This window comes from Phascolarctos cinereus, unplaced genomic scaffold, assembly GCF_003287225.1.
Source record: "Phascolarctos cinereus isolate Bilbo 61053 unplaced genomic scaffold, phaCin_HiC Scaffold_5;HRSCAF=322, whole genome shotgun sequence".
Taxonomy (NCBI): domain Eukaryota; kingdom Metazoa; phylum Chordata; class Mammalia; order Diprotodontia; family Phascolarctidae; genus Phascolarctos; species Phascolarctos cinereus.
In genome coordinates, this window is record NW_027555958.1 from 274,578,864 (window position 1) to 274,640,230 (window position 61,367).

At 38.1% G+C, this 61,367-nt stretch overlaps 1 protein-coding gene across 2 annotated transcripts; it reads right to left on the reverse strand.

Moving 5' to 3' along the window:
- Positions 1–22,139: 22,139 nt before the first annotated feature.
- On the reverse strand, positions 22,140–52,230 carry NOL11 (nucleolar protein 11). Of its 2 annotated transcripts, XM_021000894.2 has the most exons (18): positions 52,069–52,230; positions 47,424–47,537; positions 47,097–47,153; positions 45,429–45,577; positions 43,281–43,338; positions 42,896–43,037; positions 41,339–41,527; positions 39,187–39,263; positions 37,977–38,100; positions 37,427–37,536; positions 31,336–31,410; positions 29,351–29,535; positions 29,106–29,231; positions 28,638–28,862; positions 27,727–27,805; positions 27,330–27,422; positions 23,353–23,460; positions 22,140–23,173 (listed from the first exon to the last, which is right to left on the reverse strand). In XM_021000894.2, the coding sequence occupies exons 1-18, from the start codon at positions 52,207–52,209 to the stop codon at positions 23,060–23,062; spliced, it is 2,166 nt and encodes a 721-aa protein (XP_020856553.1). In that variant the 5' UTR covers positions 52,210–52,230; the 3' UTR covers positions 22,140–23,059. The 2 variants fall into 2 exon arrangements, with proteins under 2 accessions (XP_020856553.1, XP_020856554.1); XM_021000895.2 differs by lacking the exon at positions 31,336–31,410.
- Positions 52,231–61,367: the final 9,137 nt, after the last annotated feature.

Here is a 61,367-nt window from a genome sequence, read left to right on the forward strand (position 1 = left end):
GAGTGACTTATTTATTCTGGGTTTATATTTTCTAAAATGGAAATTATAATGTAGCCTATGCCTGTAGGGAACTCAACAGTGTTATCACGAGGCTTAATTAAGCGGTGTTCTCTGAAGTTATGGTGGTGTTGAAGGGCCATAAGATGTGGGATACAACAGTGTTCAGAAAGTTTAAAAATGCTAACAATACACTCCAACTACTTCCTTATTACTTGTGAAATCAGGAGAAATTGAGGAAGGCCTGCCTGTAGCCTACTGGGTGGATCCCTTGTGGTTAACTTATGGGAAGACAGGGATAGGGGTGCTCTGATGAGATCGGATTCATTTGAATATTTGAGTTCTCTGAACTGTGTCCATTTCCTTAATGGAGTGGGTTGAAATTGGATGACCAAAGAAATAGTTTGATCGAAATCATCTTCATGGAACAAGACAATAATATTGGAGAGGTCAGTGACTATTTTTAGGGTTGATCTGTCTCCAGGCTGAAAATAAAATCGGTCTAAACTGCAGATGTCCCTGAGAAGGGAACAGCTGGTTTAGTGACCACAAGAACTCTTTATTTTTCTTTGTCCTCTGCCTCAACCTCAGCTGATAACTGCACTCCAACTTGGAGATTATTCAGTATGGTGACATCTATGAAAAACATTGTTCTTAAATGTTTATGAATTGCATTCTGGCAATTGTGAGCAACAGTGTTCTTTTTAAAAAATATTTATAATGAGATTCCAGTTATAGTATAGTTTATTTGTTGAATTCTTAAAAATATTTTGAGGGGTTTTTTTGTAGTATTAGGATTTGATCTGTTATTTTACGAAAGATAGCAAGTTCCTGATTTGTAATTTTAGGCACCAGACCACTTTGCTCGGTATTCAGTAGGTGCTAAATGTTTGCAAGCTAGATGTTTTGCAGTTTCTACTATGTCCTTGAATAATCTGCATCGATCAATAAGTCCAGGATCCGAATGAAAAACTCTTTGGTAATTTCTAATGGTGACGACCTCATCCTGAATCCCCTTTCCATAAATGAATCCTCATGATAGCCATTGGTTCTCTCCTTCTTTGTTGACTTCTTATTGGTTGAGTTCATGTGGATGTTGTCCATGGAAGAGCTTCTGATTCTAATGTAGCATTTTAGCCATTTCACAAGCTCCCTCTACAGGTGAACCACTTTCTATTTCATTGAAGAGTTACAGAGGTGTGCTACCCTATTGCCCACCTTTATAATTATCTTTACAATGGGAAGTGAAGCCTTTTTTTTCTAAAATATTTATGCAAATTTTAGCTTGTCTATCATATGCTTTGGGAATTTCTATTAATCTTCTTTTTCCTTCTTTACAATTTTTTTTTGCACTTTATTATGGTGAACTTGAAAAACATCAACAAACATGAACATGAAGGACAGAAAAAGAGGGTTATACAGGAAACCCTGAATCTCCATTACAGAGAGCTTGGGGGGGTTTTTTGGGGGGTGAAGGGGATTGTATATTTCAAATTTAACATGGTCCATCCAAAATTTTCTGTGTCAGGGGCAGCTGGGTGGTGCAGTGGATAGAGCACTGGACCTGGAGTCAGGAGGACCTGAGTTCAAATCTGGTCTCAGACCAGACACTTGACACTTACTAGCTGTGTGACCCTGGGCAAGTCACTTAACCCTAATTGCCTTGCAAAAAGATTTTTTTCTGCCTTTTTGCTTTTTTAAAAAAATAATAATTCATTGATACTTTTTTCCCTTTTTCTTTTAATATCACTGTCACTGAAGAAGCAAAAGGGCATAGTAAATAGAGAGCCAAACTCAGAAACAGGAATGCCTGCCTCTGACATTTACAATCTATGTGACACTGGGCAGTGTTCTAAGTAACTCTCAAAGACTTTATGTTGCAGAGAAGGTACTGACCTGAATTGATTTCCTCATTTGGAAGTTCCCTATACAAATGAAATCATAGGTCCAATCCCTATTTCTATCATGACACCCAAACTACCATCCCAGCTCCCCCCCAAGTCCCCCATTGTAACAAATAAGTGTATTCAAATAACAAAACAAATCCACACGTTGTCCATGTCTCAAAATATGTCTCATTCTGAACCTTTAGCCCTTCCCCTCTGCCAGAAAGTGGAAGCATGATTCATCATTAGCCTTCTTAAGTCATGATTAATCATTGTATTGATCAAAATTCATGAGATTTTCTCAACTGTTTTCTTTTATATGTACCATTGTCCTGGTTCTGCTCACTTCATTTTGTATCAGTTTCTGCAAGTCATCATAGGTTTCACGGAATCCATAATTTTCATCATTTTTTTTAATGTTTTTTTTTAGGCAATTGGGGTTAAGTGACTTGCCCAGGGTCACACAGCTAGTAAGTGTCACATGTTTGGTCTGAGGCCAGATTTGAACTCAAGTCCTCCTGACTTCAGGGCTGGTGCTCTATCCACTGCGCCACCTAGCTGCCCCATTTTTCATCATTTCTTACAACACAATGATATTGCACATCATTCATCCACTTTTTGATTGAGAAGACATCTCCAAAAGAACTGCTATAATTTTTTTTAGTAGATTGGTCCTATTCTTCTTTCTAGGAGGCACAGTGGATAGAGTGCTGAACCTGGAGCCAAGAAGACAAGTTCAACTCTTGCCTCAGACCCTTATTAAAGGCAACTAGGTGGAATGATGCATAGAGTACCTGGCCTGGAGTCAGGAAGACCTGAGTTCAAATCTCGTCTCAGACACTTAGCTGTATGTTTGCCTCAGTTCCTCATCTGTAAAATGAGCTGGAGAAGGAAATGCCAAACCATTCCAGTATCTTTGCCAAGAAAATCCCAAAATGTGATCATGAAGAGTTGTACATGAGTGAACAACAACAGAGCTTGTGACAGTCATTTATCTCTCAGTCTCATTTTCTTCATTTGTAAAATGAGGATGATAACAGCACCTACCTTCAAGATTATTGTTACAATCAAATGCTATAACATTGCAAACCTTAGAATGCTATGTAAATACTAGCTACTATTATCATTATTTTCTAACTCTGGAATATATACCTAGTAGTGGTATTGCTGGGCCAAAGAATGTACACAGTTCTATGCCTTTTTGGGTGTTGCTCCAAATAGTTTTCCAGAATGTTTGGTTCACTTCACAGCTCCACCAACAACGTATTAGTGTGTCTATTTGCCTACTGCCCCTCTAATAATTATCATTTTCTTTTTTGTCATCTTTGTTAATCTGATTAGAATAAAGTAGAACCTCAGAGTTTTAAAAATTTGCAGTCTAGTTGTGAAAACATATCTCCTTTTCTCCCCTCTGATTTATTTATGATGTGAACTAAACCTAGTTTCTTTTGGTTTACTTTTCTGCTTCCCTAGCAATTTTTGTTGAATACTGAGTCCTTACCCTAGCAATTTGTGTTCTTTGACTTATAGAACACTATGCTACTAAATTCGACTGCTTCCAGGTCTTGTGATTTTAATCATTTCCACTGATCAGCTTTTCTATTTTTTTAACCAGTGCCAAATAGTTTTTTTTTAAAATAATTACTGCTTTGTAGTATGGTTTGAGATCTGGTACTTCTAGTTCCCCTCCCTTCCCACTTTTTTTTTTCATTATTTCCCTTGAGATCATTTACCTTTTGATCTTTCAGATGAATTTTATTTTTTTCAAGGTCTATAAAATAATTCTTTGATAATTTAATATGGCACTGAATTTGTAAATTAACTTAGCTAATAGCAATTAATATGATTGATTATTTAAGTTTGTATGTTTCCTTAATGAGTACTTTGTGGTTGTATTCATATAATTCCTCTGTGTTTTGATAACTGGACTCCCAAATATTTTATAAATCTGCATTCATTTTGAATGGAATTTCTTTTCTGCCTTTTCCTTCTGGGCTTTGTTGGTAATATTCAGACGGCCTACTCAATTCTGAGTATTTGTCTGATATACTGCTACTTTGCTAAAGTTATTTTTTCATTTACTTTTTTAGGTGAAGCTCTGGGTTTCTCTAATAAATTGTCATAAGAATAAGGCTAGAGGCTAGACCCGTGATTTCATTGGCATGAGGAACTCCCTTTACCAATGCAATTGGCACTTTCTCTGCATTTTACAATCCTGGACAGTTGCCTAGAACATTGAGAGGTAGTGACTTGTCCAAAAACAGAAAAACAGTCTATGTCACAGGCAGGACTTGAACTTGTGTCTTCATGGCTCTCACACTAGCTCTCTACCCATTACCCTATATTCCTTTTTCATTTGTCATTGTTATCATCAGCAAAAATCAATCATTTTATTTCCCCTTTGTGAATAATCATTCCCATATTTCTTTTTTTTTTCTTGTCTTCTTGGTGTAGTTAGGATTCATAGAACTTTATCAAATAATGTTGCTGACAATAAACATCCTTACTTTAACTTTTACTGGAAAATCCTCTAGATAATCAACTCCAAAAGATTTAGTAACTGTGAGCAATACAGTGATCTGCTATAATTCTAAAGGACTCGTGATTTAAAGTACTATCCACCTCTAGATAGAGAACTGATGGATTTTAGCTATCATAACAGGTGCTGCTATAAATATTTTGGAGCTATGGGGACGTTTTCCTCATCAGTGGCTTCCTTGGGGTATAAACCAAATAATGTCCCTTATTCAAAGGTTGTAGACATCTTAGTCATTTTATTTGCATAATTCCAAATTGCTTTCCAAAATGGTTATACCATTTCACAACTCCACCAACAATGTATTAGTGTGGCTCTCTTTCCACAACTCTTCCAACATTAAGTGATGCCATTTTTTGGGGGGTCATCTTTGCCAATTTGCAGGGTGTTTAGATGAAGACCCTGGGTTGTTTTGATTTACATTTATTATTAGTGATGAAAACTGTCTTTCTTTTTTGTAGTTGTATGCCTGGAACCTAGCACAATATGTCATATGTAGTAGGTGCTGAATGTTTATTGACTGTCCCAAAACTGAACCTGGAGGATGCTGGCATTAGCTGAGCTTCCAAGAAATAGGGATGAAGTCCTAAACTTGCTTTCCAAAAATCAACTGCACAAGCATAGGATGGGAGAGGCATAATTAGGTAGCAGTTTGTCTAAAAAAAAGGGGGGGGGTGAGAGTGTTAATGAATTATAATTTCAACATGCATCAACTAAATCTATATCATTACACCTTCTCCCCTTTGCTTCTAGATCTGCCCTCTGAAGCCAAATAGGAGATGTTTAATCCCTCTTTCACTTACTAACCCTTCAAACAGTTGAAGACAGCTAGGGGTGTGCTGGAGCCAGCTCTACCAATTCCAACAGATTGTTAAACTTTCTGTCTTAGTATTTACACCTCAGAAATTGGCAAACTACAAATCAGGGTTTGATGTATTGTCTTGCTGGTTGTCTAGACTTAAGAAAATGAAAGAGAAAATGTTAATAGTGCAGAATAAAATTAAAATATGTTGTACTTTTTGGAGAGCCTGATAGTTAAATATTTACTAGCACATCCCTGATTAGATAGCTGTCTTGTCCCTCCCTAACTCTATTACTGTGAGCTAAATGTTTCCAGGTACGTATTATATGGATTTAATCTTGAGGCCCTTTATCATTCTCATTATCTTCCTCTGGACGCTCTCCAGTTTATCAAATGCAGCACCCAGAACTAAATACAATACGGTAGGTATAGTGTGACTGGGCAGGGTACCACAGGACTATCACTTTCCTAGTCTTGGATGTTATGCTTCTTAATGTAACCACACATCACATTCAATTATTTGGCTAGTATAATATATCATTGACTCACATGGATCTTGTGATCCATATTTTTAAAATCCTTCCATTTAACAGATGAAAAAACTGAAGCCCAAAGAGATTATGTGACAACGACAGCTAATATTTATATAGCATTTACTATGTGCCCAGACACTGTGCTAAGTACTTTACATTTATTATCTCATTTGATTGTCACAATAACTCTGGGAGATAGGTGCTATTATTATCCCTGTTTTACAGATGAGGAAAAAATGAGATAAACAGAAGTTAAGTGACTTGCCCAGGGTTCTACAGCTAATAAGCATTTGATGTTGGATTTGAACTCAGGTCTTCCTGACTCTAGGCCTGGTGCTTTATCCACTGTGCCACCCTGCTAACTTGTACTAAGCTAGTTCAGGGAGTGAGTATTAATAGATTCAGGATTTGAATCCAGTTCTTCTAATTTCATAATTGTAGCATTCTTTCTGGAATCCTCACTTTAGGAGATATTAAGGACTCTTTGACTAGGACTCAAGCATTAGCTGAATGAACACTTACCAGGAATGCTGTGGACAGGGTTCACCTTTCAGATAAGTTATACTAGGTTATCTCTAAGATTCTTTCCAACTTCCAACCATTGATATTATATGCCTCTGGGAACTTGCAAAAAAGTAAGAGAACTGTACATTAAACCTATGAGTCTGTGCCTGATATTTACAGTGATATGGTACAGGTATGTGCTGGTAAATGTTTAACAATCAGCTCTCTGAGAAAAAAAGTATAAAGGATACACAAATTTAATCTGCATTATTACACTTGTTCTATCATTTCTTCAAGTCAATACAATCAACAAAATAATAAATCAAGCCCTGATTTGTAACATTTGCTGATCTCCATGGCATAAATGCTCACACTGAAAATTTAACAACCAGCTTTAAGAAGCTGGTTCAAGCTAGCTGCAGCTCACCACTGCATGTGGACAACAGCCTAACTCTTCTATCTGGGCTTTTCTGTCAATAACTTAACCTAAGTGGAGTCCTCTCTACTGTGATCTCCTTTATTCACAAGCAAACTTTCTATGTGGGGCATCTGCCAAAATTCAAATTCTGATTTCCATGTTTTCTTCTACCTGCACCCTTACACTAAAGCTAGGTTGTTCCCTTTTGTTAATTTTCTCTCAGTAGCTCAAACTTTTCATTGCATCCTAATTAAAATCAGAATACGACTAGCAATTACACCTGGAGTGAGCAGCACAAAATGCTTACTAGAGGCAGCTAGGGTACATTGGAGAGTCCTGGACTTCCAGTCAGGAAAACCAGAATTCAAGTCCTGCTTTCAACATTAGCTGTGTGACCTTGGACAAATCACTTAATCTTTGCTACATTTGCCTTATTTATAAAATGGGAATAATAACAGCACCTACCTCTCAGGGAGGGTAGTGAGGGTAAAATGAGATACATTTGTAAAGCATTTTGCAAATCTTTAAAGTGCCCCTAAATCTCAGCTGTACTCTCTCCAAAGCCTCAACAGCAGCTTTGCCACCTAGAACAGAAACCATGACTTGGAGGTTTTATCCCTGGCACTTCTCCCTAGGTCCCTACTGTCCTAATTGGTGACTTGCTCACCTGGCTCACTATTTCAGGTACATCCCAGTCATACTTCCCTTCACTCCGGGGCCATCCTCTGGACCATCTCCCCAGGAATCTTGCCACAGGGAATTTATAGCCTGTCCCAAGCCCCTCCAGTTCTGGAACCAAGATCAAATTAGCTCTGCCATTGTTTCTGGAAGAAGGGTGTCATTCTAATCTGCCAAGAACCCTCTCTTTCCCTTTACCCCCTATGAAAAAGTGCCTCTTTACTGGCCACTCCTCCCCCACCCCCAAACAGGTGTGTAGTCTCTTCCTAATAGAATGCAAACTCCTTGAAGGCAAAGACTGTTTTTCCTTTTGCATTTTTTCTCCTCAGCTTTGCACATGGTAAGCACCTCAATGTTTTTTTCATTCATTCATTCATTCTTAGCGGCTTGATAGGAAGGAACCTCCTCACTATTACTTTTGATTTTTTAAAAAAAATTTGATACTTCCAAAGACTATTTCATCATTGTGGGCACTCTCTCCACTGAGGCAGATATCAACCCCCCTATGCCTTACTATGCTGTGGGATTATCATTTGTTCTTTTCTGTATAACCTCCTTAGAGGAACCATCAGGGGTGAGGAACCTGCAGCCTTGAGGCCACATGTGGTCCTCTAGGTCCTCAAGTGCCATCCTTTGACTGAATCCAAACTTCACAGGACAAATCCCCCTTAATAAAAGGATTCATTCTGTAAAACTTGGACTCATTCAAAAGGTCACACCCGAGGACCTAAAAGGCTGCAGGTTCCCCAACCCTGCTAGGACCACCTTTCCTGTTCTCATAGTATTTTGAAAGTAGCATTTGTCAACTCTAGGTATTGTCTCTCATTCTTACTATCAATTAACCACTCTTCTTTTCTGGTCATATACATTTTCTTACATGGAATGAATGAATAAAAAAGCATTTGTTAAGCACTTACTAAGGGACAACAGCTGGTGCTAAATGCTAGGGTTACAAATACAAAGGCAAGACATTCTTTGCCCTCAAGGTATTTTTTTACACACAAGTAATAATAATAAATTCTACAATAAATATGCTATTATAACTATAATATAAATTATAGTATAACAAATGAATTCATTACATATAGTAATTAAAAGGTCAGCTAAGTGGCAAAGTGGATATAGTGCCAAGCCTGAAGTCAGGAAAACTCAGCTTCATGATTTCAAATCTGACCTCAGACACTTACTAGCTGTGTGACCCTGGGCAAGTCCCTTAACCCTGTTTGCCTCAGTTTTCTCAACTGTAAAATTAACTGGAGAAGGAAATGGCACACTACTCTAGTATCTTTGCCAAGAAAACCCCAGATAGGGTCACAAACAGTTGGACATAACTGAAACGACTGAACAATAACAAAGTAATTAACAATGGCTATTAATGACAGCTAGCATTTACAAAGCGTTTTAAGGTCTGCAAAGCACTTTTCACATTATCCCATTTGCTCCCCACAACAATCCTGGGAGGTTGGGTGCTAGCTACTATTATCCCCATTGCCCAGAAAGGGAAACTGAGGCTGAGAGTGATTAAGTGACTTGCCCAGAGTCACAGAGCAAGTAAATGTCTCAGTTAGGATTCAAACTTCAGTCTTTATTAGTCCAAGTCCAACATCCTCTCCCCTGTGCCATCTGACATGCTGTAGTCTGCTCACAGTTGCCATATCGTCTTCCTATCACCCTTCAGGTTGTTTGCATTTATAGTTCTGAGAGCATAACATTCCATGATTTGAGTCACCAGGCTAATACTGGTGTTAAAGGGATGTTCTCTTGCAAGGTAGTTAGGGACTGCCAAACATCGTGCACAGTCTTCCAAATTTAGTGCAGCCCTGTCTTGTCCTTCTGATCAATTCTGGGCCCAGCCCATTCATCCAAAATGAACTAATCAGGCTGTCCATCCAGCTGCATGTCACATCTAGTTGCATGTGTTTCCCACTTTGTTTTTTCCATCAGTCTCACACTGGATTTCACTAAGAAGGTTTTGTAATGTTCCAAGGTTCCATGCCATTAATATCTCATCTACAAATAGGAGTATTTGGAGAACACAGGAAAGTCTTCATTTTATGTGCAATAGAAACTTGTTCATCTATGAATTAAATATAACAGTAGTTGCTTTAAAAATACTAAGTTCAATGTACAGATTGGGGAGGGGGGGGAGAGAAAGCGAGAGACAGAGAGAGAATAGAGAATTCAGTTCAACAAAAACATCTATCAAGGACCTGATACCAGCAATTACACAGGGGATTCAAGGAGAAAAACAAAAAGTCCTTGATGTTGAAGTAAAGAAAGCTCTGCATTGTATTTAGGTCTGTTAGAATTCAAGTGTGTGTGTGTGTGTGTGTGTGTGTGTGTGTGTGTGTGTGTGTGTGTGTGTTTTAAACAGGTAATTAGGTAGCATTTATAGAGCACTTTTTTTTAGGGCTTGCAAAGTACTTTACAAATGTTATCTCCTATTGTCCTTACCACAACCCTGGGAGTTAGATGCATTTATCATCCCCATTTTACAGACAAGAAAGCAGAGGCAAAGAGGGGCTAGGTGACTTGTCCGGGAGTACACAGCTAGTAAGTGTCTGAAGCAGGAGCTGAACTTGTTTCTTCCTGACTCTAAGTCCAGCACTCTGCCCACTGTACCACCTGGCTGCCTTTTTTTTTTTAACCTAAATCATGAATTTCACAGAGTAGTTTCCCAGGCCCACCTAGTGATGATATGACATAAGAGAGAGAGCTCTTGGTAACAAATGTGTCCTGAAAGCTTTTATACATTTTTATGAATAACCTCAGCAGTAAAATGTTGCAGATTGGGATCAAATTGTTTATCATCTCAGAGAAGAAAGCTCACAAACCTTATCATACTGTAAACAAGTCAGGTTATAACGTTCAGTTTCAGGGATACAAGAAGAGTCAGTCAAGTCGATAGGCACTGTGTTCAGTGTTAGGAATACAAAAAAAGCAAAAACCACAGTCTCTGCCCTCTAGGAGATCCCATTCTATTGCAAAAATAAATAAGTAAATAAGTGAATGAATGAATGAATGAATCAATCAATAGTACATACTAACTATATTTGGTATAAATGTAAGGTAATCTCAGAGAGAAAGTGGGGGGTGAGGGGAGGGACCAGAAACAGGCAGAAAAATATTTAAACAAAAACCCTTAGAATGTTGTTAACATTCTCAGAACCAATAACATTTAGTTTTTGTTTATCGTTTTCTCTGTCTTCCTTTTTACCTTAATCTATAATCTGGGACCCTGGTTTTTTAGCTTCTAGCTTGACTTCAGTTTTACGGATTTGATTTCTAGTTTACAATTTGAGGCCCAATTGTATTTGCTTCTACATTGCCCTCAAGAACCTTAAGATTCTTTTTTTAAAATAAAATTTTATTTGCTATGTTTTTTTCACATTGACTAAATTTCTACCAGTAGCCTTCTCCTTTTGCCGTTCCAGAAAGCCATCTTATATAACAAAGAATATTTTTTTTTAAAGAAAAAGATGAAAAGTTATCAAACTCGATTAATATATGGGGGGAAATGTGAAAACGTATGCAGTGCTCCACATCATTGGGCCTCCCACCTCTGCAAAGGAGTAGAGAAAGGTACCTTCTCTGATCTCTTCTCAGGGGCTGAGCTTGTTCTTTATGATTCTTCTACTTTCACTTTTAATTGTTTTGCTCTTTCCATTTTCACTGTAGTCATTGTATATATTGTTTTCTTGACTCTGCTTAATTCACTCAATATCAGTTCACATAAATCTTCCCTTTTTTTCTGTATTTATCATATGCATGATTTCTTATGCCGCTGTAATATTCCATTACATTTATGTATTACAATTTGTTTAGCCAGCCATTCTCCAATTGATGAGCATCTACTTTGTTTCCACTTCTTTGCTACTACAAAGGTGCTACAATAAACATTTTGGTATATATGGAGTCTTTCTTCTTATCAATGATCTATTTGGGGTATATGCTTATTTCTGGAATCTCAGGATCAAAAACTATGGGACATGTTAGTCACTTTATTTGCATAATTCCAAATTGCTTTCCAAAATGGTTGTACTGATTTACAGCTCTACCAAAAATGCACAAGTGCAAAAATATCTGCCTACAACCCTTCTGACTTTGAATATTCCCATCTTTGATCATCTTTGCCAATTTGCTGAGTGGGCAGTGAAGTTTTGGGTTGTTCTGATTTGCATTACTCTTATTAATAGTGATTTAGAGCATTCTTTCATATGAAGAACCTTACATTCTAAATCACTGGGTCAAATAGTTCAATGGATTCCTGAGAATGTCAAAAGTAACGCCTATCACGTCATGCTTGTGGACATATGCAGTAATTGCTGTGTGCTCCTGTTTTATTTTTCTCTTGAGCATTTGTTTTGTATTAGCATCATCCACGTGTTGTATAGTTTAACTATATTTAATTTAATAGCAGATTATATAATGTGAATTTGTAATGGACTCAGCATAGTTCAGTGACTGAAAAGCCACACAGGAATGGTAGCAGAGAACATAGATGGTGGTAGTGATCCAAGACTGAAGATGAACATGGTGTGAATGGAAGAACAAAGAGGCAAAAGATTCAAAAGTGGAGGATAGCACAGAATCAAACAGTCTAGCTACAAAGTCAAGACTGTGGAGAGAAGGCCAGACCAAAGTTATTGGACTGGGAGAACAGGAAAGGGTGGAGGAGATGGAGATCATAATGAATGTGAATAGTTTTGAGAGTAAATTGGGTGCCTATCAATTGGGAAATGGCTGAAAAAATATGGCATGTGACTGTAATGAATAGTATTACATAGTATCTGTACAAAATGTCAAAATTTGTAGTGGACCTAATCAGTACAGTTGCATGACCTCCTCCAGCACTGTTGTGGTATTAGTATTATCCAGGTATTATCTAGGGCTAGAGTTTAGCTAAGTTTGAGCAGTGATAGAAGAGGACATCCCAGAGCAGGAATGATGGCCTGTTGGAGGTTTTGGAGTTCACAGTGTGGATGAAGAATAGGGAAAAATGGAATGATAGGTTATGGGTGCATAAAGGAATTTCACTATTCTTGATCATTGAAGTGAATTGCAAAGGAATGAAGGTGTAGGTCATGAGAGTTGAGGTCATGGGAGTAAGGTAAAAGTGTTTGAAAGAACATCAACATGGTTACTGAAGTTCCCAAGGATAAAGGCTGACACTCTACAGGACCATGGTGTCATGCAGCATGACAACAGGTGCAACCAGTTATAGAAAGGATGGCCAGGGACAGTGTTTTCTGGGGAGCCAAGTCTCCATGAGTGGTAGAAGAAAAAAAAGAAGCATGAGAGGAAGAGGTCTAAGATGAAGGAAATCCTGTTGACAATAGAATGGGGATTTCAGGAGGTACAACAGAAAAGACAGGCTTAACGGTATTGGAACATGGGTGTAGGACCGAGATGGATGATGAAGAAAAAATAATTCAACAATCTCAGGGAAAATGGGTAGTTTTCACCTAGGCAGCCTGGATGCCTTGGCTTTCATGACACTGCTCTCTTTTGATTCTCCTGTTTCTCCTCTATCTCACCTGCTTGAGCTTCTTCAAGTACCTTTTATCCCCCAAAACTGCCACTGCCCTAGTTCAGGTCTACTATGTGGCCTCCCCTGTCTAATGTACCCTTCATATAGCAGCCAAACTTATCTTCCTCAAGCACAAATCTAAAACATCACTCCCCATTAACAATAAGTGCCTTTCAGAGAGACCCAAGGTGTTTTTTTTCTTTTTTTTTCTTCTTTTTTTATGCCAGAAGAGAGGAAGAGATTTAGAATAAAAGTGAAGGATTCCAGAGGACATAGTTGGTGGGGGGAGGACAGAGAATAGGGACTAGGGAGGGGTAAGGTTGAGCTCAATAAGGATAAAAGTGAGGGAAGTCTTAACTGGGGAAATGGGTTGTTTACTTGGCAGACATCCACTCTGATCACAGCGGTTAGGAGCAGGAGGTGGGAGCTTGCTGAGCATAGATCAGCAAAGTACCAGTTACTATGGGCCCCCATCCTCCCAATTCCCATGTGGAAGGACAGTGTCAATGGGAAGGAGTTCTGGGGTTGAACATCTGAAGCATGGTTTTTCTCAAAGCAACAGAGAACTAGGAGTAGAGCAATAGGGAGTTCAGGCCTGCATCTGGTTAAGTTCCTGGTGTCTGGGTACTCAGTGGTTAGAATTCACAGATGTTTAAGCTTTATCTTCTTTATGGTCCCATGCACTTCCTTGACAACTTCCTACTGATCACCATGTATTTTTCTGTTGTGTTTCTTCTTCTTCTTCTTCTTCTTCTTCTTCTTCTTCTTCTTCTTCTTCTTCTTCTTCTTCTTCTTCTTCTTCTTCTTCTTCTTCTTCTTCTTCTTTTTTTACTTCATTACAACTCCCAAATACAGGCTGAACCAAACTAAAATGTAATTAGGAAATGTTTAACAGAAGATACACTAAAACATAGATAATGTTAATTTGTGGTTTCCTAAGCCAATATGCAGCTCTACCCTTTTTTATTTGAGAATGACACTCCTGCTGTAGACAGCACTGGACATTAATCAAACACAGATGTAGAGCTAGTTCTGGGGATGGTCTTGCAGGTCTAAGAAATAAGTTCTTAGATCATGTAGAATAGAAGTTCCCAAACTTATTTGACCTACCGCCCCTTAAAAAAAATTACTAGTGCCCTCCTGGAAATCTTTCTTTAATGGTTTTTTGACATTTGCGTCATTTCAAAATATATGTGTGTTTGTGTGTGTATACATACATACATACATATATATATATATATATATATATATATATATATATACATATTTTTAAATGACACTTTAAATTTAATAGTTTATTGTAAATTTGTGGGGTTTTTCCCTGCATTGAAATTTTGATGATGCAATACTGCATCATGTAACCATATAGTATCTCATTGTAAACAAGTCATTACATTCCTACTAATGCATGCTGGACTTCCTGACAATATGCAACATGCTCACTTGCCAACACTTGCTTGTTAAGACTTGTCAGTGGACTTGACCACTGATCAGTTATAACTTTCATTTTGTGTGTTTATTTGGAAAATAATGCAATCACTATGACTTTGTCATATAACAGATGAAACATGCATGAATGGTTTTTCAAAATTTTCTTATCTTCTTTCCTTATGTTTCCACTGCCCCCTTATTTTTATTCAATGTCCCCCCCCCATTGCACCCGAGGCTACTACCCTCCCAAATCAGTCCAGCAGCCCCTAGGGGGCAGTATTGGGAACCTATGAATTGTAGAAGGAACTAAGTCCTAAGGAAATTTCTTTAGAATAATCAAATTTACAAGTCACTTAATTTAAAACAAGAATATAACTTTAAATACAAAAAAAGAAAATACAGGTTAGCAAATGACAATCTTTATCCCTTAACTTAGAACGTCCCCTGCTTAACAGGCCAGAGCTGGCCAGGTAGATCTAGTGGCTTAGATCCGAGACTGGAGCGAAAGGATTTACTTTAGGTAATTCAACAGTTAGTAAAAGGTTTATTTAGCCCTAGCCGGAGAATAACAGAGCAGTTAAAAGGATATTCATAAACCATAGCCTTGATTAAGCTGAAGCAGCTCTCCTGTGCCTGTACTGGTAATTTTGCTGGCCTACAGTCAAGACTAAGGGAGAAGCTCCAACACATAATGATGATAATAATAACAATAACAATAATAATAGCTATCATTTGTATAGTGCTTACTGTGTGCCAGGCACTATACTAAGCACTTTATAATTATTCTTACTTTATCTTCACAACAGCCCCTAAGAGATAGGTGCTATTTTTATCCCCATTTTTCAGATGAAGTAAGCTAAGGCAAAAAGAGATTAACTTTCTCAGGGTCACACAGCTGGTAAGCATTTGAAGTCACATTCAAACTCGGGTCTTCCTGACTACAGGCCCAGTGCTCCATCCACTGTACCACTTAGCTGCCCACTTCAGCAAACGGTTCACCCTACCCCTTGGTCCTAAAGGTCCTCTAGAAAAGATGTTTAAGTGCAGGGGAACCAGATTAAAACGTAATTGGGAAATATTTAATGTGCAATAGAACACGTTAATATTTGGTTTTCTATGTCAGCAAGTGGCTCCCAGAGATTTCTATGCATGGTTGAGCCTGTTTTGATTTGATGCTGACACTACTGCTTGCTTCTCGTGCAGCTGTCCAACAACCACGGGGTACAAACTTGTAGAACCCCAGAGGGTCCCACCAGTTTCAGATTCTAGTATAAGCAAAGGGCCTGCCTTTCCCACTGTCTATGCTGATACCCACTCTGCTGCCACTAAAGCCTCTGCTTTGCTTCCTGTGCAGGGGGTGAGGGATAGCAATGGGTCCCTAATGTCATGGCCATGGCCTTGGGTGACATCACTGACCTTGTGCTAGGCACCATTGCTGCTTAGGCCTCAGTAATACCACAATGCCACCATACTCCTATTTCAGATGAACAAGAGAGATGCCATGGACACTGCCAATGTTGGGAGCCTGAGCTCTGCCTCCCCCACATCACTACCCCTTAGTGGTTCGCCATTTTGAAGTCAGCAATAGCCCCATGAGATGGCTCAAGAAACTCCAAATGGTTCTGGCTAGCCAGGTCAGAGCATGGGGTCCTCCTCATGTCAATGGTCATTCTCTGACAGAGGAACTTCCTCCAGAAGTCTTGAAACATAATGTGGCTGCCAAAGATAGAACTGTTTTAACTTGGGATCATCCCTCACCCAGGCTCAAGAAAAGATAGCCAAAGCAAATTAGTCATGTTAGTACATGTACTACATTTGCCAGGAATAAGAAGTTATCACTTCTGTCAGGGTAAGGAAGGTCACCTGCAACCTGAACTCCATAAAGGCTCCCCAACAGAGCAGACTGAGAGAGGCAGGAAGAGGCAGGCCTGGAGATCACTATGACCCCTAAACATGAAAACTGGGTAAATTTAACAACCATTTATCACAGTTCTCTTGAGACAACATATTCACATTTGTCTTTAGTTGCTGAATGGCTAGTTTAGTCTCTAATCTCCCCGGGGAATGGGGATGGTGGTGGGAGAGGGGAAGGCCCTTCACCCATGGGTATGCTGGAGCTGGCTGTCACATTATCAACGTGAGCATTTACACCTTTCAATTTGGTAAATGGTATAAACCAGATCTCGATTTATTGTTTTGTTGATTGTCTAGATTTTAAAAAGTGATGGAGAAAATGTTAATAATGTAGTTAAAACTTAAAAGCTGTCCCATCATCCACTTTATTTTTTGATTTGAACTTAAACACCAATAATGGGTATTTACATACAAACAGAAAGGGAAGACTTTATATAAAACTGAATACCCATTTCATACCACTTGCCTTTAAAAGAACCCAAAGTTTAAATTCTACACCTTACTTTCAAAACTGTCTTGCCTGACTGTGCTTCCCTTTTGCAAAGCCTTCTATTCTCTTTTATGCATACAAAAAACCATTTCAATGGTCCTCCTTTTGTGGGGAGAAAGTGAGAAATCACTTGCTAACTTCCCTCCCCTGGCTCTGCCCCATGAATTAAAAAGTTAAATAAATTGTTCTGGTTCTGCCCTTTACCCGGTATCAATTCATACTAACCAGGATCCTTAGAAATCACTTTTTCCTATTTATGGTGCAGTAATATTCCATTACATTCACATACCATTATTTGTTAAACCATCCCTTTACTACTAAATTATCTCTTAGATAATGGTTCTTTTCTTTCCCCTTCGAATCCTTATTTCAGGATCAGGACATTTTGCTTGTAGCTCTTCCCTCCCCTCCCCACCCCAGTACTGTTCGTCACTTTTCCCCCTTTTCCCTTAATAGAATGTTATAGCACATCATCATACAGCCTCTCTCAATTGCTCAAGAAATGTACCCCTCTAAGTTCTCTTGACTTTTATTTTTGTATTTCAAAGTTCCTGCTCAGCTCTGGTTTTTTCATCAGAAATGTCTGAAAATCTTGTATTTATTCAAGATCCATTTCCCTCCCCTGTAGCTTTGCAGGCTGTTACTCTTGTCTTACAACTCTATCCTTTGCCTTTTGGAATACTGCATTGCAGAGCTTCCTTTTGTTTACAGTAGAACTTGCCAGCTCTTGTGTGATCTTGATGGTGCTTCCTCGGCACCTGAACTGCCTCTTTCAGGAGATTTGTAGTACTTTTTCTTTGATATGGGAGTTCTGGATTTTGGCTATCACACATTCCTGGGACTTTTCCTTTTGGCATTCCTTTCAGGTGGTGGTTGGGTTCTATCTTCAGTTTATCCTCTGGTTCTTCTAATAAATCTGGACAGTTTTCATTAAATATAGTGTCTAGGCTTTAAAAAAAATTATGGTTTGCAGGGATTCCAATGATTCCTAATCTCATTTTGAGATGTTTTCCAGGGCAGTTGGTTTTTGAGAGCAGATACAAATCTTTTTCTATTTTTTTTTTAAAAATCTTTTGATTCTGGTCTAATAATGGAGTCAATGCTTTATAATGATTTCAATAATTACACAACTAATGGACAATGTTTATCACTCTCTTTTCTAGGCTAAATATTCTCCCCATTCTTTTCTCCAGAGATATCACTTTTTCAAAAATCTCATTTAATTTCTTTTAGGTATGTAGTTTTTTGTGGAAAAATCAAACCCCTTCCCCCAACTTTCTACTTGCGGTTTCAGAATTCTCTCCTTCTAGGACATATTTTTGGGTACCTCTAGATCTACAATAATTTTTTTTTTAGTGTTATGGTGTTTTGGTTTACTCATCTCCAGCTTCAGTTCCTGAATTAGGGCTTTGTGACAGAGCCAAACTTTGTATCCTGCTGCTTTTTTGAGTGGGGAAATTGTACCTGCTTGGTCTTATCTTAGACAATCTGGATTCTTTTGCCCATCCCCATCTCTGAGGTCGGCCATATCCCTTGAATTTTTGTTAGATGTTGAATTTTCAAGGCCCTAAATGGACTGCATACAGATCAAAGTACTAGGGACTTGGGCTGTGTTGGTCTGAATACTGCCATAAAACACCGTTTGCTACTTCTCATGGGTTTCCAAGATGCCCAATGTTCTGGCTAAACTCATTAAGCTAGCGATGGCTTTGTAAGTGTCTCCCTTCCTAATGACCATAAGCTTCTGAATAACTCCTTCTGCAGTTCTGGGAGTAGAAGAAGTCACTGTGGCTTCTTATTGGATTTCTTGATTATTATTTGATCTCACATGAATTTCAGTTTTTTGCTGTATTGTATGTAGAGGAACTGGGCTGTCTACCTTTATTCAAGAAATCATTTTTGATGAAAGTCCTCTTGCATTCATTTTCTTGGGCTGCTACAACACATTGCTGATTCAGATTGAGTTTGTAGTCAGTAAAAGTCCTAAGACGTTTTCAGAAAAACTGCTCTCTAATCATGCTTCTCCCATTCTGTTTGTGAAAATGATTTTTTGAAACCAAACTCATTAAAAGCAGGATCTGTTTCATTTTGTCTTTGTCTCCTCAGTGCTTGGCAATGCTGGTACCTGGAGCATAGGAAGTGCTCAATAAATGTTGACTGACTTGAACTGAACCTCCCAGTGTGTCTCCAATTTCTTTTTTCTTCACTCAGGGGTCATTAGGACTTTGGCCTAATGTGCTTTTTGAAGATACTGTCTGCTCCCCACAGAGGGAAAAGCTCTATTTAAACATCAAAATGTGAGCCAGAACAGAGCTGAACATAGATATGGCTGGCAAAAATTGACACAGAAAGAACAAGGGGGAAGAGAAAAAAGGCGCTTAAGATTAAGCTCCAATAGTATCTTGCTGGGTCAGGTTTCCTTCAGAGGAGATAAGGTTCACTGCAGGAAACCCACTTCCTACATAGAGAACTGCAGTTTAAAGAACTGCCCTTCTGGCACATGGCATCAAAAATAAATTCATGATAATTTAGCTCTGTGGAAAAAGTCTAGCCTTAGTCTTATTTAGTGGTTAAAATCCAAGTGATATACTCTTGAGGAAAACAAACACTGCAGAATCTTAGAAATATGATACCACAGGTGGGCTGACAGCAATCACTGAAGTCCTTTCACAAAGATTTAAAAGTTAATAACATGGGTTGGAGATATAAGAAACAATTTATAACTGTTATTTAAGAAACAAACTGAATTTTCCTCTCTTAGCCAGTATTAATTTTGCTAGCTATAAGACAGTTAAACAAAGCTTTAGCTACGGTGGGAAAACTGGCCTTTTACCCTAAGTCACTAAAATTGAGGAAGCTAACAGCATTTATTCCTTCAGCATTATAAAAACAGGAAAACTTAGCACTAGTCTTGTAATTTGATAGGATTATAACAACAGACATAGGGAATGGATTTTCATTGACTTAATCATCAAACTTCCAAATGAGTAAACTTCCTCAACCAATATGGGTAGAAATCTATTCTCTAGAATATGAGGAAGGCAGGTGGCTTGCTGAGGGTCACAGAGCCAGGATGCGTCAGAAATGGGTCTTGAACCTCTGTTTCTCTGCCTTCAAGGCCAGCTCTTTATCCACAATGCACACTATCTGGTTACCGAGAACAATGAGTTTAAAATACGAGTTACTAGGTTGCCTGCTCCCCAAGCTAAATGTCATGTAAACACCTTCAATCTGCCTGATTCCTGCACACCCCAAGAGTGGGCTGGCAGTGCACCACGGTCTCTGCACACAGGTGCTGGTATCCCAGACTCTCCTCTCCAGACTCCATCATTCATTGCTTATTCACCTTTTTAAAAGGAGGATGTACTTTGTGAAGAGATTCCTGTGACCCATTTTTTCTATGCTTGTCCACTCTAGGATGGCATTGCCATAACAAAAAGTTTTTTGTCATTTTAAAAAAATCTGATTTTGAAAGGGCAAGGTTTTCCCAAGCATTTTTTTTTTTTAAAGAAGCTATCATCTCAGGTATTTCTTGCATGTCGAAACAAAACTTTCAGACTAGATGAGAGCCTATTTGCTGGCTGCCTACAACAGGTTCAAATTAGTACTAAAGAAAATTTGAATTGCTTAAGAAATCTCTTACTATAAAGTAGTTGTAATGACATGAAATTTACACACAAAAAAGTGACTTTCTGATTCACACTAAAAACATTTATATTAAAATAGGACCAAAATTTTTTTTATTGTATTCCTTGGGCCACTTCACGTCTCTAGCCCCATTCTTCTGAAGCACAGTGCTGCACTCCTGGTTGAGAGCTCTCCAAACCAGACTTGCCCAGACTTCCCACACTGCTGCTCTCCGGCCAGTTTCATGCCATGCCCTCTCCTTTCTGATGAGGTTCTGCTGCAACCTCTCTGGGACCCTATTCTCATGATTGGAGGGTGTTCTCCATAACTAACCTAACCAAACTTCCCATGAAGTTGCTCTCTGGCCAGGCTGTGCTGTAGTGATCTTTCTACCATCTCTCACCCCTTCTACTTCTAGCTCTGTGAAAAGCAATCCATTCAGTAATACGATTCTGAGAAAGGACATGACTTTCCTTATGGCACCACTCAACATCCTGTGACCTTCCCAATCCAAAATATACCTCCCTAACTTTTACTTCCCTACATGTACTGTTTTCCTCTATAAAAACTATAAGATCATTGAGGGAGTGATTGTCTTTTTCACTGTCTTTTTATTTCCAACACTTATCATAGTACCTGGTATACAGTAAATATTTAATAAACCCTCTCCACTGGGGAATCAGTTCATGTACTGTTTCAAGTTATTTATTTTACATACTCTTATCTTATAATTTGGCTTCCCACACCCCCACAAATGAAAATGAATTCATCATCTAGAACAGCAATCTCAAAATTTATGGGCTGAGGCCTGACTACAAAGGGACCATGAGATCAACCCATCAAAGTAGAAACATGGGCACAATCTAATTGAGGGAGATCTGCCCCTTATACAACTATATCTACCCTTTTCTCCCAACACTATATCAACTGTGTCTCCTCCAACACACAAGTTCCGAGCCTTTCCCTTTGTGTAAGTTGACCCTACAGCTATTTATAACCTGCTGTACTAGGTGTTATAGGGAAAATTCTGCCTTTTCTACTTCAGTTGGCCTGTTGTTTTTTCCTACCCCTCCCCAATAACCTTGAGGCTGAGGCAGGAATCCTCAACAAGTTCTGCATTCTGTGGAAGTGACCCATGAATAAACCTCCTCCACTATTTATTTAGATGGGATAGAGTGGGTTGTGCAAAATGAGCAAACGAGAATAAGTTGGGTCAGATGACAGATCTCATTATGTTGTCTTTTTCCCCAGAACCTACCCCTTTTCCAAAATTCCCTATTACCACAGAAGGCAATATCAACTTTCCAGTCAACCAGGTGTGTCACCACCTCAGTGTTGCCTTCAGCACCTCACTCTCCCTTACCCTCACCCCACACATCCAATCAGTTAACAAATCTTGTAATTTCTATTTCCAAATCTCTCCCCTTCTCTCTAACCACAGAGCCACCATCCTAGTTCTGGCCCTCACTACCTCTCATTTGGATTAATGTTATAGCCTTCAAATTAGTCTCCTTGACTCAAGTGTCTCTTCAATCCTGCACAAAGAGCTGCTAAAGTAATGTTCCTAAAGTACAGGTCTGATCATATCACTCCTTTATTCAAAAACACTCCACTGCTCCCTACTGACTCTCAGGTCGAATATTATTTTGTCTCTCTTTCATTTAAGTTTTCTAATGTATGAGTATAAGTTCAAAAAGCTTGGAGACCATTGATCTAAAGAAACATAGGTTCTCATTATTCTAAAGTTAATAAATAATTCAAGGTGTATTCTCAAGAAACAAAAATATCCATAATTTCCACACAAAACTTTTCGTTTATCCAGACAGTATAACAGTCCAATCAACCATGAAGACAATATTTTACAAGTGCTACACTTGGTATTTACATTATACCCTTTATGCTATAATAACAAAATACACAACAAATACAAATTGGTCATTATTTTAACTAGAAATAAAAAAATATTTCTTGTTACTGAATACAAGATGTAAAGTTACCTTAGGCTATGGAGCAATAGGAATATTTAAAAACTTATAGACATTAAGCACTGGAGGAAAGAATAGGTTTAAATTAAAGGTGTTGTGTATTTATTGGAATATGGTTGCCATCTCTGTACCACGTAGGGAGGAGCAGAGGTAAAATATTTTTCATGTCTTGTTGGAATTTGCTACTATTGACTTTTGCTGTCTACATAGCTCTAGGTTATATCAAACAATTAACAAGTAGTTAAAAAGATAAGAGTTAGAAGATACTAGCAAATAGTTAAATCCTTTCATTCAATTTTGATTCCAAATGTTTGGTCATGAGAACTGATGAGGTGGGGGAGCTTTCTTACTCAAATAAAATAAATTCTTCTATTACTTCAATGGTAATTGTTTTTTAAGAAGTACCACTCAAAAAAATCATGTAAGAAATCAGATTTTTATCCACACACAAATAAGTTTACTTAAAATCAACCAAGTTTTACTTTAAGTTAGTTCCAGACATGACTCTCCACTCGCCAACAATCGTCTATAAAATTAGAATAGTTCAGTATGAAACCCAGATCTCTCATTAAGTGAGAAGCAAGTTCTGATCCCGTTGGTTCTGAAACTTGTCTTGACATTAAAACAAAGTACAAACCAAATTCCTCTGCTTAACTGGATAAGTAGGAATAGAGTGTCCACTCAAGAAAAAGTCTTCATAAAAAGTCTCTGCATAATGGACGCTAATCTCAGATGAGTTCAAGCACTTCAATGGAATACAATCCCATATTTCTTTGCTGGTGCAATTTCTGTAGCTGTTGTAAACTTCCTTCAATTTTGTTGAGTTCTGAATAAACCCATACCTAAAGAGAAGAATTTTAAAAGCAATATTTTAATAATGCTTATGTGTAAACAAATCCCATCTGGTTAATAACTATTCAGCACCATAATTTTAATTATCAGTTGAATTTTAGGTGACAATTGGCACTTTACTGAAAGGAAAATGAAAATGAATCTTGTTATGTATCCAATATTCACATACCTGGGCTTTCACAAACTTATAAAGACTTGCCAATATTCCTTTTGCTTCTGGAATCATCACAACAACCGTAAAATGAGCATCTAGCAGGAGACAGATCCAATCCATAATCTGTAGAGAAACAGAAAAATAAAGGTTGTTGGATTGTGCAAAACCTGCCATGTCTGACAATTTCCAGAATAATAAGTTGTTTTTAATGTATAGCTGGACTACTTTAGTTTACAGATGGACAGTCCTAAGAAATAGAGGGCTCCTTTTTCTAAAACTTGGTGTACTATTACAAGAACCACTTTAAGATTACTTGATTATTTGATATGATTAATACCAATAGAGCCAAAGAAAGTATTCCAGATTTTGAGCTATGACCCTACTATGACCCTCTTCTTTGAAATGATCTAACTGTTCTGCTTTGTGACCCAATTCTGCCCTACTCTGAAAGGTGTATAAGGATCATAACCATGGAATCACGTGGGACTAAAGTTGCCATAATCCCCATAACAGTGGTGATTCCTAGGTACTTATAAAACAGTAACATGTAATTTTATATCCTCCTAACTCTGTATAGTTCACTTAATAATTTTCATCAAAAAATACTGTTCCCAAAGGCCCAATGGGAAGGCAACAGTATGGGGCTTAAACACATGCCAGAATATGAAGAAACTTACTAGACTATTACTTAAAACCCTAATATCTAATCTATTAAAAACACTAGATCACAACACATGATTTTATATAATATGCTTTGATCTCCTCAAAACATTATTTGCCCATTTAAAATAACTGCAGACAACATAAAATAACTGAATGCCTACCTGCCAAGACAAACCCAGGCACTATTAAACACAATTACAAAACACTTTCCACACAAATAAAGATAGATCTAAACAACTGGAGAAACATTAATCACTCATGGGTAAGCTGAGATTAAAGAAGAAAATTCTATCTAAGTTAAATTGCTTATTCACTGCCATACCAATCAAACTACAAAATAATTATTTTATAGAAATAGAAAAAATTGTAACAAAATACATCTGGAAGAACAAAAAATCAAGAATATCAAGGGAATAGATGAAAAAAATGTGAAGGTGGCCTAGCAATATCAGATTTCAAACTATATTACAAAGTAGTAATCATGAAAACAATCTGGTACTGGCTAAGAAATAGAGTGGTTAATCAGTAGAATAGATTGCTGGGAAAACTGGAAAGGAGTTTGGAAGAAACTAGGCCCAACATCTCATACCATAAACCAAGATAAGGTAAAAATAGATAAATGATTAAAATATAAAGGGTGATATCATAAGTAAATTATATGAGCAAGGAAAAATGTATCTGTCAGATCTATGGATAAAAGAAGAGTATATGACCAAATAAGATATAGGAAGGATCACAATAGGTAAAATGGGTAATTTTGATTACATAAAATTAAAAAGTTTTTATGCAAACAAAATTAATATACCCCAAAATTAGAAAGAAAACAGAAAACTGGAAAAAAATTTTACTGTAAGATTCTCTTATAAAGGCCTCATTTCTCAAATTACATATTTAGAATTCATTATATTTATTGAATTTATAAATTTTATAAAATTTATAAATTTATTATATTTATAATTTATATATATGAATTGTATATAGATAATTGAGCCAAATTTATAAAAATAAGAACGAATCACCAATTGATAAATGATCAAAGGATATGAACGGGCAGTTTCAGAAGAAATCAAAACTATCAAAATAGTCATGTTAAAAAAAAAAACCAGATCACTACTGATAATATAAATGCAAATTAAAACAACTCTGAGATATCACCTCATTCAAGACAGAAAAGAAAAATGATAAATGCTGGTAAGGACGGGGAAAAACTGGGATACTAATGCATACTGGTTTCCAACCATCCTGGAGGACAATTTGGAAGTATGCTCAAAAGGCTATAAAATCCAAGTCACCTGGATCATATAAGATCCAAGATAATTCTGAAGGCCTTAATTGCCTGCTCTCTCAAGGAGGAGAAAGAGGAAGAGAATCTGGAACTCAAAATTTAAAAAAAAAAGTTAAAAATTGTTTTTATGTGTAATTTGAAAAAAAAAGGTAAAAAACCCCCCAAAGAAATGATGAGGGGGATGATTAAAAAACACAGCAAGACTTACATGAACTGATATAAAGCAAAGACAGCAGAACCAGAAGAAAACCATACACAGTAACAGCAATACTGCAACAATGATCAACTGTGAAAGACTTAGTTACTTTGATCAAGGCAATGATCCAACACAATTCCAAAGGACCCATGATAAAAAATACCATTCCATCCACCTCCATAGAACTGATGTACTCTGAATGCAGACTGAGTCACACTTTCCCCCCCCCACTTTCTTTATTTTCTTTGTTAGTTTTATCTGTGTTTTCTTTTGCAACACGGCTTATGTGGAAATGTTTTATGTGACTCCACATGTATAACTGATATAAAACTGCTTGCCTTCTCAAATGGAAAGGCTAGAGAAGGGAGATAATTTGGAACTTAAAATTTAAAAAAAAGAACATGTAATTAGGAAATATTTAACAAAATAAAAGAAAATACTAAAAAAATTTGCCAATGACATTGCCATTCCAATAAATTTGGCACTTATTACGGGTATTCACAAAGTTTTCTAATAGATCTCTACTATATTATCCCTCTAAAATTTCTGAGTAGTTGGGGGGGCGGAATATATAAGTCCTCAAAAATTAATGATCACAATATTTATAACAACAATAATAGGAAGTATCCAAACCATAACACTTACAATATCAAGGAAAACTATTACCCCCAACGCAGCTATAGAAAGATCAATAATGTCTTGTCAACAGAGAAAAATCAACAGATACTTCTGGAGCACATACAAAACAAGTTAAAATTTTACAGAAATATTTCTGAGGCCCACAGGTATCACTTCACAGAGCAATAGTAAAGGTTGATAATAGGTACATGTCACTGCATGTGCTGAATATAGCCTTTGATGGCTAAAATTCAAGCATGGAATCAATGGGTCATATCCACACCAACTTCACCAACAATATGTGGACAAGGAACTCTAAAACAAATGGCTGAATCATATGGATTTATTTACAGAAATGGAAAGGTTTATATAAGCTCCTTGAAGGCAGGGACTATCTTTTTTTTGTATTTGTATCCCCAGCACATGGGGTGTTTAATAACTCTTTGTGTATTGATTACTGCTTTTTACTTTTAATGAGTTTATATTTCAATACATTTTGTTCAATTAAAAAATCATTTTGCTCCTCTTAACCATTGTCTATATAGCATTAAATATCAAGCAGAAGAATTAGGTACCTATATTTGTCCCCATACAGTTTATCTCTAAACTCTACTGAGCAAGAAATAATAATAACAACTGACATTTATAAAGCACTTTAATATTTACAAAGTGCTATCAAACCCAATTTCATCTGAGTTTTACTGTCACCTTCTGAGATTAAGTACAATTATTATTCCCATTTTGAAAATGATAAAACTATATAGAGCACCAGCCCTGGAGTCAGGAGGATCTGAGTTCAAATCTGGCCTCAGACACATAACACTCACCAGCTGTGTAACTCTGGGTAAGTTACTTAACCCCAATTGCCTAAAAAAAAATATGATAAAACAGAGGCTTAGAGAGGTTAAGCAATTTGTGACATAAAATTAACAGCAGCTTCGGGAACTGAATCCATGTCTCTTTTGACACAAAGTCCAGCACTCTTTCCATGAGTTCAATGAATTGGTCAGGAGTACAAGAGGCAACAGAGGAAGTTTACAAAAAAATCCAGTTTTAAATACAACTGCCAAAAGGACATTACTTTTTTGGGGTAACAAGGAAAGAAAGATGTGTCGTAATGGCTATGTCCTATGAAATTCCTCAATGGAACCCAATTTTTGTCCCCCAAACCCTGTCTATAACCAAAGTTAACTGTTTAGCTACTCAGAACAAAGTAAATATACTTCTCACCTGGTTCAGGGTTGGAGGACAGGGTCCAGGAAGAGTCATACTAGCATTTTCACTACATTTCTCATAAAGGAAATGCAAATACTGGAGAAAGAGCTAGGATAAAGCAAAGTGACAACATATTTGTTATACAAGTTACTCCAATGCAAATACTTAGTTCATCAAGACAAATCTTTTAACCCTTTCCTCTGCTTTATTTATTCGTCCTGTATCTCTTTCTAGTGTCTGTTTACTTTCACACGTCCATTCGTTCTCTTCAAGTTCCCCAATTTCTCACACCCAATTTTAACTCAACATTATGGCTGTGCTGTGCTGTTATTTTCACAAGCAGACTAGGTGATAGCAAAATCTAAAAGAGAAATCTAATTTCAACAAAAGTTCTTTACGAAAGAGTACTTACAATGACATGTTGCACAGTGAGGTCTTTCAAATTGGACAAAAGAAATGTTTCACTATACGCTGAATGGAGAATTGCATTTCTATTTATGACTAAAGGAAAATAAACATCACCTTAAGGATGTATAAAAAAGATTATACTATAAAAATACTTCCTTAAATTTGTATGAAACTATTAAGGAAAAAGACTTACTCTATTATCAAGTATTTTTGTGCTAAACCCTTAGCTACTGAAAATGTTTAACTACTGCATGCATGAGTCTTTTATTCAAAACAGTAACAAAATATTTTTATAAATGCTAATTAGCAAACTGACACTAAGAAAGCAGTTACTTTTGGCTGTCTGGTAGCAGTTCTATGAACTGCCACTTAAAATATTAAAATTTAAGACTTCTTATTAGGAACACTGATTATGACATTTAGAAATTAGAACTCTTACTTCAGAAGAACTCAATTTAACTGGCTAAAAGAACTGAGCTTAGTTAAATAGCCTTGAATATGCCCATTATTACAATTCACTTAAAAAGAAAAACCAACCAATTCAGTTGGTACAGAGCTGTGATTTCATCGCTGTGGGGAGTTCCTAGTTGTGTAAACTCCTTCCACTATGCAGAACATCAACTCATCTGTAACTTAGAACCTTTGCAAGTCATCTGGGACACTGAGAAGTTACGTGGCTTGTTCATAATGCCACTGTGAGAATGTGGTGTCAGAGGCAGAACTTGAACCCACACTATTTCTGACTGAGTCTTGCTTCTCTATCCATTATACAACGATGCCTCTCAGCCACTTTAACACTAAGTTAACATTCTAAAACATGAAATAATATCCCTGGCTTAGATTCTGAGATTTGTTTTGGAAAGTAAGACTACCACTTGGTAAAAGACACAAAAAGTTTTATGTTGCAAAGGATACAGTAAAGCTGCTTTCTGGGGAGTTACAGGACACGTCAGAGTAGTATTCATCGTGTCGTCCAGTTTATTTAACTTGTCATCAAAGTTATTCTCTTCTAAAAGTACTGGACTGAAACCGTTTTGAACAACTTCTGTTTTTCCCATTTTCTCATCTTGGGCAAAATTAAGGTAACCAATAACTGAGTCCATGTTCACATTTGTCTCTTGAAGGCTGTCATCGCCAATGCTACAAGAAAAAAAGATATGGCATCAAGAAGCATGAAATTTCTGATGATTCCACACTGCTTCCTCTCTCTCCCTAATAAGAGGTTACTATAACCAAAAATAACAGTCTCTTTTCAAGTCAGAGAAATACCAAGGTCTTATTTGTCTAAGCATTCTTAAAATTTCTGTAGTTAAATAGTAACAATGAACACATATACTAAGAACTGAAGCAAAGGGGGAAAAGAACAATTTGTTTCCCACATACCTTAGGAAAACTTTCAAGCACGCACAGGTAACTGATTCAGGAATGTCAGGGAACTGCTGTAGACAGAGCTGTAACAAACGTACATCTCTCTTTTCCAAGGCAACTGCCATCAAGTCAGGACACAAACTGAGAGAATACAAGATCCAATATTTTAAAATCCTACCCAAATTCCACTTGCGAAAACATTCTGTAATTCCCCCCTCCCCCAATTTTATATGGAAGTTGGAATTAAGAAAAGTTTTTACCTGTAAGAAAGTCCTTGAGTTTGGACGAGTTGTGCCAGGCTACTCTGAGGATAAAATGCTGGCTCCGCCTTACACCTCTCCACCAGCTCTGTCACTATGTGCCCGACAGTAATTTGAAATTCAGGCGTCCGTTTATCAGCCAAAAACTTACTCAACTGTTGTTCGAGGTGTTTTTCAGAAGCATCCTGAAAGACAAGTGCCATCCCAGTCTGTCATAGTAACATAATTCTAAAAGTATTATGAATAGAGTATTTTCTCATTTTCCCTCAGTCACTAGCAGTGGCATCATTAATGCATGCGTATAAAATGAAAACTGGTAAGTAAAGATTGCACTCTAACAAAGCTGCAGTTCAAAAATGGATTCTAGGTTAAACTCCTTGGAGGACAACTAAACTGTTGCTTTAGTCAACGTATGATTTAATAGTTCATCTGTAAGTAACTTGTAATCATAAACTAACAACCTGGAGAAGACCTTGGTAGATCACTTAGTCCAACCATCTCTTTTTATAGAAAAGGAAAATGAGGCAGTGAGGTGGGAGGGTGGGGGAGAATGGGGCTCGATGGGACTGGGCAGGGCAGCAAGCAGAATACCTTGCATGAGGCTATAGTGCTAGCCAGAATTTGTTTATTCAGAAGCTAGGCAAGATCACAAAGAAATGTTTGTGCAAGTTTAAATACTCTATTCAGGGACAGAGGCAGAGAGAACTTAATTAAGAGCACTTGGTTCCCAGTTTCATATTCAGATTCTGTTTCTCAATATTCCATCTCTCTTTAGAGCTTACGGACAATTCAGTCCTCTCCTTACTGAAATCTAACTTTATCTGAAACGGAGGTTCTGGGGCCACTCTAGCAGGCTGGTGAATGAAACAGAGGGACCTCTTCTCAAAATGTTTTTAAATGCAAAGAATTAAATACATAGGATACAAAGGAAATCAACTGTACTAGAATACAACTTTCAAAATATTAAAATACAAGTTCACATACCCCAGGTTAAAAATCCTGACCTAAAACAAGAAAAGGGATCATCCTGTAAAGAACCAGAGTGTTCAAAAAAGAAGTGCTAAGAGGTTCCAATTCTCATTCTGTTAAGATGATGCTATAAAATATACTTTCTTTATTTAGCATCAAGTACCGAATTCAGATTGAGAGCCACAGCAAGGATCAAAATTAGAATTTCAAGTAATGCCTTGTTTTCAAATATTAAAAAACTTCATTTAACAAGAGTTAGTATTATCTAGCACTCCACTGTTAAGAGAAAGAAACAAATATCCAAGAAAACAAGTTATTATTTGAAGTTTATGTCAAAAAGCAGCTTCCAGGATGTGGCCTGGTGTCAGTACAGCCTCAGTTCAGTATCTTATGCTCCAAATCTACACAATGGAAATGGATATTGGGAATGATCAGCAAATAAAGATTCAATTATTATACCATACTAAGCAAGCAACAGGCATTATTAAGCACCAACTGTGTGCCAGGCACTATGCCAGGCAGAAGTTTCTGTTTCTTAAAAAATTTCAATTAATTGAGGTTTTGCTGCATTTCCTTTGCACAAGGCTTAAATTTTTTAGTGCCCTAAAAACCTCACTTTATATTTAAAAGTTACTTTAATATCCACACTTAAAAGTTGTCCTGAATTAACAGAACCTTGTGCTTGTAAAAACACAAGGTAGAAAAAGAGGGAAAAAAAATTCAAAGGGAGTCAGAGAAACATAGATTTGGATGTTAAAGTAAATATATATTTAAAAAATTAATCTGGAAAGAACAAAAGTTTATGGACACAGTTTAGCACAGTGCCTAGCATATAATAGGGGCTTAATAAATGCTTACTGACTGACCAAAATGGACAATTATAATCTTTTCTTGGTCATTGTTTTTGTTTCTATATTTGAATACTTGTACAAATAAGTGGAAATTAAAATGAAATTTTAATTGATTCAGGAATAAAAATAATTTATATTTGCCAAGAAATTATTTTATTTACCTACCTTTACACCTGATAAAAACTCTTTGTTTGTTGAATCCTCCAGCTGAGACCTGGTCTCATTTCTTCTTGTCCTTGACTAGAATTAAATAAATCTATTAGGACCTTGAAGCAGTTGGAAAAAAAAAAAAAGATCTAGCAGAAACAAACTTCCTCAAAAGATTAATGTATCTTTGTATCACAGGCAAAACAAATCCAGGGACATCTAAACTATTTTGTTATTGTGAAATTTTGTCATGATGATTATAGTGCTAGCATTAATACCTAAAGTTGTGGTAAATCAGCAAGAGAAAAGAAGTACCCCTACTCAGTAGAGAGTTGCTGCTATGCATCTATCCTTCTCATCCTTGCCCCCTTTTAAGTTTCTTCTTCCTAACCTTTTCCTTTATTGTCTTCGGGGTGGGTTATCTAAAAGTTTAGGTTGTTTGAGGACAATTTAATAAGCATTTATTAAATGCACACTTATATGCCAGGCACTGTGCTAAGTGATGGGGATACAAAGACAAAAATGAAAGTGGTTCTAACCCTCAAGGAGCTTACATTCTAACATGAGGAAAGCACGTTCACAGAGAAGTCGATACAAAATTTAACGTAAATACAAAGTGTATGAGGGAGGAGTGGAAGGTGTGAGAACAGAGATTATTAACAGAAGGAATCAGTACAGGCCTCCTTTAAGGGGCAGCACTTGAACTGAGCCTTGAATGGAGCTTAGGATTTCATAACAGGAAAGGGAGTAGCAGCATTTCAGGAAAGGGAGACAGCCTTGGCAAAGGCACCAAGGCACGAGATGTAATGTTGCCTAGGGGCCAGAGAAAATATGCTAGTATGGCTGGAATTCATGAGATGAGGTGATGTCAAATAAGTCTGTAAAAATAGGTTGAAGACACACTCTGAAGGGCTTTAAATGCCAGAAGTACGTATTTCATTCTAAAGCCACTAAAGCTTTTTGAGTAGAGGACTTAGGATGTGAATATATAACTTCAATCCAATTATTAAGTGTCTATTATGTGCAAATCTAGTGTCTAAAGAGGTGACACTGTTTGAGAGGGATGGATGTGTATGGATTAAAGGCTGGCTTGTATAAATACGTAATTCATTCCACAAATGGAATGATAGAGATTTCAAGGACCTGACTGCAGTCCAGTTTGGCTGAAACATAGACTATAAGAAAGGGAATCAATCTGGAAAATAAGGTTAGAGTCAGGCTGCTGAGTTCTTTAAATGCTGAGGAATTTTCTTTTAATTCTAGAGAAAACAGGGAGTCACTGAAGATATTTGAGTATTATCAGATTTGTGCCTTAGGACATTATTTCACCTCCATACACTCCTGATCCAGGGACACTGGCCTCCTTGTTCTTCCTCAAAGATGACACTCTCAACCCCCAGCATTTTCACCGGTTGTCCCCCATGCCCAGGTCTCTCTCCCTTCTCATTTCTGCCTCCAGGCTTCCCTGGCTTCCTTCAAGTGTCAGCTAAAATACCACCTTCTACAAGAAGCCTTTTCCAGTCCTTCTTAATCTCAGTGACTTCGAAGATCCTCACTGTACCTTGTAAATATCTTGTCTGTACATAGCTGTTAGCATATTGTCTCCCTCCAACCCACGTTAGAGTGTGACTTCCTTGAGTGAACGGCCTAGGTTTTTTGGTTTGGTTGTTTTTTTGTTTTTGTTTTTGCCTTCTTTGTATCCCCAGCACTTCGGACAGTGCAGGGCACTTAGTAGGTGCTTAATAAATGGTAGTCTACTGATGGAGAGGGGAAAGACTGGGAGAATTATTAGGTAACTAACACAATCCAAGCAAGAGGTGATAAGGTCCAGACTGGCAATTTACTGTCCTCACCTTCCTTCCTTTTGTGATCTGGATGCTCTAGTTTAACAGTTCAATTTTACATTGTCTTCTACTCTTGGATCCTTGGATCCCTCATCTCTTGCCAAACTGCAACCCTGGATTACTCCCAACATCTACTTTAAGCAGCTGAACATTACTAGAAGTCATGCCAAAGAATTGCTTTGGTTCAAAACAGATTTGCTATCTAATCTCAACTGTGCCTTCACATCCACACACCAATCTTTTTTTCTCCCCAATTAACTCCCTACTACACATAGCTAGCTGGGCCCAGACTATGCTTCACATACTAGCCAACTGTTGATCACCATGGCCATCTCCTTGCTAATCATCCTTTGTAACTCTTCTCTCCACTCTATTCTCCATATAACACTTTCATTCTCTTGTTCTGAAAATGGCAAATACCAAGTAATACTACCATTTCTTCTTGAAAGTGTGCCTCAATTGATTTACACGTGGCTCTACTTACCATTCCAGGCCTTCTTAAATCAAAATATTCTCTCCTGGCAATGACTTCTTTATACATATAGTTTACCTCTACTAGAATGTAAGATCCTTGAGGGATGTCTTTATTTGGTGTTGTGTAACACCAGCAATTAGCACAGTGTTTATAGCACATACCACATCCGCAATAAATTATTTTCATTACTTCATTTATTTATTCCACACAGGATCTATTCCAAACCTTCTCCTCTTTCCCCAAGCCACGTGGACCACATTTTCCTAATTCCTCCTCGGCAAAGGGTTTCACCTCGTCCTTTACCAAGAAACTGGGGTCAGCCACTTGCACACAAGAGCTCCCTCTTCTTTCCCTTTCTGTTTCTCAAATACCTCAGGAAAATGACCAGCTCTCTTCTCCTTTACTGAGGACTTTGCACAGCTCTGAGTCACTTAAATCCAATTCACACACAAGTTAAGACATCATCCTTGTGATGGGTCCCTTTTGAGAACAAAGAACCAACAACTTGATAGTCCAATCTTACAGAAAGAGGCAGTCCTTTTTGTCAATGTTGAACTCTCTACTTGGGCCCTTGGGCCCTTTTCCTGAGAACCTCATGATTTCCTCTCATTAAAATCTTCGATTGCTACCTACTGTCTCTTTTTCTATCACTTAGAAACATGCTCAGATATACCCCCAACCTTAAAAACCTTAAAAAACTGACTCATCCAACTTCAAGCTAATGCTCTATCACTTCTCTTTGAAACCAAAATAGAAAAATTTTCACATGTTCCCACTTTCTCACCCACCACTGACTTCCCAACACTTTGTTATCTGACTTCCAAACCCACCATTCCAATAAAGTTGCTCTTTTCAAGATTACCAATAATTTTTAATTGAAAATTCTTATAATCTTTTCTCTATTCTCATACTCCTTGACCTCTCTGAAGCTTCTGATATGGCTGACTATGATGTTTTTTCCTCTCTTGGTTTCCCAGACACTGCTCTCTGGATTCTCTTCCTGTCTCCCCAACTCCTCTCAGTTTACTTTGATAAATAGCATTCCCTAATAAGAGGTCTATGCCTAGGACCTCCTTCTAGTCACCCATCTGATAAATCTCGACTGTTCTTATGGGTCCAACTATTTCCATACAAATGAGAAGACAGAGCTGTTCAACTCTTACTTCCTTTCTGTTTATGGCTAACAGAGAGCTCAGACCCAACATAAGTCTGTCTGTGGAAGTAAAAGACAACCTGACTGCCCTGGATGGATACAAGTCACTTAGTCCAGGACTGAAAGAACTGGCAGACAAGACTGCTAAGCCACTGTAGGTAATATTTAAAAGACTGGGGAAAACAGGCCACACACACAAGGCTAGAGAGGGACAAATGTCATAATTTTCAAAAAAGGGAAGAAAGACAATCTGCAAACTGTATACTAGTGAGCTTGACTTTGATTCCTGGGGAAATTTTAGAATGGAACACTAAAAGGATATTGGTGAATATCTAGAAAGGGAAACAGTGATTACAAGAGCCAGTGTGGTTTCATCAAAAACAGATGACACCAGAGTAATTTCATTTCTGTTTTTGAAAGAACCAGAAAACTGATTGATAAGTGAAATTTTAGCAAAGCTTTTGTTAATGTTTATCTCATATTGTTCTTGTGGAAGAGATGTAAAGATACAAACAAGAGATATAAAGATAAAAAGATACAAACCCCAAGGGTTTGATGGCTGAAATCAGAACATTTGTTAATGGTTCAACATCAGTGGCCATCCAGTTTTCAGTGGATTAGCCCAGGGTACAATGCTTGGCCCTATACTATTAAACATTCTGATCAATAACTTGGATAAAAATATAAATGGCATGCCTATCAAATCTGAAGATGACACAAAGCTGGAAAGGATAGCTAACACTAGATGACAGAGTTTGGATACAAAAAGAGACTGACGGCTGGAGAGTTGGCTGAATCTAGTAAGATGAAATTCAGTAAGGTTGATCGTATGCTTTGGTACAAAAAAAACCAAACAACCTTCACAAGTATAAGATGAGGGAGGTCTATGGTTAGATAACAAATAATTTGTCTGTAAAAGGTCTGAGGAATTTGGTGGATTGCAAGCTCAATATCTAAGTTATCCATGCAATGTGGCAGCTAAAAAAGCTAATGTGATCTTGGGCTGCATTAACAGGAGGCAAAGTTTCCCAGAACAGGGAGGTGAGAATCACACTGACTTCTACACCTCTCAGCCCCCATCTAGAGAACTGTGTTGGGCAGCTAGATGGCGCAGTGGATAGAGCACCAGCCTTGGACTCAGGAGGACCTGAGTTCAAATGTGGCCTCAGACACAAAACATTCACCAGCTGTGTGACCCTGGGCAAGTCACTTAACCCTATTGCCTAGCCAAAAAAAAAAAAAAAAAAAGAACCAAGAGAACCGTGTCTACTTCTGGGCACCCTGGCTTAAGAAAGACACTGAGAAGCTGAAGAGTATCCAGGAGAGGGCAAACTAGGATGGTAAAGAGTCTTCAGTCCATGTTACACAAGGCTTTCAAGCCAAGAGATGTTTAGCCTGGAAAAGACTCAGGGGAGGCAGGATAACTATCTTCAAGGGCCATTATGAGGAAAAAAAAAAAAGGACACGATTAATTCTATTTGGCCCAGAAGGCAGAGCTAGAAGCAATGATGAAAGAGGAAAATTTAGGCTTGATGTCAAAATTAAATTGGTCAAAAGGTGGAAGGGGCTACCTTGAGAAGCAGTGGGCCCCTAATCCTTCAAGTAGACATTGGATGACACAGGAACAGCCAGTTAGGAATTCATTTCAGGTTTGGTTTGGACCAGATGGCTCAAGGTGCCTTTTGATTATCAAATTCTGCGATTTCTAAGATTAAAATCAGATTTTAAAGGGTTTTAAGTGCCAGAGAGAAGGATTTGTATTTTTAATCTAGAGGCAACGGGGAACTATAGAAGTTTCTTGTGCAGGGAAGTGACTCAGTCCAGTCTGTATTATAGGAATATAAATGTAAAATGGATTGGACAGAAGAAAGACTGAAAGGAGTGAGACCAATTAGGAAGCTACTGTAACAGCTAAGGAGAGAGATGAAGATGATAAAGGTCCAAATTAATTCACAGATTCAGAACAAGAAGGGACTTTGGTCACCTGCGCCACTCTAAACTGCCTTAAGATCATACAAGCAGAGATTTAGAACTGGAAAGGACCTTAGAAAACATCTGACTCCTCACTTTACAGATGAGGAAACTGATGCACATGCAGGTTAAGTGACTTGCCCGAGATCATACAGCTAATAAAGTGTCTGGAATAGGATTTTAACACCTAGGTCATCTTCCAAGTCTAGCACCTTATCTATTAGATAATGCTGCCTCACATAGATGAGGAAAATGAGGCACAGAAAAGTTAAGCAATTTGTTCAATGTCACCCAGACAGCAAGGTCCTCTGACATGGCACCACATATATTTTTCTTTCCACTATGCCACACTGCCTTCCAAGTTTGTGCTTTAGTCCAAATTTCCCAGCACCGATGGGAAACAATATCATAGCTCTGCTCTAACCTTGGTAGAATGAAAAGTTCTTGTTGGAAGGGACCATTTCAGTTTCGTCTTTGTATTTATGCCCAGTGCCTAGCACAATGCCTATACATGTAGGTACTTGATAAATGTCTGATATATTGATGCAGAAATGGATTACTGAATTTTAAAAGAATTCTTGAATCTGAAATGATGATTTTCTGATATATTTCTCATTGGACATTTATGCTGGGCAATGATACTTTCATAAAAATTCTCTAACTTACACTTCTCTTTGACTGTCCTTTAAGGGGCACTAAATTATTTGAATCTTGTGATTCAAGTCCATCTCCTTGAAATGTTCCCCAATTTACAAAGTGGGACACAGTTTGGGTACCTGTGAAGACACAAAATACATAATGTCTGTAATTATGCTGCTCGTTACTATGGTTTTATATTAATTCATATTCCCAATCCCTTGACAAAACAAAAACAAAAAACCCCCAACAATTCATAGAGACCTTAAAATTCCTTTTGATGACTTTTCCCCATAGGATGGTAAATCACATTAAAAATACAATTAAAGTCCATAAACTCAGGAAAAGGATTCTGCAACTAGATGAGGTCCATGAAACAACCACAGAGTCAGTATCTACCTTGCCTCAGGGATTTTCTTATTGTCCCTGGACACTGGCTTTTCTAGGAGGATAGCTCTCCCTCAAAGTTTCTACTATTAAAAGCAAATGTCAAAGGCACGGCCTATAGGAAAGCTATGGGAGTCAGTGTTAGAGTGGAAGCAAGAAAAACGTGTGTTTACACTGATATAACAACTCATACCTGGAGCTTGAATATTCTTGAGTTTTCCCAGAGCAGCTGCTAATGATGATATTTCACATTTAAATGGAATCACGGTCAAAAACTTTCCATGTAGCATAAACAATTTCCCTCCATAACACCAGAGCTACAAAATAAAAAAAACACATTAAAAACAAATTTATTTCTCTTGTAAAGTTTAATTCAATAAAGCCTGACAACTCAATTTAGTTGGACAAACATTTACGGAGTATCACATATGTGCAAGGCTCTGTGCTGGGCACAAAAGATGCTCTAGGAGGAGGACAAGGCAAAGCTCAGCCATGTTTCACATGAAAGAGTAAGTCAGGTGCATGGAAGCTATCAAACTCTGTCCAGAAAAGTGAGGAAGACCTAAGACTGAATCCTGCTGCAGACACTCACTAGCTGTGTAAACCCCAGTTTACATATCTGGAAAATGGGGATAATAAGGGCACTTTCTTCACAAAGTTTTTGTGAGGATCTAGTATATGTAAAGCACTATGTAAACTTTAAAGTGTTATATAAATGTTAGCTATTTACTATGACATATCTATATGATAAAACACAGGATGGGTCTCCTGCCTTTCTTCATTTCTATCATATTTCAGAATATAGGGAAATCCACTGTACTGTTTAGTAAGCAGTGCCTGAGACTATAGTACGTACAATGCTGATAGACAGAATGCACAATAACTTTTGACTTGTGCAAACTGACTAATGTAAACAGCTCAATTATTTTTAAGGGTAGTTTCAAAACTATATTCACAAAGTTCTGGCTCATTCTTCAATTACAGTGGTTATTCCTATGTTATTCTTACCATTCACATGTTATTAATTCTAATATTTCTGACTAGCCCTTTACTTGCTTCCATGAGAACTTTTAAGTTATCAGGGAGAAAAAGAAAAATGTTTAAGTTCACTAAAAAGCAAAATAAGTCTTAGGTTGTAGTTTACAATATAAAAGATCTGAAGATCAAATCACAGGTTAGCTTAATTTAAAAGATAAAGCTCTTTGCATAATGTCTAGACTTAAACCTGTAACAAGAGTCCACTAAGCAAATTTGTGCCTTGTATTTCTGTTTGGCTTTCTATTTCCAAAGCCAAATCCCTACTCCAAGGCTGACCTTTGATCTACTATACCATACTGTTTGTTACAGGTACACTATCAAACTTTTTTTTTCAATAAGCCAGAAAATATTAGAAAACAACTTACTTGACCACCGGTCCCCTGTGATAACTCCTTTGAGGTTTGTAATGTTTGGAACTTTATATTCCAAACAGAGATGCTTTCTATGAAACAGAAATATGTTATTAGAATAAAAGTATCATAATCACAAATTTCCAGTGCCCCTAGACATTACAGTGAAAACAAAGAATAATTTTTAATTTTTCTCATAAAGTCTTCCAAACTCATATCAAAGTGCTAGGGACAGAAAGTAAAAGTAAAGACAGTCTCTAGCCTCAAAGAGTTTACATTCTAATGCAGGTGATGTGACAAAACAGACAAGGTGATTACTGAATAGCCAGGAGATAACTTTAGAGGGGAAGACATTAATGTCCAGGGGGATTTAAGCTGATTCTTGAAGGAAGTCAAAGATTCTAAGGGTAAGAGCATTCTAAACATGGGGGACAAGGAGATGGGAGATGGGAGTGTGTGAGGAACAGCCAACAGGCCTGGATGACTGGACTATACACTGTGTGAGGGAAGTCAAGTATAAAAATGAAAAGGTAGTAAGGGGAGAGACTATGGAAAGTTTTAGGGGAAGCTAGGTGGTGCAGTGGATAGAGCACTGGCCCTGAATTCAGGAGAACCTGAGTTCAAATCTGGCCTCAGACACATAACACTTACTAGCCATGTGACTCTGGGCAAGTCACTTAACCCCAACTGCCTCACCAAAAAAAAAAAAAGTTTTAAATGCCAAACACAGCAGTTTTTATTTGACACTAGAGGACCTCTCTGCAGCCACTGGAGTTTACTGAGCAGGGGTTGGGGGGTGGGGAGGCAGGAAGTGGGATAGGAGAAGAGTGCTGACATGGTCAGACCTGCATTTTAGATAAATCATTCTGGAGGAGTCAAGCCATAAATAAGTAATGAGGGCCTCAGCTAGGGTGGTCACTGTGTGAGCAGTGAGAAGGTGAAGTATACAAAAGTTGTCGTGTAGACAGAAACAATAAGATTTGGCAGTGGGTTGGATAAGTGGGTAAAGCAAGGATCTGAGCATGACACCAAGATCATGAACCTGAGTGACTGGGTACTCTTAACAACAATGCGGAAGTTTAGAAGGGTGGAATTAGGGAGAAGGGCAAATCCTGTTTTAGATACACTGAATTAAGTGCAGCTAAACGACAATACAAATCAGGACCTGCATTTCAATCCTAGCTGTGCCACTAACTACTATGTGACCCTTGGGCAATTAATTCACTTAATCTCTCTGAGCCTCAGTTTCCTTATTTGAAAAATGAGGGGCTTGGATTAAATGACCTCTCATGTCCCTTGCAGCTCTAAACCTATGATTCTATTAAAGTGACAAAATAAGTATTAAAAACATAAATAATATATCATAGAAAGGAGAGTGTGTAGGCAACTGAAAGACATACTTGTTTGCTCTTAAAGAAAAGGCAGTACTTGGATGGGTGGAAGGTGTGAACAAAGGTACTGAAATAAAAAAGAGCAAAGAATTATTGTGGGAGGGAAGAGAGAGGTGTAGGTAATAGTGAGACTAACCTGACTGCTGAAGCAGAAAGTCCCTATTGAGAAGTACAAGTAAAATTCAGGTTGGGACCAAAATCATAAGGTTCCTTAATTGTTACACTGAGGAGCTACAGAATAAAACTTCACCTAAACCACTGAGGACATCCTCAGCTCTGAAACAATCCAACTACATGGTGTTTCTGAGAGTGAGGGTTGCTAACAAAGAAGCCCTCCCCTCTTGCTAACCTACAGGAACTTTATATTCCAAATTGCTAAGCTAAGGAACAATCACTCAAATTTCAAGTTTAAGCTAACTGGTTCCTCCCTGTGCAAGCCTTCCTAATGAGAAGCTTGCTGGGTCCAGAAGCAATGGACCTCACCTCCCTCATGACATATCAAATGCCATAGAGGCTAAAGGAAGGGGTGGGGTCAGAAGCATCAGTCTCTCAAGACATGCGAATGGAAACTTTAACACAGACAATGAGGACAGAGATTTGTTTTTTAAAAAGTGTTTTAGGGAGCCATATGGAGAAAGATGAGTTAGGAGACTACTGAAAAAATCCAAGTGTGACATAATCCAGGTAGTAGTGAGGGTGTGGTAGTATCCTTCTCAGTCCTTTCATTTACAGAAGACATTGTGAAGGAAGCTTGGTGAGAGACTGAAGACAGTTACCTTTAGGAGCCTTGAGTGAAGTTCCCATGACTGCTACATGATCCTTATCAAGGATAGCAAGTGAAACTCCCTTTAGAACACTGCCAGATACATTAGTCTTTAGTAAGAGGGACGTGACCAGTACTTGCTTCTCCTCAGGTTTACTCTGATTTAATGGTATCAGGGTTTCATATATAGACCCATTACAGCCTATTAGAAACAAAAATGGTTTTTTATGTTAATTACTGAAGGGAGTGAGTTCCTTTGCTTCCCACAATTTGAGGTAACAATATACCAATACAATTTAACCAAAATAAGTAATTCATAAAACTTCAGGTCCAGTAACATGACAGTAGTAGTTGTTTTTTTAAAAATCAAACTTTCAGTTGATAGACTAGCAAAAAATTTTAACATAAAGACAAGAAAATCCTACCAATCCTTGCTTTCTACCTGCATAGCAAAGTGGACTGTGTTTCACCAATTCACTAGAGGCTAAGTGCTTGACCAAGGACTCAGTAGCAAAGAAATCACAGATAAGACCAATAATGCCATGTATGCAGATAGATATATAATAACAACAAGCATTTATAATAGTCATTTAAAAATACCTAAATTGTGCACCTAAGTTACATAAAATGGACTCTTATGATGATACTCTTATAATAAAAGGTATAACATATATTGGGCAGTCAGGTGGCATAGTGGATAGAGTGTCAGGCCTTAAGTCCTGAGTTCAAGTGACCTCAGATACTTACTTAGCTGTGTAACCCTGAGTAGTCACTTGACCCTGTTTGTCTCAGTTTCCTTATCTGTAAAATAAGCTGAAGAAGGAAATGCAAACCACTCCAATGTCTTTGCCAAGAAATCTCAAATGGGGTCACAAAGAGTTGGATATGACTGAACAACAACATATACAAATTCTATTATGTCATAAATTTAACCTATACTGACACTCTAACTGTATTTCTTACAATACTTTGAAATACGGATAATTTCATTAGTAGGTACCCTTTCCACCAACACAGATGACAACTACTCTATGTCTCACAAAATTTCACTGAGTTGCTGGGGCCAGCTTTCTAGTAACAAGCTTAGACTTAGATAGTTGATCCCTCAGATGACAGAAATATAGTGTGCTCACTTTTCAGCCCAATTGTTCCATATCTAAAACCTTTCCATTGTAGCATGATCTAGTACTGTACTTGTACCCTACTGGCATAGATTCTGAGAACCTAAGGAAGACAGAGGGTATAGAATGTTGTGGATACTGTTAGATATGGTTAAGTTTTGCTGAACTGCTGTTTTTCTCCATGATGCTTCTCCTATAGCATGTAAGCTCCCTGAAGGGGCAAAGGGCAGGGGGAGAATAGGAGTAAGACAGTTTTTGTTTTTCTATACCTAGTTCCTTATATATAATGGTAATATAATGGTAATTTTGTTGATTACTTTCTCTTTCTTCTTCAATCTTTGTTATTAAGAAAGGAAGGATATTTTAAGAGAACGTAAAATGACAACAAAATGTATACATTTTTTAAAAAGAAAAAAGTTCTTAGCTTAAAAGTTTAGAGAATAACTTACTCAAACACAGCAAAGTGACTAATCTTTCATTCACAGATGCAGCAAAACTTAGTGTAACTGGTTCTTCTTCTCCACGTAAAAGGGTATATTTGCACAAATTACGTGGGTTAAACACTTGCACATACACAAAGTAATTTCCATGCTACAAGAGAAAGATAATATTGTTTCATTTGTAGAAATATCAAAAGTTTAACAAACTGCATTTAAAACTGTATTTTAAACTATAAGCAGTTCATACAAACTATATGTTAATTCAAAGAATCAAGTACAACTATCTTCTGACTCAATCTTCCAAATACTTTCTTCTATTCATCAGGCTAACTCTCTCTATAGGTTCCTCTGCATTTGACAAAACAGGCCAAGAAACCACTGAGGGCACACTTACCTTTTCTGTAACAAATATTAAAACAGGCTGATTAGAGTCCAAGAAAAGTTTCGTCCATCTGAAAATAAAATGACAATTTTAAAGAAACATGTGCATTCATTAAAGCACAGTAAATTAAAAGATAAATGTTTTAAGAAAAACTAGATATTGGTATAAAGCCAAAAATGTTAAAATGCATATTAATATACATGTAAACTTTTATTTCAATGTTGTATCACAGAATTTAAAGAACTGGAAATGAAAAAGACCTCTATCTAGTTTAATCCTTTTATAAGTGTCACAGAAAACTCTAGTTTAATCCTTTTATAAGTGTCACAGAAAACTAAGACCTTTCTGGTGAAAAAGTACTGGCTTTGGAGTTAAAGGAGCTAGGTTCAAATTCTGCCTCTGTCACAACATCTGTGTGATGATGAGCACAGTTTAAGGTGAAGTTTGAGTTAAGTGAATTCACCTAACCTTTCTAGTTCAGCTTCCTCACTTGTAAAATGAGGAGGCTAGGCTAGATTGCCTCAAAGATGCCTTCAAACTCTACTATCTTATGACTTGCCCAGTCAGTTAGCAGAATATCATAGATTAGAATCCAGGATGTCTGATTTCTAAACTAATGGTCTTTCTGTTTCTTTTTTAATGCTAAAAATCCTGAAATCAGCACCAAAAAATTAGCTTAAGGAGTCATTACTGCCTACATTATCCATGTAACAAGAACATTTTCCATTTACTTTAAACTACAACTTTCAATTTACAACAATTATATACAATGAAGGCTCCTCTCAATTCTCTGACTAGGGCCTCTTTTCTGTCTCATTCCATCCACAACCAAGATAACACCACCTATTTACATCTTGAAGGCAATAGCAATCTGTTTCCTTATGGCATCTGAGGTTCATACATGCAGAATGAAGAATATAGGCAGTCATCTGTTTATGCCTTGGCAATTATGCTGGAAGGAACCTTAAAGGCCATATAGTCCAATTTCCTCATTTTACTGATGAAGAAACAGAGGACAGAGAAGTTAAATAGCTTGCCCCAGGTCACACAGGTAGTGACAGAGGTGAGATTTACACTCAAGAACTCTGATTCACAATCTAATCCTTTCTCCATTATACTACCTTCTGTATAAGACGTGAGTAAAATCTGAGGTATGACTGAAATAGAGACAGATATATTTATATACATGCATATATTCTGAAGTATTTATATATATGCAAATATGTATATGTTTAGTATATATCATTTTAAAATCAGTGTTATTTATGTATAATATATATTTATATACATATATATATATATATATTTATATACACACATACACTTTGAAGGACAACAGTAGCTTGGATGAAGTTCTGGGGTATATGTATCTCTAAAATACCAGAACCCATCTGTCTCTGTCTCTAAATATCTATTTGCCACTTCTCAAAACAGTTTTGTAATCCTATGGAATTACCTCCAGAACCTGTTTATAAGCCTAAAATAAAAATATGCTACCATTAAGAATATGCAAGAGAATTTGTTACAAGCTCTGAAGTCAAATCATTCTGTGGTAATACTCTGTAACACTGGCATTGATTGAAAATCTGAGCGAGGAGACAGAAAAAGGTGGTGAATGACTGAACTTAAATCTCGGGCATAAAGGGAGGCGGCACTCATTCCATAAACTGTAAAGATTCGCCTTTCCCCACTTGTTCTCCACAGCTTGGTAGCAGAGGCCTTAGAATCATAATACAAGGATTCAAGACCACCCTGAAGCTACTCCCCCAGATGCTGACCCCTGGTAACTTTCCTAGCTCAGGTCAAGACTTACAAATTCCTCTATTGTCACCAAGTTTCATTTATGAATAGTCACCAGATGATCTGAAGAACTCTGCAAATACATGAGAGTTCTACATTTGAGCTAACCAGCCCTCGGAAGCTTACGTTTGGATAATGTGTATATTGCTAGGTTATCAAACCTCTACCAAAGAACCTATTCTGTGTGGCTGCAGGTGTGAGGAAATGGAAGTGTTAAAGGCAACAAAACTAAAGATTCAAAATGATGGCCAATATACTGATAGAAATAAAACTTTAATATGGGAAAAAAGATGCCTTTCAGAATGGTTATTGAAGTGTATCTGATTTGGTTAAAAGCAGTTTGGATGTGTGACAACTTACTTAATAACTTCTTCATCTGAAATTACAGCTTCAATTTCTTGTTGGGGTTCTGCAAGCAAAGCATCCAGCCTTCGAACAGCACCTTCTCTGAACAATACAAGCGGTTCAGTATTTTGTACTGAATGTATCCTGTATACATCAGCAGACAGCTGCAGGAGAAACAATGTATTTTAATTTCATTCTAAATGAGTTTACAGTGGAGAATACAAAACTATTTCAAAACTAACCAATATTGCTTCCTGAAATTTCAGTATGATCACTACTAATTAGTTTTGTCAGCTTATGACTACATTTCAACTATCATGGAGTCACAAATTTGTGGCATTATAGTTACAACCCCATAACTGGTAAATAACAGCAGGAATTAAGTCAAATTCCTTTAGAAGGAATTGCTTTAAAAAAAAAAAGATTCCCACAATTGCAGAAAAGAACACAAAGAACCCCATATGTGGTTAGAGTTCTATTTCACTTACCTTAAACCACTTTCTAATCATATTTCTTCATTTTATGGTTATACAATCAAAGTCAAATGAAGTTTTATAACTTGCCTAAGGTTATATTGCTAATTATAAGCAAAAAGCTGGGTCTAGAACTTCACTCTGGTGTGGAAAAAGTCAACCCAATCAGAGTTTATAGCAAATGTGAAATAGTAATTATGGTCACTTACCAAAAAATAAATGTTTATTTCAGCAGAAAATCTCTGCAAAGAAAGCTAATTCACATAACTTATTTAAGTGTCTAAATTCAACCATTAATATTTCAAACCATGTAATTTTTAAAACAAAAAGGAGCCTCAGAGCTCATGTAATCCAACCCTTTCATTTTACAGCTGAATAAAGAGAGGAGAAGTTCGGTGATTTGCCCAAGTGACTCAATGGCAAGGCAGGGCCTACATCCAAGGCAGGTCTTGACTTCTTGTTCCCTAGTCTTTCCATTATTCCATATACCACACAGTTCCTCTTAATCTAAAAGTTTAAGAAATGTCTAGATGAACAAAACCAATGGTCTACCCAGGACAGTATTATGAGACTTTTCTACCTTACCCTTATAACACATTATGGATCCACATATTTGAGAGGCAGAGTGGCATAGCAGCCAGAGAGGTGGCCTTCAAGTCAGAAGACCAGGACTCAAGCGTTGCCTCTGAAACACAGTGAATAACTCATTCAACTTTTCAAGTGCCCCAGGCAACTTTAAGTTACAGAGAAGTTGCTGAGATGTATCAGTGGAGAACTTCTATTCCAGAAGTTGCTCACATAGGAAATCAATATATCTAAGTTTCTCTTTGCTCCATCCCAAAATCTACATTTTATGGGGTTTTTTTTTTGGCTAGGCAATGGGGTTAAGTGACTTGCCCAGGGTCACACAGCTAGTGAGTGTTATGTGTCTGAGGGCGGATTTGAACTCAGGTCCTCCTGAATCCAGGGCCAGTGCTCTATCCACTGTGCCACCTAGCTGCCCCCCAAAATCTACATTTTAAAAAAAGTTTTCTTGAATCTATTTGTATTTTTGGTTTCTCTTCAAGTAGGACAGTCCTGTTGTTAACTCATATACAACTGTCCCAAAAGTCATAGAGTTTAAAGTTTTAACAGGTTAAAGTATAAACAAACAATAGAGCTATTGTCCAAATAGCTCAATTATATCTATGCTATTAATCCTTTAACTTACTGTTGCTTTGAACACTTTATCCAAATTCACATCTTCATTTTTCCATATTCTCAAAACCTAAAATAGAAAAAAAATATAACTTAATAACATTCACTAGAAAACTACAGCATAAATACATGAATTAACACATATTTGAACAGTTAAAATGTTATTTTACATAGGTAGAATGTCGTCAGCAATAAGTACATTAAAATTTAAGAATCTGAGGCAATGTTAAAATTCTTAAAATTTCTTTAAGGCACTTTAGCTATAACAGAAGTTATTGAATTAAAGTAGCAAATTACTTATGAAAGATCCACTAACACAAATCAATGGAAAAAATCCCACCTTATCATCATGGACAACAACATACTCGCCAGTTTGAAAGTTGCACACGGCTGGACATGTTATAGTCTGACCTTGCTTCACTGACCAGCAACCTAATGGTTTCTGATCTGAAACCTAATTAAATAAAAACAAACACACAATGCTTAATATCATTAGATTAAAAAATTCCAAAGCAAGGATATTTATAATCAACAAAATAAAGCAGAAACTAGAAACAGTAATGAAAGAATAAGTTTTCAGTCTGATCCATGCTAGACAAGGTTTAAAGAATACAGTGATACAACTTATTTTTCTATCCAAAATAGTACTTATATAGCACAGTACATAGAGTCAGGAAGACCTGAGTTCAAAAGGGGCCTCAGATACTTACTTACTAGCTGTGTGACTGTGGTCAAGCCACTTCACCTCTGTTTGCCTCAGTTTTCTTAACTGTAAAATGGAAATAATAACAGCAACTACCTCACACAGATGTTGTTAGGATCAAATGAGCTCAAAATTGTAAAGTGCTTAGCCAGTGCCTGGCACACTGTAGGTGCTATATAAATGCTAAATCCCCTTCAACAGCAGAATTCATTCTGCCTTCCAAATCCCCCAAAAGTTTCTAAACCTCTGGACAAAACCATTACTAACCATATTACTAATAGAGGTCAAACACAAAGAGAACAGTCTCATATAGATAAAAATATTTATCAAAGACATTTTTGAGGCAGTGAAGAAATGAAATGAAAGTGAGTTTCCATCAAGTCAAAGAATATCTAAATAACTGTGGCATAGGAATGTAATAGGGAGAAATTTGGGAAGATTTGTACGAAATGATTCACAGAAAAGCAAGCAAAATACCCAAATAACTACAATAACATCAAAGACAAAAACATAAACAAGACTTCCGAATGTCTGCCTGATCTCAGAGGACTGCCTATGGAGCATGCCTCCCACCTAGAGGCACACATTTTCAGAGATGGCCAATGTGCTGATTAATTTTTCTTAACTGTACTTAAATGATAGGGAGAAGAATGAGTGGGAAGTGAAGCAATGTTTTAAAACACACACACACACGCACACACACACACACGGAACAAAACACCTAAGATAAATACAGATTGCAATGGTAAATACTTCAGGGATAGACAGAAGATCATGCTGTTTTCAAAACCTATCCTTTTCTTTTTTAATTAGGATGCCGGATTTTGTGGCCATAGAAGGTAAGGATGAGAATCTGCGCTAACTTTTTCAGGTGGCATAACAAGTAAACATAAAGGAAACACATACAAATTATACTTTTCAAGAAGTCAGATACTAGAAAACATATGTTCAATTTTCTGAGGAAAAGTTATTTTTTTCTACAGGTCTTCTAAATCTGTAGAAAATCGTGTAAGATAGAATCATTTAAAATTGGATATGGTCAACGTGATTAACAGAATCCTTTTAGGTCTCCAGATTCCAGCTCAGGTTCTCCACTTCCCTTTATAAAAACATTTTACTGTGAACTAAAAAAAAATCAACATGAACATTTTCATATGCAAACGAGGCTATAAAAGGTGGATTATATATGAAATCATGGATCTATTATATAAAAACATGCTTTAATATATATTTGATGTGAATCTATGATGACTTTCTATGGACTTTTCTGAACTCTTTTCTTGCTTTTGTATTTAAAAAGTGTTTTAATGATGTTTTTCCTCCTTTTTTTTCAAAATCACTCTAACTAACCTTTCTCCCCTTCCATAAAAACCCAATCTTATAACAAATAAAGTAGTGACAAACAAAAAAAAAAGGTATGCAGCATCTGTTGCATTTGAAAATGTCTCTTTCTGTACTGACAATTTGATTACCTCTCTACTGAGATAGGAAGCATGTTTTGTCATCAGTCTCTGGAGTTGTGATTGGTTACAGAATCAATCAGAGTTCTTAATTCTCTCTAATTTGTTTTTCTCTACAGTGTTGTGGTCACAAAACAGTCCTGATTTGGCTCACTTCACTCTGTACCTGTTCACCTAAGTCTTCCCAGCTTTCTCTGAATTAATAATTTCTCATTGCGTAATAATCATCTATTACATTAATATACTATAACTTGTTCAGTCATCCCCCTAACTGATGGACATCAACTTTGTTTACAATTCTTATGTTTTTGTACACGTGTCATTTTCCCATTTCATCCCATCTTCTCCCAGTAAACTGCTCTTCCTGTCATCCCTACTCTTCACAATTCTTCAATTTTTCCCTATCTCCTCAATGCTTCCCTGCTGCCTACAAACATCTCCAAGTATCTCCCATTCTTAAAGTAACTCACTTGATCAGACCATCCCTAATAGCTACTGTCCTATGCCTCCTTTCCCCTGTATATTGTCTGTTCTCTAGGTTTTCATGACATTACTGTTTCCTGTTCCTCCTCCAACTTGGCTGACTGCCCCTTCTTAGCCTCCTTTGGTGGATCTTCCTTGAGGTCATGTGTGCCCGCTAACTGTGGGTATTCTCCCAAAGTTCTATCCTGGGACCTCTTCTCTTTCTCCCCCTATACTACCTCATTTAATAATCTCATCAGTTCCTATGGGTTAAATTATTATTTCTATGTAAATGACCCTCATATCTATTTATCCAGTCCTAGCATCACCAACTGCCTATTAGACATCTCAAACTAGATTTCCCATAGATATCTCACGCTCAACATTTCTAAAACAGAACTCACTATCTTTGCCCCCAAGTCTCCCTTCTTCCCAGTTACTCTATTACAGATGGTGGAGGGCACCGCCATTCTCCCATTCAGCTTGGATCTCAACCTTGGTGCTATCCTCATCTGACCTCACCTCATATACCCAATCTGTTGTCAAGTTTCTCCCCTCATAACAACTCTCATGTGTGCCTCCTTATTTCCATTCACATAGCTTTAGCGCAGGCCTCCCCACCTCCTGCCTGGTTTCCCTGCCTCAAGTCTCTCCACACACAGTTCGTCCTCCACTCAACTGTCAAAGTAATATTCCTAATGCACTGAGTGGCTCCCTATCATCCGCAGGATCACATACCAAATCTTCTGCTTGGCTTTTAAAGCCTTTCACCACCTAGCCACCTCTTACCTTTCAGGTCTTCCTACTCGCCTTCACATACTGCATAATTCAGGGACATGGCACTACTTGATATTCCCTCAAGTAAAGACACTCCGTCTCCTGACTCCATTTCTTTTCACTGACTTTCTCCCATACCTGCATCGCCTTTCTGCCTCACCTCAACCTCCTGGCTTCCTTCAAAACTCAGCTCAAATCCTACCTTCTGGAAAGGGTCTTTCCTAGTCTTCCTCCCTAACCCCACCCTGAAAGTGCTAATGTCTCTTCTCTGCAATCATCTTCCATTTACAGCTTTATATCATCTTCCTGTGAGAATGTGAGTTCTTTGAGGGCAGAGGCTGTTTTTGCCAAACTTTGTAGCCCTATACATATTTAGCACTTAGGATTTAATAAATGCTTATTGCCTGCCTGGTTTTTCTTCCATTCTTCTTTCCTAAGAGCTTGGGGCTGGACTGAAAATTCTCATCCGTGCACTAATAATACAAAAAGCATCATTTGACTTTGAATCCTCTCATCCTGCAAGAAGAGCAGTTTGCTCAGCATAGTTAAAGCAAAACCCACATTCTGGCCACATCTGAAAATGTAGATCAAATTCTGCACTCTGAATAAGGTCACTTATTAAAGTACCTACTAGGTACCAGCCACTACACTAATTGGGGGAGAATTACAATGAAAAGCAAACAGTCCCTGCCACAGAGGAACTCACAATCTAATGGGAAGTCAACATGCAAACAACTATGCACAAACAAGATATACACACAATAAACTGGAGAGAATTTCAAAGAGAAAGGACTAGCATTAAAGGGGACAGAGGGGGAGGGGACTAGGAAGCAGGGTGGCTCATTCACTGGGAGGGAAGGAAGGAAAGGAATAAGCATTTATTAAATACTTTCTATGGGCCAGGCACCGTGATAATCGATTTACAAATATTATCTCATTTAATTAAGGGGAATGATTGGGATCAAAGGAGTTTAACTGTAAATGGAGAAGAATTTTGGTCCAACCTGGCTGTTGGCAGAGAGTCCACTGACTCTTTCCTGGAGACAGTTTCTTCCTAGACAGAGGTTATGGACTTGGGGGTGAGGGAAAGGGCAATACAGCCGAACCTTTGGTATCCTCAGTACTTTGAAGAGTTCTCAGCACATAAGTGTTTTAATAGTTTCTTGTAGACTTAGCATAGTACCTGGCACACAATACGTGCTTTAATAACAGACTCTTGTGGACACAGCACAGTGCCTGGCCCATGGCAATCACTTTTTTAGTTCTTGTAGTACGCTAACTCTGGGGTGCTCTGGCCGGCCCACGGACTCAGCCACCGGGGTGGGGGTGGGGGGGCCGCAGACAAGGGGAGACCCAGGAGCGTGGAGCCCACGTGGGGCCGGCCCGCGTGGAGCCATGGCCGCCAGCTAGGGGCGCCCGGCGGGCACAGGTGGACGGGCGGGGCTCGCAGCCGGGCCCCCGCGCCCACGACCCTCCTCTCCCCTCCGTGCCCGGAGGCCCCCTCGAGGCGCGGAAAGCCCCAGGGTCCCTGGCCGGCCTCGCCGCCGCTCCGCCTCCAGTCCCCCGCGACGTGCTTCGCTCACCTTGTAGAGGATGACGGTCCTGCCGCGGTCAGTGACCAGGAACAGGTCGGCCTTCTGGCCGTGCTCGACACCCAGCAGGCCATCGAGGCCGGCGCCCGGCACGAGACCCCCCAGCGTAAAATCCTCCTCCAGAACCGCCATTTTAGGCGACACTGGCTTCGCTCCCACTTCCTCTCGCGAGAATTGAGGGAGAGGCCAATGGGGAGGGGCGAGAGGCGAGTGGCACGACCCCTAGCGGATGGAGAAGGAGACTGTCTTTACTGCAGGCTTCTTGTTTCCCTCCCTTGCCCTCACCCAAGTCGGTCCCCTTTAGTGCCTTTAGACCCAGGGAGATTTAGGAGTTGTGCATGGATCGCTGATTCAGCCCTCTTCTTTTGTAGGAAAGCACAATGTAGCCTAGTGGATAGGTGCTGCTTTTAGCCTCAGGAGGGCTTGGATTCAAATGCAAATTGCGCTTTGGAGTCGGGAAGACCAGAGTTCAAATTTAGCCTCAGACACTTACTAGGTATGTGACCCTGGGCAAGTCACTTAACCTCTAGTTGCCTCAGTTTCATATACAAAACAGGGATGATAATAATATCTACCTCCCAGGCTTGTTGTGAAGATCAATTGACACAGTATCTGTAAAGTGTCTGGCACATATGAGGCATTTTACAAATGTTGGTTCTTAATATTATTTCATCTGTATCTCACTTTCCTCATCTGTAAAATGGGCATAGTGACCCCTTATTTATCCCCATCAAAGAGAGTTGTTGGGAGACTCCTATAGGAAACAATGTATATAAAACTGAAGAGGTATGGGGTAGAGGTTAGGGGTGCTTAGGAGTTCTAGGACCCTGAGAATGCCAAGACAGGGTCACCTGGAATGAATTCACACACTCACACCATCTCTCAGTCAAGAGACAGTTTATTATAATGCCAATAGAAGAGGGTGAAGTCCCTTTAGGGAACTTTCAAGAGACTGAGGATGGTGCTAGAGTTTATATGGAAAAGGGGAATGGGAAAGGAATGCCTGGGATACTAATTAGGTAATCTAAGGGTCCAGGGGTCTTTGGGAGCTAGGGATGAGAAAGTGTAGGGAGTATACCAGACATTGAGGGAGTTGTCAGAGGCATGGGATCTGGTGGGAGGAAGAGTCCTTAGGCCAACCAGGGACAAAAATCCTGCCAAGCACCCTTCTGTTTGTTCTGATAAGAGAATGTCCTGTAACAAGAGAAAATTTTCTCACAGGACAGGGTCTTACCGAGAAATTGGGAGGCTTCCAGAGATCTTAGGGCTGGCATCCAAGCATGCCATCAAAACAATCTGCAGATTTTAAAGTCAGTCCACTGATCAACAAGAATTTATTAAGCAGTTATAATGTACCAAGTACTGTTCTAAGTGCTGCCCTCAGGAAGCTCACATTCTAAAGGGGGAGACAACATGTAAATGCCTACGTACATACAAGATATGTATTATGTAAACTGGAGATAATCTCAGAAGGAAGACACTAGAAGGAGATGGAGGAGGGAAAAGGAGGAAGGGCTCCTGCAAAATGTGGGATTGAGCTGAGACTTGAAGAAGACCAGGGTAAGTAAGAGGAGCATTTCAGGCATGGGAAACCACCAGTGCAAAGTCAAAGAGCAAGAGATGGAATGATGTTTCTCATGAGAGATATAGCAAACACAAACCAATGTTGCTGGTCAGTAGAGTGAGAGAAGTATTGTTTAAGGAGATTGGAAAGGTAGGAGGGAGCCAGGTTGTGAAAGGCTTTAAATGCCAAATAAAGGATGTTGTATTTCATCGTGGAGGTGATAAGGAGCCATTACCAGATCTGTGCTTGAGAAAAATCATTTTCACAGCTAAATGGAGGATGGATTGGAGTGGGGTAAGACTGCTATCCTTAGTGACTTGGTTGAACCTATAAATACACATTCAAATTCATCAAACATTTTAAAAGCACCTATTAGTTAATGAAAATGCAGAGTTAAACCTCTTTAATTAACCTTCCAACCTAGTGGGGGGAGACGGTGGATGTAATGGATATGGAATAAGTATAATGCAAGATAAAATGAGATTAGGACAAAGAAGAAATCTAGACAAAGTAGTAAAGGAAAAACTGAAAAAGGAGAGAGTATTTTCAGTTGGAGGAATGAGGGAAGACTTTAAGAAGGAAGAGGTACCTGAAATGGGCTTGGAGAAATAAAAAAGATTTTGATACGCCAAGATAAAGTGTGAGTTCCAGCCACAGGGAATGACTTGTGGAAATTCAGAGACCAGAGAGGAAGCTGATAGGACAAGGTCCAGGAAAAAGCTAGTTGTCAGTCAGTAAACATTTATTTAGATACCACTACTGTGCCAGGCACTCTGCTAAGTGCTGAGGATACCCCCCAAAAAAGGTTAAAAACAAATAAACAAAAAAACCAGTTCCTGCCCTCAAGGAGCTCACAGTCTAATGGGGGAAAGGGGAGGACTGGACACAATATGCAAATAACTATGTACAAAAAAGTTATATATAGGATAAATTGGAAACCAGTCAAATTTTACAGCACATATATTGGCTCGCTGCAGGGGCTGGGTTAGTGTGCCCACTCCCTATTCTATACCCAAGCATATGGTTTGTACTAGATTCAGTATTAGGTTAAGCTCTCTCTTCTCACATTTTTTTTTTTGTTTGTTTGTTAAAAGCCCCTCATCCTGGCCCTCCTAGGAATGTTACTTATAGATCCCATCTAGGGACTTCCCAAAATGGTGAAAATAAAAAGGATACTTCATGTACAATTTGAATCAGGTATGGAATAATTTATTTCCCCCCCCCCAAGATTTATTCCTTCCCAAATGCCAAAAAGAAAAGATTCACAAGCAGCACATTGACCAAACAGGATTCAGTAACTTCATATTGTATCTACTGTTAAAACGTGCTGGAAGGCTGATACTTAAATCTTATCAGAATATAAAGCAGTTTGCAGGACTGCTGATTAGGCATTTTACATTTCACATTAGCTCTACATCCTCCAAATCTCTTCCAGTATACATTTGCTGGCAAAATGACCAAGCTTTAGAAAATTGGGAGGAAAAATGTTATAGATAGTTTCTCAGATAAAGGTCTCATATCACAAATATGGAGAACTTTGTCTAACAATATGAATCATTCATCAATTGATAAATGGACAAAGAATAGGAGCAGGCAGTTTTCCAATGAAGAAATCACAGCTATACATAGTAACATGAAAAAAATGCTCCAAATCATTATTGATTGGAGAAATTCAAATTAAAACAACTTTGAGATACCATCTCACACCTATTAGATTTGCTAAAATGATAGAAGGGGAAAATGACAATTGTTGGAGGGGATGTGGAAAAATTGGGACACTAATGAATATTATAAATACTTAAATCAACTACAAAGGACCTATGAGGGAAGATGCTATCTTCCTCCAGAGAAAGAGCTGATAAATAGAAGTATGCAGAGTATGGTTCTCTCTCTCTCTCTCTGTCTCTCTCTCTCTCTCTCTCTCTCTCTCTCTCTCTCTCTCTCTCCCTCTCTCTCTCCCCATATCTGTCAAATGATAGCCAAGGTGGAGGGAGGGAACTTAAAATGTAACAAAAAATAAATGAAGTTATCAGCAGACTGGAGACCTGGTGGTTGGAGACTGATGATGATGATGACAATAACTGATATTTCTATAGCTCTTTAAGGTTTGCAAAGTGCTTTATATCCATATTTCATTTGAGCCTCACAACAATCCTGTGAGATAGATGTTATTATTATCCCCATTTTACAGATGAGGAAGCTGAGGCCCAGAAAGGTTGTGACTTGCCTAGAATCATAAAGCTAGTGTATGGAGGATTTGAACTCAGGTCTTCTTGACTCTAAGTCTGATGCTTTGCCACCTAGCTGCCATTATAAAATAACTGTGCCATAGAGACAAAAGAAGTATGATCTCTCGTCACTGCTAGATAAGCAGAAAAATGTATAACAAACACAGAAGTAAATGAACAGAGAAGCAAAGGGAATATATTAGGAAACAACTAACTAGCTATTATGGACATTTTACATGCAGAAATGATTTAAATATAAGTATTTGTAAATTCATATTTATTTAGTTTTATTGTTATTTAAAGTTAAGTGAATAATAAATTACTTTTTAATTGAAAGAGGGAGTTTTTCATCCCCACCCTCGTCTCAATTAATGTGATCACAGAAGACTCAGATTGTCAGTTGACTCTTCAGGGGTGGAGGAACCTGCAGCCCTCTAAGTCCTCAAGTGCGGCCCCACCCCTGGACTATATCAATTAACACTTGAGATTAGGTGTTGCAGTGGGCATTGATCAGTTGTAAACTTGGTAGTAACTTTTGTGTCACATTTATATTGTGCTTTAAGGTTTGCAAAACATGTTACAGATATAATCTCATATTATCCTCACAACAATCCTGGGAGATAGGTGTTATTATTACTGCCATTTATAAATGGGTAATCTGAGGCAGGGCAGCTGGAGGACTCATTTTCATGAGTTCAAATCCAGCCTCAAGACTCTTACTAGCTATGTGACCCTATACAAGTCACTTAACCCTGTTTACCTGTTTCCTCATCTGCAAAATGAGCTGAAGAAATGGCAAATCACTCCAATATCTTTGCTAAGAAAATTCCAAATGGGGCCAATGAAAGTCAGTCATGTCTGAAATGACTGAACAACAAAATCTGAGGCTAGTTAAGAGTCTGAGGCTGGATTTGAACTGATCTTCCCGACTACACACCCAGTGCTTTATTCACTTTATCGTAATTGTTAAACATATTTTGTATCAGTGAAGCTTGCAGCATATCTCAGAGTGAAGGAAGCTGAAGTCTAGGGTGAACTGCACCAGTTGGAGCTACCATTTCAGAAGTGAGACTAGACCTGTTACTGATTTCCACCAGATCCTGTGTATTCTTCAATAAATACCTCAAGCCTTGTAAGTGTAAATCTTTCTCAGGTCATTGCCGGCACCGTATTATTCAAATCCAAGCGCTGACTCTCTGGTTCATTAGGCTAATAGAATTGTTCAACAAAGAAAGCAGAAACCATCTGTACCAAAAGTTCGCATTCCAAATTTAGTGAGGATAATCCTGATACAAGAACATTTTATGCCTTTCCCTGCTTTATTTCCCTTCCCCTACCTCCCAATATTTTAGTGAAATCAGAAGGCCAGGGCCAACCAGGCCCCTTGCGCCCAAGAGCAATAGCGCCAATGGTTCTCCCCCCCTCCACCTCCATACCCCACCCCCAGGAGCGTCCCCCCACAACACACACACCTTCAGCCACATACAAGGAAATGCAGGAGTGGTCAAGTCTCTGCATTCCTGAATCTCACCAGGAAACAACATCTCTTTAAGACGGTGAGCCTTATTATTCTTCTACCACACACCCCTGCTCCCATGAATAACCACCTCACACTCCCTGTTTCTCTCCCTATGGCTGTATTAATCAATTAACACACTATCCCCGAACTATCCCCAATCTCCGAATCCTGCCCAGTCCATTGCCCTACTTCCACTACGCCTCCTGGAATTTCCTTCTATTCTATGATGAATAAAGTTCCCTTGATTTTGAATTTTTCTCATACTCTTTCATATCAACTAATCTCCACTGAAACCTGTCTCTTCCTTGACAATATTACATCTCTAATCATCCTCTCTACCACCAGTTGTACTTAGGAATCCACAATTTAAATTGTATGTTATATTTTTATTTATTTTTTTTAAACATTTCAGGCCACACTCTGTAGTTTTTCAGGCTTTGGGTTGTGAATTCTATACCTCCACTAACTGACTATAATATAAGCTCCTAGCATCCTATCTCTCCCCACGTCTTGCCTCTCCTAACCCCATTGTTCACCTTCATTGAAACCTCCAATCATTCCACCCCTCTGTTTTCTCAGGTCATTCTGGTGTATGAGTTGATGTAACGTTTTTCTGTTTCTAATCTCCACTATAGCTAATTAAATTCCTTGCAATCCTCTACTCTTGAATCCCTATTTACCCTGGTCCTATTGCAGCCATCATTTGCCAAATCTCTGCCCTCTACTGGTCCTGCCATTTGCTAACTGAGGAGCCACTAAATGCAGCTGGAAGAACTCATACATGACTGGATACAATATACATTCATGTTTTCCAGCATTGACTGGGCTTTGGCCTCAATGCAATCCTTTTATTCCTCCCTAATTAATTCTCTATCTCTCTTCTACAGAGGCTATTCCAGACCTTCTCTTCTCTTTCCAAGCCCTCTTACACTTTCCTTTCCCTTCTCTATTTCACTTAAGTATTTACTTTACTGAGACAACTGAGGCCATTTGAAATGAGCTTCCTCTTCTCTCCTTTCATCTCAACACCTCTTGACATCATCTCCCATTACCATTTCCCCTTCCTTTTCCTGTTTCTGAAAATGAGGTAGCCTTTCTCTTTGTCGAGGTCAACTTTTCTACACGTGCCTTGATCCCATTCCCTCCCATCTTTTCTACCATATTGTAACCTTAATCTTCTCTCTTTTCTAACCTTCAACTTCTCTCTGGTCCCTGGTTCCTTCTCTACTGTCTTAAAATCTTCCCAAACCTCCTCTATTCTTTTTTTTTTTGTATTTTAATTATTTTTGTATTTGATTTTTTTTCCTTTAAAAATTTTTTTTTCCATATGCTTTTGAGTTGAAAATTTTTCTCCCTTTTTCTCCCCCCCTCCCCAAGATGGCGCACAATCTGACATAGGCTTTACATTTACATACCCATTAAACATATTTTCACATTAGTGAAGTTCTAAGTAAAAATTAAAACCAATAGGAGGAACCATCAGAAAGATGAAACAAAACTCAACAGAAGGTAAAAATAAGTGAGAGCGATTCGACTTCCATAGTTCTTTCTTTGGATGTGGACAGCATTTTCCGTCCCGAGGCCTCTGGAGATGTCTTAGATCCTTGTAATGCTGAGAAGGGTTCAGTTTAACATTCTTAGTCATTGCATTAAGTGGCTGCTATTGTGTACAAAGTCCTCTTGGTTCTGCTCACTTCACTCAGCATCAGACCATATAAGTCTTTCCAGATTTTTCTGAAGTCAGCCTGTTCATCATTTCTTATAGCACAATAGTATTCCATTACATTCATATACCACAACTTGCTCAGCCATTTCCCAATTGATGGGCATCCTCTCAATTTCCAATTCTTTGCCACCACCCGAAAGAGCTGCTGTGTATATTTTTGTACATGTGGGTCCTTTTCCCATTTGTTTGATCTCTTTGGGATATAGCCCTAGAAGTGCTATTGCTGTATCAAAGGGTATGCACATTTTTGTAGCCCTTTGGGCATAGTTCCAAATTGTTCTCCAAAATGGTTGGATCACTTCACAACTCCACCAACAATGTATTAGCATTCCAATTTTCCCACATCCTCTCCAATAATATTTATCATTTTCCTGTTTTGTCATGTTGGCCAATCTGATGTGGTACCTCAGAGTTGTTTTGATTTGCATTTCTCTAATCAATAATGATTTAGAGCATTTTTTCATATGACTATAGATGGCTTTAATTTCTTCATCTGAGAACTGTCTGTTCATATCCTTTGACCATTTATCAATTGGGGAATGGCTTGTGCTCTTATAAATTTGTCTTAATTCTCTATATACTTTAGAAATGAAGCCTTTATCAGAAAGACTGGTTGTAAAAATTCTTTCCCAATTTTCTACCTTCCTTCTAATCTTAGTTGCATTGGCTTTGTTTGTGCAAAAACTTTTCAATTTAATGTAATCAAAATGATCCATTTTGCTTTTCATAATGTTCTCTATCTCCTGTTTGGTCATGAATTCTTCTGTTCTCCATAGGTCTGATAAAACCTCCTCTATTCTTAAAAACAAAAACAAAACCAAACCTCTAAGAGACTCTACCATCCCCTCAAGCTATTGTCCTATATCTCTATTCTCCTATTCCAAACTCCTCAAAAAAGCTGTCTATGTTTACTGTCTTCATTTTCTCTCCTCTCCTCCATGATTTGCAGTCTGGCTTTCTACTTTGTCACTTTGAAGCTGCTCTTTCTGAAGTTATCAATCATTTTTTTATTCCCCAAATCTGATGTTCTTTCTTTTATTTCTCTTTTTTTGGAGGCAGTTGGGGTTAAGTGACTTTCCCAGGGTCACACAGCTAGTAAGTGTCTGTGGCTGGATTTGAACTCAGACTCCAGGACTAGTGGTCTATCCACTGCACCACCTAGCTGCCCCATGGGTTTTCTCTTTCTTTCTTTTTTTTTTTGAACAAATCTGATGTTCTTTGCTTAGTCATCATCCTTCATCTTGCTGTATTTGATAATTCCCTCTGCCCTATGCCTTCTTGTCTTCTTTTTCTATACTACTCTTTCTCAGTGACTTTATCTGTTCCAATAGGGTTTGGAACCCCATCAGGATTAATAAATCTTGCTGTTCCTTCCTCCACAACTTGCCCATCTAATCCTTTTGGCCCACCTGCCTAGAGTTCTCTGTGAGGAGGCCCAGTCCTTTCACTATCAGAATCCTTCTTTGACACCTTAAGGTTGCCTAATTAGCATATCTGGACCCCAATATTCTTTATCCACCCTACCTCTTCACCCCACTTGGGTAGGACTGATTTGATATCAGGCCTTGGCCATGCTTACCATTCTGACCTTACTATAGTTCCTATTTAAGTCCCTGCCATGGCCAAATCTCTGGGGCTTCTCTCCATCTGAGGATGACTCATTCTGGTGGCATTCCTTCCTTTGCCCAAGCTATTACTTTTTTACTTGGGCTGAGACTAGGGAACTTACCCTGAACTCGTGTCCTTCAGTTATCCTTCCCCATCCCTACCAACTCATAATTAGGACCAATGAGGGACACCCCTTCTTTCTTATATAGCTACCACTTTGATTTATACCCTTCTCACTTCTCACTAGAATTATTGCTACAGCCTCCTCATTGGTCTGCTTGCCTCATCTTCTCTCACTTCAGCTTATCATCCACCATGCTTCCAAAGTGATTTTCCTTAAACACAGATCTGACAATATCACTTCACACCTTTACTCATTTAACGCTAGTAGCTAGTTCGGGTTTTTTTTTTATTGTTGTTGTTTTGGTTTGGTTTGGTTTGGTTTTTGGCTAGGCAACTGGGGGCTAGTTCATTCTTATTATAGTCTATGAATTTTCTTTATAATATCACTTGTTTTTCACTTTTATGGGAAATTTTCTTATATAGTTTCCAAAAATGTTAGTCAAATTCCTTTTTTTCTTCAATATTTTCTGGAACCCCAATAATTCTGAGGTTTTCTTTCTTGATCTTTTCTCCAAATCTGTC

Coding starts and splice junctions, on each gene's coding strand:
- NOL11 (XM_021000894.2), bottom strand. CDS start 52,209: ATGGCGGTTCTGGAGGAGGATTTTACGCTGGGGGGTCTCGTGCCGGGC. Junction 29,232..29,350: donor ACTCAAGGACTTTCTTACAG/GTAAAAACTTTT, acceptor GTATTCTCTCAG/TTTGTGTCCTGACTTGATGG. Junction 23,174..23,352: donor ATAAGTTTGTGAAAGCCCAG/GTATGTGAATAT, acceptor TCTTCTCTTTAG/GTATGGGTTTATTCAGAACT.